The 72,089-nt window shown below is 47.3% G+C and overlaps 1 protein-coding gene across 1 annotated transcript; it reads left to right on the top strand.

Annotated features, from left to right (window-relative positions):
- The first annotated feature begins 45,707 nt into the window (after window positions 1-45,707).
- LOC100279580 (1-aminocyclopropane-1-carboxylate synthase3) lies at window positions 45,708-49,715 on the top strand. Its single transcript, NM_001152577.2, has 4 exons — window positions 45,708-46,590; window positions 46,688-46,840; window positions 48,048-48,208; window positions 48,300-49,715. The coding sequence occupies exons 1-4, from the start codon at window positions 46,105-46,107 to the stop codon at window positions 49,156-49,158; spliced, it is 1,659 nt and encodes a 552-aa protein (NP_001146049.2). The 5' UTR covers window positions 45,708-46,104; the 3' UTR covers window positions 49,159-49,715.
- Window positions 49,716-72,089: the final 22,374 nt, after the last annotated feature.

Genomic DNA, 72,089 nt, shown 5'->3' with positions numbered 1-72,089 from the left:
GTTTCTTTGCCCGGGGACGAAGTCCCGCTCTATGTTGCGCGCAGTCTGCTGATTGCCGTAGGCCGCAATGGCGCCTAACGGTCCTGGTATCTTCATGCATAGGTACAGTCCGTGAATGGCTGCCTCAAACTTATTGATGGAGCCCCGGCCCATGATGGCGTTGTACGGATATACCATATCCACAATATCAAAGGTCACTTGCTCACTTCGGGCATTGGGTGCTACACCGAAGGAGAGAGGCAGCTCTATTTTGCCGACAGTAAAAGTGCCCTTGCCGCCGAAGCCATATAACGGGTTATCCGAACGCTTGAGCAGGCTGTGGCTTATGCCCATGCGGTCGAAGGTGTGGAGGAAAATGATGTCCGCCTGACTGCCATTGTCGACTAGGACTTTGTGCAGGTCCCAGCCTGCCACGCTGCAGTTGATAACCATGGCGTCGATGTGGGGGGCGCTGCGCAGGTCGACGTCTCGTGCGTCGAAGGTTAGCGGTACGTGGGACCACTTTGTCTGCACGACTGGGCCAGTGATGGCGACGTGGTTGATGCTGTGGTAGTGGTCCCGCTTCTGCCGCTTTGTGTCGAAGTCGGTGCTGGACCCCCCAATGATCATATGAATGACTCCGCGATACGGCTGATCGGCGAAGTCTTCCTGCTTTGGGGCGTGGGGGATGTTTTGATGTTGCTGGTGTGGTGGTGGGGGTGGGGGAGGTACGATTTGTACTTCTTGATGGTGTTGGTAAGCGTGGTGCGGTGGTGCGGGGCGGGGGCGTGGATATATGGTGGAGGGGGTTGCTGGTAAGTGTGCGCGACAACTCTAGGGTTGTCGGCTGGCTGCGCCCGTGCCATCCTGTCTTTGGTGGCTTTCATCTCTGGGCAGTCTCTGGTTTGGTGGGCGCAGTCTTCGCCATGGAAGAGACAGTAGAATCAGCGCGGCGGCTGCGCACGCCCCCGACCCCTACCGCGAGTTCCATTTCCGCGGCCCTGGGGGGGATATTCCTGGCGGTGAGGGGCGTCAGTAGTGGGGTGCTGGTTGGCGATGTTGTGCACTTGCTGTTGATTGCGGCCGTCTCGACCGGAGTCTTGCTGTGGAGTCCTCGTCCACGTGCGACTGGACTGTAGGGCATCTTTGGGCTTCCTTTGAGACTCAACCTTGCGCTGGTGGAGCTCTTCGGATTTGACGTATTTTTCAAATAGCTGATATAATTCCTGGAGGTTCTTGGGCGGATCTCTGATGCAGTGGCTATAGAGGACGCCGGCACGAAGGCCACTGATGGCGTAGTGGATGGCGATCTGGTCATCGACTGAGGGCAGCTGTGACTTGAGTGTTAGAAATTTGCGGTAATACTCCCGCAGAGTCTCCTTTTCCAGCTGCTTGCAGAGCGAGAGTTCGGCCAAGGCGTCGGTGTCTGGGCGGTACCCTTGGAAGTTGAGCAGGAACTTGTCCCAGAGGCTTCTCCAGGAATCAATGGACAGCGGAGGCAACCTGGTGAACCAGGTGAGAGCTGGGCCTTCAAGGGCGATGATGAAAGACTTGGCCATCGTGGCGTCGTCCCCTCCGGAAGATGCAACGACGACCTGATAACTCATTATGTATTGTGCTGGGTCAGTGCTGCCGTTGTACTTGGGATAGGTCCCTGCCCGGAAGTTGGCGGGCCAAGGCATCACTTGCAGATGTGGCGCTGAAAGGGAAATGTGCCTTTGGGCCATTTCTAAGTATTTTGGTGATTAAGTGCCAACACAAGTGCTTAAATGTGAATCTATGCCCATGGATGAACAAAGTGAAAATCACAAGTAAAGGTATGTTTCTAAGCCTTAGTACATTGGTTTTGTGTACTAATATATTTGTCTAAGTGCTAGAAACAGAGAGAAGAAGAAAAGGAGAATGTTGGCTGTGTACAGCCAACAGGCTGTTTCGGTCTGGGGCACCGGACTGTCCGGTGGTGCACCGGACAGTGTCCGATGCGCCAGGCTGCCTCGGGCGAAGTGGTCGCTCTCGGGAATCAGCCGACGGCGTACGGATATAATTCACCGGACTGTCCGGTGTGCACCGGACTGTCCGGTGAGCCAACGGTCGGCCGCGGAATCTGCGCGCGACACGTGGTCTGGCCAACGGTCGGAAGGAGGCACCGGACTGTCCGGTGTGCACCGGACTGTCCGGTGCACCAGATCTGCAACGGTCGGCTGCGCCGTTTAAGGAAAGAAATCGAGCACCGGACACTGTCCGGTGTGCACCGGACTGTCCGGTGCGCCCGACGACAGAAGGCAAGGATGGCCTTCCAGATTTGTTCTCAACGGCTCCTAGCTGCCTTGGGGCTATAAAAGGGACCCCTAGGCGCATGGAGGATAATATCTAGCAACTCTTGAGCATTCTTGATCATCCACACTCAGTCTTTGCGCATCCGTTTGTGATTCTAAGTGATTCGAGCTCTGTTCTTGTGAGAAACTGTGAGATAGTCTTTGAGCTCGATTCTTGGCCGTGTGTGTGCGCATTTCGCTGTGGATTTGTGTGTGTTGCTTCCCTCCCTTACTCCGTGCTTTTTGTGAATCTTAAGTGTAAGGGCGAGAGACTCCAATCTGTGGAGATTCCTCGCAAGTGGGATAAAGATAAGCAAGGCAAAATACCGTGGTATTCAAGTGGGTCTTTGGACCGCTTGAGAGGGGTTGATTGCAACCCTCGTCCGTTGGGACGCCACAACGTGGAGTAGGCAAGTTTTGTACTTGACCGAACCACGGGATAAATCACCGTGTCTACTCTGTGTTGAATTCTTTGTGATTGTCGTATTGTGCAAGATCTCCACCTTAGCCACTTGGCAATTATTGTACTAACCCTTAACAAGTTTTTGTGGCTATAAGTTAAGTTTTTACAGGATCACCTATTCACCCCCCCCTCTAGGTGCTCTCAATTGGTATCGGAGCCGTTCTCTTCAAGAAAGGGACTAGCCGCCCGAAGAGATGGATCCTAAGGGGAAGGGAATCGTGATCAACGATAAGGAGAAGGAGTCCTTCGTCAATGAGCTCAAAGATGACAAGCTTACCGACTCCGGCTCGGGTCATAGACGAAAGGAAGGGAAGAAGAAGAAGACGAGGCGCATCAAGGAGATCGTCTACTACGACGACAGTGATGAGTCTACTTCTTCCCAAAAGGACGACGACCACAACGACTACGAGCAAAGGAAACCGGTTAATTCTAACTTTTCCTTTGACTACTCTCGTATTCCGCAAAGCTCAAATTCACATTTGCTTTCCATTCCACTCGGCAAGCCCCCACACTTTGATGGGGAGGACTACGGATTTTGGAGCCACAAAATGCGTAGTCACCTATTTTCTCTCCATCCTAGTATATGGGAGATTGTAGATAGTGGAATGCACTTTAATAGTTCGGATAGTCCTATATTCATTAATGAGCAAATCCATAAGAATGCACAAGCTACTACTGTTCTTCTAGCTTCATTGTGCAGGGATGAATATAACAAAGTGAGTGGCTTGGATAACGCCAAGCAAATCTGGGATACCCTCAAGATCTCTCATGAGGGAAATGACGCTACCTTGCTCACCAAAATGGAGTTGGTGGAGGGCGAGCTTGGACGGTTCGCGATGATAAGGGGCGAGGAGCCAACTCAAACATACAACCGGCTCAAGACCCTTATCAACAAAATAAGGAGCTACGGAAGCACGCGATGGACGGACCACGACGTCGTCCGACTAATGCTAAGGTCCTTTACCGTTCTTGATCCTCATTTGGTGAATAATATTCGTGAGAATCCCAGGTACACCAAAATGTCGCCCGAAGAAGTCTTAGGAAAATTCGTCAGCGGGCGAATGATGATCAAGGAGGCAAGATACGTGGACGACGCCTTGAATGGACCGATCAACGAACCACAACATTTTGCTCTCAAAGCATCAAGAAGTAAGGAGGCGCTACCTAGCAAGGTGGCACAAATTGAGGCGGTCGGACTTAATGATGAAGAGATGGCTCTCATCATCAAACGCTTCAAGACGGTGCTAAAGGGTCACAAGGGGCAGCCAAGCAAGACCAAGACGAAGGGAAAGCGCTCATGCTTCAAGTGCGGTAAGATTGGTCATTTTATCGCTAACTGCCCCGATAATGATAGTGACCAGGAAAAGGGAAACAAGAGGGAAAAGAAGAAGCAGTACAAGAAGGCAAAGGGCGAGGCGCATCTAGGCAAGGAGTGGGACTCGGATTGCTCCTCTTCCGACTCCGACAATGAAGGACTCGCCGCCACCGCCTTCAACAAATCAACCCTCTTCCCCAACGAGCGTCACACATGCCTTATGGCAAGGGAGAAGAAGGTATGTACTCGCAACTCTACCTATGCTTCTTCAAGTGAGGACGAATCTAGTGATGAGGATGAAGTAGATTATTCATGTTTGTTCAAGGGCTTAGATAGATCTAAGATAGACAAAATTAATGAATTAATTGATGCCTTGAATGAAAAGAATATACTTTTAGAAAAGCAAGAGGATTTGTTGTATGAAGAACATGATAAGTTTGTAGAGGCTCAAAAATCCCTTGCATTAGAAATTAAGAGGAATGAAATGCTTGCTTGTGAAGTGTCAACATGCCATGATTCTATTTCTAACTTAAAGAACATAAACGATGATTTAAATGCTAAACTGGTAGAAACAAATAAATCCAACTCTTGTGTTGAATATGTTGAAATTTGCACTAGATGTAAGGATATTGATATTAATGCTTGTAGCGAACACTTAGTTTCTATTTCAAAATTGAATGATGAATTAGCTAGTCTTAATGCTCAACTTAAGACTAGCAAGAGTAATTTTGATAAACTAAAATTTGCTAGGGATGCCTACACGGTTGGTAGACACCCCTCAATTAAGGATGGGCTTGGCTTCAAGAGGGAAGCCAAGAACTTAACAAGCCATAAGGCTCCCATTCCCACTAAGGAGAAAGGGAAGGCCCCTATGGCTGCTAGTGCTAAAAAGAACCATGCCTTTTTGTATCATGATAGGAGACAAACTAGAAATGCTTATAGGAGTTATAATGAGTACAATGATTTTTCTCATGCTATGTTTGCTTCTAGTTCTTCATATGTGCATGATAGAAATGTTGGTAGAAGGGATGTTGTTCATAATATGCCTAGGAGAAATGTTGTTAATATTCCTAGGAAAGTTAATGAGCCTTCTACAATATATCATGCTTTGAATGCTTCCTTTGCAATTTGTAGAAAGGATAGAAAGGTAATTACTAGGAAGTTAGGGGCAAGATGCAAGGGAGACAAAACTTGCATTTGGGTCCCTAAGAATATTTGTGCTAACCTTGTAGGACCCAACATGAGTTGGGTACCTAAAACCCAAGCCTAAATTTGCCTTGCAGGTTTATGCATCCGGGGGTTCAAGCTGGATTATTGACAGCGGATGCACAAACCATATGACGGGGGAGAAGAAGATGTTCACCTCCTACGTCAAGAATAAGGATTCCCAAGATTCAATCATATTCGGTGATGGGAATCAAGGCAAGGTAAAAGGGTTAGGTAAAATTGCAATTTCTAATGAGCATTCTATCTCTAATGTGTTTTTAGTAGAGTCTCTAGGATATAATTTACTATCTGTTAGTCAATTATGCAATATGGGATATAACTGTCTATTTACAAATGTAGATGTGTCTGTCTTTAGAAGAAGTGATGGTTCACTAGCTTTTAAGGGTGTATTGGACGACAAACTTTATTTAGTTGATTTTGCAAAAGAAGAAGCCGGTCTAGATGCATGCTTAATAGCTAAGACTAGCATGGGCTGGCTGTGGCATCGCCGCTTAGCACATGTGGGGATGAAGAACCTTCACAAGCTTCTAAAGGGAGAACACGTGATAGGTTTAACTAACGTACAATTCGAAAAAGATAGACCTTGTGCAGCTTGTCAGGCAGGTAAACAGGTGGGAGGAACGCATCACAGCAAGAATGTGATGACTACATCAAGACCCCTGGAGCTGCTACATATGGATCTCTTTGGACCCGTCGCCTATCTAAGCATAGGGGGAAGTAAGTATGGTTTAGTTATTGTTGATGACTTTTCCCGCTTCACTTGGGTGTTCTTCTTGCAGGATAAGTCTGAAACCCAAGGGACCCTCAAGCGCTTCCTCAGGAGAGCTCAAAATGAGTTTGAGCTCAAGGTGAAGAAGATAAGGAGCGACAACGGGTCCGAGTTCAAGAACCTTCAAGTGGAGGAGTTCCTCGAAGAGGAAGGGATCAAGCACGAGTTCTCCGCTCCCTACACACCACAGCAAAATGGTGTGGTAGAGAGGAAGAACAGGACGCTCATCGACATGGCGAGGACGATGCTAGGAGAGTTCAAGACCCCCGAGTACTTTTGGACGGAAGCCGTGAATACGGCTTGCCACGCCATCAACAGGGTCTACCTTCATCGCCTCCTCAAGAAGACGTCGTATGAGCTACTAACCGGTAACAAACCCAATGTATCTTACTTTCGTGTATTTGGGAGCAAGTGCTACATTCTAGTGAAGAAAGGTAGAAATTCTAAGTTTGCTCCCAAAGCTGTAGAAGGGTTTTTATTAGGTTATGACTCAAATACAAAGGCGTATAGAGTCTTCAACAAATCATCGGGTTTGGTTGAAGTCTCTAGCGACGTTGTATTTGATGAGACTAATGGCTCTCCAAGAGAGCAAGTTGTTGATCTTGATGATGTAGATGAAGAAGATGTTCCAACGGCCGCTATGCGCACCATGGCGATTGGTGATGTGCGACCACAGGAATACTTGGAGCAAGATCAACCTTCTTCCTCAACCATGATGCATCCCCCAACCCAAGATGACGAACAGGTACCTCAAGTGGAGGCGTGTGATCAAGGGGGAGCACAAGATAATCATGTGATGGAGGAGGAAGCGCAACCGGCACCTCCAACCCAAGTTCGAGCGATGATTCAAAGGGATCATCCCGTCGACCAAATTCTGGGTGACATTAGCAAGGGAGTAACTACTCGATCTAGATTAGTAAATTTTTGTGAGCATTACTCCTTTGTCTCTTCTATTGAGCCTTTCAGGGTAGAGGAGGCCTTGCTAGATCCGGACTGGGTGTTGGCCATGCAGGAGGAACTCAACAACTTCAAGCGCAATGAAGTTTGGACACTGGTGCCTCGTCCGAAGCAAAATGTTGTGGGAACCAAGTGGGTGTTCCGCAACAAACAGGACGAGCACGGGGTGGTGACAAGGAACAAGGCTCGACTTGTGGCAAAAGGTTATGCCCAAGTCGCAGGTTTGGACTTTGAGGAGACTTTTGCTCCTGTGGCTAGGCTAGAATCAATTCGTATCTTGCTAGCATATGCCGCTCACCATTCTTTCAGGTTGTACCAAATGGATGTGAAGAGCGCTTTCCTCAACGGGCCAATCAAGGAGGAGGTGTACGTGGAGCAACCCCCTGGCTTCGAGGATGAACGGTACCCCGACCACGTGTGTAAGCTCTCTAAGGCGCTCTATGGACTTAAGCAAGCCCCAAGAGCATGGTATGAATGCCTTAGAGACTTTCTAATTGTTAATGCTTTCAAGGTTGGGAAAGCCGATCCAACTCTTTTTACAAAGACATGTGATGGTGATTTGTTTGTGTGCCAAATTTATGTCGATGACATAATATTTGGTTCTACTAACCAAAAGTCTTGTGAAGAGTTTAGCAGGGTGATGACGCAGAAATTCGAGATGTCAATGATGGGCGAGTTGAACTACTTCCTTGGGTTTCAAGTGAAGCAACTCAAGGACGGCACCTTCATCTCCCAAACGAAGTACACGCAAGATCTGCTAAAGCGGTTTGGGATGAAGGACGCCAAGCCCGCAAAGACTCCGATGGGAACCGACGGACACACCGACCTCAACAAAGGAGGTAAGTCCGTTGATCAAAAAGCATACCGGTCAATGATAGGGTCATTACTTTACTTATGTGCTAGTAGACCGGATATTATGCTCAGCGTATGCATGTGTGCTAGATTTCAATCCGATCCTAAGGAATGTCACTTAGTGGCGGTGAAGCGAATCCTTATATATTTAGTTGCTACGCCTTGCTTCGGGCTCTGGTATCCAAAGGGGTCTACCTTTGACTTGGTTGGATACTCAGATTCCGACTATGCTGGATGTAAGGTCGATAGGAAGAGTACATCGGGGACGTGCCAATTCTTAGGAAGGTCCCTGGTGTCATGGAATTCTAAGAAACAAACTTCCGTTGCCCTATCCACCGCTGAGGCCGAGTATGTTGCCGCAGGACAGTGTTGCGCGCAACTACTTTGGATGAGGCAAACCCTCCGGGACTTTGGCTACAATCTGAGCAAAGTCCCACTCCTATGTGATAATGAGAGTGCTATCCGCATGGCGGAAAATCCTATTGAACACAGCCGCACAAAGCACATAGACATCCGGCATCACTTTTTGAGAGACCACCAGCAAAAGGGAGATATCGAAGTGTTTCATGTTAGCACCGAGAACCAGCTAGCCGATATCTTTACCAAGCCTCTAGATGAGAAGACCTTTTGCAGGCTGCGTAGTGAGCTAAATGTCTTAGATTCGCGGAACTTGGATTGACTTATAGCATACATGTGTTTATGCCTTTGATCATGTTCCTTATGCATTTTGTTGCTTATTGATGGTGCTCAAGTTGTACAAGCACTCCCCGGACCTCACAAATCCTTTGTGCAAGTGATGCACACATTTAGGGGGAGATGTGTTACAACTTGACTCCTTAAGACTAACCATATGCTTGAGTTTGCATGATTTAGTCTCGAAGGAGAATTGAAAGGGAAAAGGTGGACTTGGACCATGAAAGACTTCCACTGCACTCCGATGAGAGGGTAACTAATTCCAAGTTCATCTCATGAACTCCTATTGCCATTTGCTCTTAATTGAAGATTTTGGTGAGGCAATGGGGTTAAAGGGCCAAAGTTGATCCCATTTTGGTGCTTGATGCCAAAGGGGGAGAAAATAAAGGCCAAAGCGATAAATGGATCAGCTACCACTTGAGAGATTTTGAAAATAGTAGAATAGAGTTTAGTAGAATAGAGTTTTTGTTTTGTCAAATGCTTTTATTGTCTCTCTTGTCAAAAGTTGGCTTCTTGTGGGGAGAAGTGTTAATTATGGGAAAAAGGGGGAGTTTTTGAAATCCTTGATCAAATATCTTTTGGAATGACTCTCTTTATGCTTCAACACGTGTGTTTGACTTAGAGATAGAAATTTGAGTTCGATTTACAAAAACAAACCAAGTGGTGGCAAAGGATGATCCATATATGCCAAAAATGAATCAAAACAGATTTGAGTTCTATTTGAAGTGATTTTGCACTTGTTCTAGTTGCTTTATGTTGTGTTGGCATAAATCACCAAAAAGGGGGAGATTGAAAGGGAAATGTGCCTTTGGGCCATTTCTAAGTATTTTGGTGATTAAGTGCCAACACAAGTGCTTAAATGTGAATCTATGCCCATGGATGAACAAAGTGAAAATCACAAGTAAAGGTATGTTTCTAAGCCTTAGTACATTGGTTTTGTGTACTAATATATTTGTCTAAGTGCTAGAAACAGAGAGAAGAAGAAAAGGAGAATGTTGGCTGTGTACAGCCAACAAGCTGTTTCGGTCTGGGGCACCGGACTGTCCGGTGGTGCACCGGACAGTGTCCGGTACGCCAGGCTGCCTCGGGCGAAGTGGTCGCTCTCGGGAATCAGCCGACAGCGTACGGCTAAAATTCACCGGACTGTCCGGTGTGCACCGGACTGTCCGGTGAGCCAACGGTCGGCCGAGCCAACGGTCGGCCGCGGAATCTGCGCGCGACACGTGGTCTGGCCAACGGTCGGAAGGAGGCACCGGACTGTCCGGTGTGCACCGGACTGTCCGGTGCACCAGATCTGCAACGGTCGGCTGCGCCGTTTAAGGAAAGAAATCGAGCACCGGACACTGTCCGGTGCGCCCGACGACAGAAGGCAAGGATGGCCTTCCAGATTTGTTCTCAACGGCTCCTAGCTGCCTTGGGGCTATAAAAGGGACCCCTAGGCGCATGGAGGATAATATCTAGCAACTCTTGAGCATTCTTGATCATCCACACTCAGTCTTTGCGCATCCGTTTGTGATTCTAAGTGATTCGAGCTCTGTTCTTGTGAGAAACTGTGAGATAGTCTTTGAGCTCGATTCTTGGCCGTGTGTGTGCGCATTTCGCTGTGGATTTGTGTGTGTTGCTTCCCTCCCTTACTCCGTGCTTTTTGTGAATCTTAAGTGTAAGGGCGAGAGACTCCAATCTGTGGAGATTCCTCGCAAGTGGGATAAAGATAAGCAAGGCAAAATACCGTGGTATTCAAGTGGGTCTTTGGACCGCTTGAGAGGGGTTGATTGCAACCCTCGTCCGTTGGGACGCCACAACGTGGAGTAGGCAAGTTTTGTACTTGGCCGAACCACGGGATAAATCACCGTGTCTACTCTGTGTTGAATTCTTTGTGATTGTCGTATTGTGCAAGATCTCCTCCTTAGCCACTTGGCAATTATTGTACTAACCCTTAACAAGTTTTTGTGGCTATAAGTTAAGTTTTTACAGGATCACCTATTCACCCCCCCTCTAGGTGCTCTCAGGCGCCAGGGGACTTCGCTCGTCGAGGTAGTTGACCCCTTGGAATGGCGCGGCGTGTGGGAAGCGCGGGTCTTCCAGTTGTGCACGCTGTTGCAGGGGTGGCCCGTGCTGCAGGCCAAGGTGGCCTTCGCGCATGTCTTCCAGTTGTGCGCGCTGTTGCAGGGGTGGCCCGTTGAAAGTCGCCTAGAGGGGGGTGAATAGGGCGAAACTGAAATTCTCAAAAATAATCACAACTACAAGTCGGGTTAGCTTTAGAAATATAATAGAGTCCGCGAGAGAGGGTGGAAAACAAATTGCAAGCGAATAAAGAGTGAGACACGTGGATTTGTTTTACCGAGGTTCGGTTCTCTCAAACCTACTCCCCGTTGAGGAGGCCACAAAGGCCGGGTCTCTTTCAACCCTTACCCTCTCTCAAACGGTCCCTCGGACCGAGTGAGCTTTTCTTCACAATCACTTGGAACACAAGGTTCCCACAAGGATCACCACAAGATTGGTGTCTCTTGCCTCAATTACAAGTGAGTTTGATCGCAATGAAGAATCAAAGAAAGAAGAAAGCAATCCAAGCGCAAGAGCTCGAAAGAACACAAGCAATTCTCTCTCACTAATCACTAAGGCGTTGTGTGGAGTTTGGAGAGGATTTGATCACTTGGGTGTGTCTAGAATTGAATGCTAGAGCTCTTGTAAGTGGTTGAAGTAGGAAAACTTGGATGCTATGAATGGTGGGTGGTTGGGGGTATTTATAGCCCCAACCACCAAACTAGCCGTTTGGTGGGGCTGTCTGTCGAATGGCGCACCGGACAGTCCGGTGCACACCGGACATGTCCGGTGCGACAGCCACGTCACCAGACCGTTAGGGTTTTGACCGTTGGAGCTCTGACTTCTGGGCCCGCCTGAATGTCAGATGGCGCACCGGACATGTACTATAGAGTGTCCGGTGCGCCTGTTCGCGCGTGCCTGACTTCTGCGCGCTCTGGCGCGCATTAATTGTTGTTGCAGGTGACCATTGGCGCGAAGTAGCCGTTGCCCCGCAGATACACCGGACAGTCCGGTGAGTTATAGCGGAGCAGCTGAAGTGAATTCCCGAAGCTGGCGAGTTCCTGAGGCCGCTCTTCCTTGGAGCACCGGACACTGTCCGGTGAATTATAGCGGAGTTGCCTCTGGAATTTCCCGAAGGTGACGAGTTTGAGTTGGTGTCCTCTGGTGCACCGGACATGTCCGGTGGTGCACCGGACACTGTCCGGTGGCACACCGGACAGTCCGGTGCGCCAGACCAGAGGTGCCTTCGGTTGCCCCTTTGCTCTTTTGTTGAACCCAATACTTGGTCTTTTTATTGGCTAAGTGTGAACCTTTGGCACCTGTATAACTTGTACACTAGAGCAAACTAGTTAGTCCAATTATTTGTGTTGGGCAATTCAACCACCAAAATTATTTTAGGAACTAGGTGTAAGCCTGATTCCCTTTCAATCTCCCCCTTTTTGGTGATTGATGCCAACACAAACCAAAGCAAATATAGAAGTGCATAATTGAACTAGTTTGCATAATGTAAGTGCAAAGGTTGCTTGGAGTTGAGCCAATATAAATACTTACAAGATAGGCATGGATTGTTTCTTCATTTTTAACATTTTGGACCACGCTTGCACCACATGTTTTGTTTTTGCAAATTCTTTTGTAAATCCTTTTCAAAGTTCTTTTGCAAATAGTCAAAGGTAAATGAATATGATTTTGTGAAGCATTTTCAAGATTTGAAATGTTCTCCCCATGTTTCAAACGCTTTTCCTTTGACTAAAACAAAACTCACCCTAAATGAGATCCTCCTCTTAGTGATCAAGAGGGTTTTGATATATCCATTTTGAAATACTACTTTCTCCCCCTTTTGAACACAATAAGATACTAATTTGAAATTTACCAATTTGAAAATCTCTATTTTAAAATTAGGTAGTGGTGCGGTCGGTCCTTTTGCTTTGGGCTCATATTTTCTCCCCCTTTGGCATGAATCGCCAAAAACGGAGTCATTAGAGCCCTTTGAAGTACTTTCTCCTCCTTTGATCATAAAATAAATGAGTGAAGATCATACCAAAGTTGGAGAGATGCTCGGAGTGACGGCGAAGGATGAGTTGTGGAGTGGAGTGGAAGCCTTTGTCTTCGCCGAAGACTCCAATTCCCTTTCAATATACCTATGACTTGGTTTGAAATATACTTGAAAACACATTAGTCATAGCATATATAAAAGAGACATGATCAAAGGTATACTTATAAGCTATGTGTGCAAATTAGCAAAAGAAATTCCTAGAATCAAGAATATTGAGCTCATGCCTAAGTTTGGTAAAAGTTTGTTCATCAAGAGGCTTGGTAAAAATATCGGCTAATTGATCTTTAGTATTAATGTATGCAATCTCGATATCCCCCTTTTGTTGGTGATCCCTAAGAAAATGATACTGAATGGCTATGTGTTTAGTGCGGCTATGCTCAACGGGATTATCCGCCATGCAGATTGCACTCTCATTATCACATAGAAGAGGAACTTTGGTTAATTTGTAACCATAGTCCCGCAGGGTTTGCCTCATCCAAAGTAATTGCGCGCAACAATGGCCTGCGGCAATATACTCGGCTTCGGCGGTAGAAAGAGCGACCGAATTTTGCTTCTTTGAAGCCCAAGACACCAAGGATCTTCCCAAGAACTGGCAAGTCCCCGATGTGCTCTTTCTATTAATCTTACACCCCGCCCAATCGGCATTCGAATAACCAATCAAATCAAATGTGGATCCCCGAGGGTACCAAAGCCCAAACTTAGGAGTATAAACCAAATATCTCAAGATTCGTTTTACGGCCGTAAGGTGTGATTCCTTAGGGTCGGCTTGGAATCTTGCACACATGCAAACGGAAAGCATAATGTCCGGTCGAGATGCCCATTGGTTCCCATGGGTGTCTTGATGGGCTTGGCATCCTTCATTCCAAACTTGGTTAGAATGTCTTGAGTATACTTCGTTTGGCTAATGAAGGTGCCTTCTTGTAGTTGCTTGACTTGGAATTCTAGAAAATACTTCAACTCCCCCATCATAGACATCTCGAATTTCTGTGTCATGATCCTACTAAATTCTTCACAAGTAGATTCGTTAGTAGACCCAAATATAATATCATCAACATAAATTTGGCATACAAACAAATCATTGTCAAGAGTTTTAGTGAATAAAGTAGGATCGGCCTTGCCAACTTTGAAGCCATTAGCAATAAGGAAATCTCTAAGGCATTCATACCATGCTCTTGTGGCTTGCTTGAGCCCATAAAGCGCCTTAGAGAGCTTATAGACATGGTTACGATACTCACTGTCTTCAAAGCCGGGAGGTTGCTCAACATAGACCTCTTCCTTGATTGGTCCATTGAGGAAGGCACTCTTCACGTCCATTTGGTAAAGCTTGAAGCCATGGTAAGTAGCATAGGCTAATAATATGCGAATTGATTCAATCCTAGCTACGGGTGCATAGGTTTCACCAAAATCCAAACCTTCGACTTGTGAATACCCCTTGGCCACGAGTCGAGCTTTGTTCCTTGTCACCACACCATGCTCGTCTTGTTTGTTGCGGAAGACCCACTTGGTTCCTACAACATTTTGGTTAGGACGTGGAACTAAATGCCATACCTCGTTCCTCATGAAGTTGTTGAGCTCCTCTTGCATCGCCATCACCCAATCCGAATCTTGGAGTGCTTCCTCTACCCTGTGTGGCTCAATAGAGGAAACAAAAGAGTAATGCTCACAAAAATGTGCAACACGAGATCGAGTAGTTACCCCCTTATGAATATCGCCGAGGATGGTGTCGACGGGGTGATCTCGTTGGATTGCTTGGTGGACTCTTGGGTGTGGCGGCCTTGGTTCTTCATCCTCCTTGTCTTCATCATTTGCATCTCCCCCTTGATCATTGCCGTCATCTTGAGGTGGCTCATCATTTTGTTCTTCCTCTTTATCAACTTGAGCCTCGTTCTCATTTTGGGTAGGTGGAGATGCTTGCGTGGAGGAGGATGGTTGATCTTGGGCATGTGGAGGCTCTTCGGATTCCTTAGGACACACATCCCCAATGGACATGTTTCTTAGCGCGATGCACGGAGCCTGTTCTTCACCTATCTCATCAAGATCAACTTGCTCTACTTGAGAGCCGTTAGTCTCATCAAACACAACATCACAAGAAACTTCAACTAGTACTGAGGACTTGTTAAAGACTCTATATGCCCTTGTGTTTGAATCATATCCTAGTAAAAAGCCTTCTACAGTCTTAGGAGCAAATTTTGATTTTCTACCTCTTTTAACAAGAATAAAACATTTGCTACCAAAGACTCTAAAATATGAAATATTTGGCTTTTTACCGGTGAGGAGCTCGTATGATGTCTTCTTGAGGATTCGGTGCAGATATAACCGGTTGATGGCGTAGCAAGCGGTGTTAACCGCCTCGGCCCAAAACCGTTCCGAAGTCTTATACTCATCAAGCATGGTTCTTGCCATGTCCAATAGAGTTCGATTCTTCCTCTCCACTACACCATTTTGTTGTGGGGTGTAGGGAGAAGAGAACTCATGCTTGATGCCCTCCTCCTCAAGGAAGCCTTCTATTTGTGAGTTCTTGAACTCCGTCCCGTTGTCACTTCTAATTTTCTTGATCCTTAAGCCGAACTCGTTTTGAGCCCGTCTCAAGAATCCCTTTAAGGTTTCTTGGGTATGAGATTTTTCCTGCAAAAAGAACACCCAAGTGAAGCGAGAATAATCATCCACAATAACTAGACAGTACTTACTCCCGCCGATGCTTATGTAAGCGATCGGGCCGAATAGGTCCATGTGTAGGAGCTACAGTGGCCTGTCACTTGTCATGATGTTTTTGTGTGGATGATGAGTGCCAACTTGCTTTCCTGCTTGGCATGCGCTACAAACCCTGTCTTTCTCAAAATGAACATTGGTTAATCCTAAAATGTGCTCTCCCTTTAGAAGCTTATGAAGATTCTTCATCCCAACGTGGGCTAGTCGGCGATGCCAGAGCCAACCCATGTTAGTGTTAGCAATTAAGCATGTGTCGAGTTCAGCTCTATCAAAATCAACCAAGTATAGCTGACCCTCTAACACACTCTTAAATGCTATTGAATCATCACTTCTTCTAAAGACAGTGACACCTACATCAGTAAAGAGACAGTTGTAGCCCATTTGACATAATTGAGATACAGAAAGCAAATTGTAGTCTAAAGAATCTACAAGAAAAACATTGGAAATAGTATGGTCAGGTGATATAGCAATTTTACCCAATCCTTTGATCAAACCTTGATTTCCATCCCTGAATGTGATAGCTCGTTGGGGATCTTTGTTTTTCTCATATGAGGAGAACATCTTCTTCTCCCCTGTCATGTGGTTTGTGCACCCGCTGTCGAGTATCCAACTTGAGCCCCCGGATGCATAAACCTACAAAACAAGTTTAGTTCTTGACTTTAGGTACCCAAACGGGTTTGGGTCCTTTGGCATTAGAAACAAGAACTTTGGGTACCCAAACACAAGTCTTTGACCCCTTGTGTTTGCCCCCAACAAACTTGGCAACTACCTTGCCGGATTTGTTAGTAAGCACATATGATGCATCAAAAGTTTTGAATGAAATGTCATGATCATTTGATGCATTAGGAGTTTTATTTTTAGGCAACTTAGCACGGGTTGGTTGCCTAGAACTAGATGTCTCACCCTTATACATAAAAGCATGGTTAGGGCCAGAGTGAGACTTCCTAGAATGAATTCTCCTAATTTTGCTCTCGGGATAACCGGCAGGGTACAAAATGTAACCCTCGTTATCCTGAGGCATGGGAGCCTTGCCCTTAACAAAGTTAGACAAATTTCTAGGAGGGGCATTAAGTTTGACATTGTCTCCCCTTTGGAAGCCAATGCCATCCTTGATGCCAGGGCGTCTCCCATTATAGAGGATACTTCTAGCAAATTTAAACTTTTCATTTTCTAAGTTATGCTCGGCAATTTTAGCATCTAATCTTGCTATATGATCATTTTGTTGTTTAATTAAAGCCATGTGATCATGAATAGCATCAACATCAATATCTCTACGTCTAGTACAAATAGTGACATGCTCAATGGTAGATGTAGATGGTTTGCAAGAATTAAGTTCAACAATCTTAGCACACAAAATATCATTGTTATCTCATAGATTGGAAATTGTAACATTGCAATCATCAAAATCTTTAGCCTTAGCAATCAAATTTTCATTTTCTACTCTAAAGCTAGCAAGAGATACGTTCAATTCCTCAATCTTAGCAAGCAAATCATCATTATCATTTCTAAGATTTGGAATTGAAACATTACAAACATTTGAATCAACCTTAGCAATTAATTTACCCTTTTAGCTCACTAGATAGTTTTTGACATTTTTCTATTTCTAGAGCATAAGCATTTTTAACCTTAACATGTTTCTTGTTTTCTTTAATTAGAAAATCCTCTTGGGAATCCAAAAGGTCATCCTTTTCATGAATAGCACTAATCAATTCATTTAATTTTTCCTTTTGTTCCATGTTAAGTTTGGCAAAAAGGGTACGTAAGTTATCCTCCTCATCACTAGCATTTTCATCACTAGAAGACTCATATCTAGTGTAGGATTTAGATTTAACCTTCTTCTTTTTGTCGTCCTTTGCCATGAGGCACTTGTGGCCGACGTTGGGGAAGACGAGTCCCTTGGTGACGGCGATGTTGGCGGCGTCCTCGTCGGAGGAGGACTCGGTGGAGCTCTCGTCGGAGTCCCACTCGCGGCACACGTGGGCATCGCCTCCCCTCTTCTTGTGGTACCTCTTCTTTTCTCTCCTCTTGCCCTTCTTGTCGTTATCCCTGTCACTGTCACTTGATAATGGACATTTAGCAATAAAGTGACCGGGCTTACCACACTTGTAGCAAACCTTCTTGGAACGGGATTTGTAATCCTTCCCCTTCCGTTGCTTGAGGATTTGGTGAAAGCTTTTTATGATTAAAGCCATCTCCTCATTGTCGAGCTTGGAGGCGTCAATTGGTTGTCTACTCGGTGTAGACTCCTCCTTCTTCTCCTCCGTCGCCTTGAATGCCACCGGTTGTGCTTCGGACGTGGAGGGTTCATCAAGCTCGTTGATCTTCTTTGAGCCTTTAATCATACATTCAAAGCTCACAAAATTCCCGATTACTTCCTCGGGAGTCATTAGTGTGTATCTAGGATTACCACGAATTAGTTGAACTTGAGTGGGGTTAAGGAAAATGAGAGATCTTAGAATAACCTTAACCACCTCGTGGTCGTCCCACTTCTTACTCCCGAGGTTGCGCACTTGGTTCACCAAGGTTTTGAGCCGGTTGTACATATCTTGTGGCTCCTCCCCTTGGCGAAGACGAAAGCGACCGAGCTCCCCCTCGATCGTTTCCCGCTTGGTGATCTTGGTGAGTTCATCACCCTCGTGCGCGGTCTTGAGTAGGTCCCAAATCTCCTTCGCACTCTTCAACCCTTGTACCTTGTTATATTCCTCCTTACTTAGAGAGGCGAGGAGTATGGTTGTAGCTTGAGAGTTGAAGTGCTCGATTTGGGCCACCTCGTCCTCATCATAATTTTCATCCCCTACGGATGGTACCTGTGCACCAAACTCAACAACATCCCATATACTTTTGTGGAGCGAGGTTAGATGAAATCGCATTAAATCACTCCACCTAGCGTAATCTTCACCATCAAAAGTTGGTGGTTTGCCTAATGGCACGGAAAGTAAAGGTGTATGTTTGGAAATGTGAGGGTAGCGTAGGGGAATCTTACTATATTTCTTGCGCTCTTGGCGCTTAGAAGTGACGAATGTCGCGTCGGAGCCGGAGGTGGATGTTGATGAAGAATCGGTCTCGTAGTAGACCACCTTCCTCATTCTCTTTTTCTTGTCCCCACTCCGATGCGGCTTGTGGGAAGAAGATTTCTCCTTCTTCTCTTTGTGGTGAGAAGAGGATTTCTTCTCCTTCCCTTTGGAGTGTGAAGAAGACTTCTTCTCTTTGGAGGAGTCCTTCTTCTTCTCCTTCCTCTTGGTGCGGGACTCTTCCGATGAAGTGCTCCCGTGACTCGTAGTGGGCTTGTCGCCGGTCTCCATCTCCCTCTTGGTGTGATCTCCCGACATCACTTCGAGCGGTTAGGCTCTAATGAAGCACCGGGCTCTGATACCAATTGAAAGTCGCCTAGAGGGGGTGAATAGGGCGAAACTAAAATTCTCAAAAATAATCACAACTACAAGCCGGGTTAGCTTTAGAAATATAATAGAGTCCGCGAGAGAGGGTGGAAAACAAATTGCAAGCGAATAAAGAGTGAGACACGTGGATTTGTTTTACCGAGGTTCGGTTCTCTCAAACCTACTCCCCGTTGAGGAGGCCACAAAGGCCGAGTCTCTTTCAACCCTTACCCTCTCTCAAACGGTCCCTCGGACCGAGTGAGCTTTTCTTCACAATCACTTGGAACACAAGGTTCCCACAAGGATCACCACAAGATTGGTGTCTCTTGCCTCAATTACAAGTGAGTTTGATCGCAATGAAGAATCAAAGAAAGAAGAAAGCAATCCAAGCGCAAGAGCTCGAAAGAACACAAGCAATTCTCTCTCACTAATCACTAAGGCGTTGTGTGGAGTTTGGAGAGGATTTGATCACTTGGGTGTGTCTAGAATTGAATGCTAGAGCTCTTGTAAGTGGTTGAAGTAGGAAAACTTGGATGCTATGAATGGTGGGTGGTTGGGGGTATTTATAGCCCCAACCACCAAACTAGTCGTTTGGTGGGGCTGTCTGTCGAATGGCGCACCGAACAGTCCGGTGCACACCGAACATGTCTGGTGCGACAGCCACGTCACCAGACCGTTAGGGTTCCGACCGTTGGAGCTCTGACTTCTGGGCCCGCCTGAATGTCCGGTGGCGCACCGGACATGTAATGTAGAGTGTCCGGTGCGCCTGTTCGCGCGTGCCTGACTTCTGCGCGCTCTGGCGCGCATTAATTGTTGTTGCAGGTGACCGTTGGCGCGAAGTAGCCGTTGCCCCGCAGATACACCGGACAGTCTGGTGTACACTGAATAGTCCGGTGAGTTATAGCGGAGCAGCTGAAGTGAATTCCCGAAGCTGGCGAGTTCCTGAGGCTGCTCTTCCTTGGAGCACCGGACACTGTCCGGTGTACACCGGACAGTCCGGTGAATTATAGCGGAGTTGCCTCTGGAATTTCCCGAAGGTGACGAGTTTGAGTTGGTGTCCTCTGGTGCACCGGACACTGTCCGGTGGCACACCGGACAGTCCGGTGCGCCAGACCAGAGGTGCCTTCGGTTGTCCCTTTGCTCTTTTGTTGAACCCAATACTTGGTCTTTTTATTGGCTAAGTGTGAACCTTTGGCACCTGTATAACTTGTACACTAGAGCAAACTAGTTAGTCCAATTATTTGTGTTGGGCAATTCAACCACCAAAATTATTTTAGGAACTAGGTGTAAGCCTGATTCCCTTTCACCCGTGCTGCAGGCCAAGGTGGCCTTCGCGCTGCATCAGCGCGATCTCCCGCTCGAGGTCCTGGGCCTTCTGCTCTTCGTCGCGTATCATTTGCCGCACCTTGGCTAGTGGGGACACGCGCTGGCGCTTGGCGTCCAGTATCTCCTTTTGCCTCTGGAGATTGCGGTTCTTGAGGCGCAGGGCGCGCAGCTGTAGCTGTTCTTCCGCTGAGACGCCGAGGACTTCACCGTCCTCGGTGAGGTCCGCGCCCTCCAGTGGGGCGAAGCCTGGGGGAGGCTGCGATTGTCCTTCAGGGCCGCAGGTGCAGAGAGTGTTGTCTTCGCAGGTGCGGAGAACGTCGTCTTCAGTAGCCTCTTGGTGGGTGGAGTGGGTGAGGGTGAGGGCCTTGCCCTTTTTTGCGGCAAGCAGTGCTGCCTTCGCAGCCTCGTCAGCCTTCGAGTTAGCTTTCTTGGGTGCCATCGCGGGTGGTTTTTTCGTAGCACGAACGGTGGACGCCAAATGTTAGAACTTGCTCTCTATTGCAAGGGGATCCAACGGGGGTGAGTAGTGACGTTAACAGGGTTCTCGTGCAAGATGGCAATAGCTCTGTTAATCTAGCCTCTCAAGGGCACTGTGCGGGGGTATTTATAGGTATCTGAGTGCCCAGCATCTTGTGTTAAGGACGCATGTGCCCTCAGACACCTAGGTTATCCCCAGAATATTCCCATAAAGCGGGGTTACAGACTGTAATTACAGGGATGCCTTTACAAATTAGGCCCGTAACACGCAGCGGCCACGCAGGGCCCGTTACAATGGGCCGGATCACACATGGGCCTCCATGCTGGACGAGGCCGCATGGTGGGATGACCTCGTCACAGGTCTTCGTCCAATGTCGTATGGGGCGAAGGGTGTCCCTGCCCGTTGTCTTGTCTCCGTTGGACCAACGACTGCGGCGAAGGCCTCGAGCGAAGGGTGGCGTCTTCGCCTTCGCCCCAACAGTATTCCATCCCGAATGGCTTGTCAACCCTGTGCTTGTGAGAAAGAAAGGAGGGAAATGGCGGATGTGTGTAGACTACACTGGTCTAAACAAAGCATGTCCAAAAGTTCCCTACCCTCTGCCTCGCATCGATCAAATCGTAAATTCCACCGCTGGGTGCGAAACCCTGTCTTTCCTCGATGCCTACTCAGGGTATCACCAAATCAGGATGAAAGAGTCCGACCAACTCGCGACTTCTTTCATCACACCTTTCAGCATGTACTGCTATGTTACCATGCCGTTTGGTTTGAGGAATGCGGGCGCGACATACCAAAGGTGCATGAACCACGTGTTCGACGAACACATCGGTCGAACGGTCGAGGCTTACGTCGATGACATCGTAGTCAAGACGAGGAAAGCCTCCGACCTTGAAGCGACATTCCGGTGTCTCAAGGCGAAAGGCGTAAAACTCAATCCTGAGAAGTGCGTCTTCGGAGTTCCCCGAGGCATGCTTTTGGGGTTCATCGTCTCCGAGCGGGGCATCGAGGCTAACCCGGAGAAAATCGCGGCCATCACCAACATGGGGCCCATCAAGGACTTGAAAGGCGTACAGAGGGTCACGGGATGCCTTGCGGCCCTGAGCCGTTTCATCTCGCGCCTCGGTGAAAGAGGCCTGCCTCTGTACCGCCTCTTAAGGAAGACCGAGTGCTTCACTTGGACCCCAGAGGCCGAGGAAGCCCTCGGGAACCTGAAGGCGCTCCTCACGAACGCGCCTATTTTGGTGCCCCCCGCTGCCGGAGAAGCACTCTTGATCTACGTCGCCGCTACCACTCAGGTGGTCAGCACCACGACCGTGGTTGAGAGACGAGAAGAGGGGCATGCATTGCCCATCCAGAGGCCAGTCTACTTCATTAGTGGGGTACTGTCCGAGACCAAGATCCGCTACCCACAAATTCAGAAGCTGCTGTACGCGGTGATCCTGACGCGGCGGAAGTTGCGACACTACTTCGAGTCTCATCTGGTGACTGTGGTGTCATCCTTCCCCCTGGGGGAGATCATCCAGTGCCGAGAGGCCTCAGGTAGGATTGCAAAGTGGGCAGTGGAAATCATGGGCGAGACAATCTCGTTCGCCCCACGGAAGGCCATCAAGTCCCAAGTCTTGGCGGACTTTGTGGCTGAATGGGTCGATACCCAGCTCCCGACAGCTCCGATCCAACCAGAGCTCTGGACCATGTTCTTCGACGGGTCGCTAATGAAGACAGGGGCAGGCGCGGGCCTGCTCTTCATCTCGCCCCTCGGGAAGCATCTATGCTACGTGCTACGCCTGCACTTCCCGACGTCCAACAATGTGGCCGAGTACGAGGCTCTGGTCAATGGGTTGCGCATCGCCATCGAGCTAGGGGTCCGACTCCTCGACGCTCGTAGTGACTCGCAGCTCGTCATTGACCAAGTCATGAAGAACTCCCACTGCCGCGACCCGAAGATGGAAGCCTACTGCGATGAGGTTCGACGCCTGGAGGACAAGTTCTACAGGCTCGAGCTCAACCACATCGCCCGACGATACAACGAGACTGCGGACGAGCTGGCTAAGATAGCCTCGGGGCGGACAACGGTTCCCCCGGGCGTCTTCTCCTGAGACCTGCATCAACCCTCCGTCAAGACCGACGACGCGCCTGAGCCCGAGAAGGCCTCGGCCCAGCCCGAGGCACCCTCAGCCCAGCCCAAGGCACCCTCGGCTCGGTCCGAGGCACCCTCGGCCCAGCCCGAGGCACCCTCGGCTCAGCCCGAGGCACCCTCAGCCCCCGAGGGTGAGGCACTGCGCGTCGAGGGGGAGCGGAGCAGGGTCACGCCTAATCGAAACTGGCAGACCCCGTACCTGCAATATCTCCACCGAGGAGAGCTACCCCTCGACCGAGTCGAAGCTCGGCGGTTGGCGCGGCGTGCCAAGTCATTCGTCTTGCTGCGGGACGGGAAGGAGCTCTACCACCGCAGCCCCTCAGGCATCCTCCAGCGATGCATATCCATCGCCGAAGGCCAGGAGCTCTTACAAGAGATACACTCGGGGGCTTGCGGTCATCACGCGATGCCCCGAGCCCTTGTTGGAAACGCTTTTCGACAAGGTTTCTACTGGCCGACCGCGGTGGCCGACGCCACTAGAATTGTCCACACCTGTCAGGGGTGTCAATTCTACGCAAGGCAGACCCACCTGCCCGCCCAGGCTCTACAGACAATACCCATCACCTGGTCGTTCGCTGTATGGGGTCTGGACCTCGTCGGTCCCTTGCAGAAGGCACCCGGGGGCTACACGCACCTGCTGGTCGCCATCGACAAATTCTCCAAGTGGATCGAAGTCCGACCCCTAAACAGCATCAGGTCCGAACAGGTGGTGGCGTTCTTCACCAACATCATCCATTGCTTTGGGGTTCCAAACTCCATCATCACCGACAATGGCACCCAGTTCACCGGCAGAAAGTTCCTGGACTTCTGCGAGGATCACCACATCCGGGTGGACTAGGCCGCCGTGGCTCACCCCATGACGAATGGGCAAGTAGAGCGTGCCAACGACATGATTCTGCAAGGACTCAAGCCGCGGATCTACAACGACCTCAACAAGTTCGGCAAGCGATGGATGAAGGAGCTCCCCTCGGTGGTCTGGAGTCTGAGGACAACGCCAAGCCGAGCCACGGGCTTCACACCGTTCTTTCTAGTCTATGGGGTCGAGGCCATCTTGCCCACAGACTTAGAATACGGTTCCCCGAGGACGAGGGCCTACGACGACCAAAGCAATCGAGCTAACCGAGAAGACTCACTGGACCAGCTGGAAGAGGCTCGAGACATGGCCTTACTACACTCGGCGCGGTACCAGCAGTCCCTGCGACGCTACCACGCCCGAGGGGTTCGGTCCCGAGACCTCCAGGTGGGCGACCTGGTGCTTCGGCTGCGACAAGACGCCCGAGGGCGGCACAAGCTCACGCCTCCCTGGGAAGGGTCGTTCGTCATCGCCAAGGTTCTGAAGCCCGGGACATTCAAGCTGGCCAACAGTCAAGGCGAGGTATACAGCAACGCTTGGAACATCCGACAACTACGTCACTTCTACCCTTAAGATGCTTTCAAGTCATTCATACACCTCGTTCACACACAAAGTCTAACCATTAAGGAAGGGTCAGCCTTGCCTCGGCAAAGCCCGACCCTCCCTCGGGGGCTAGAAGGGGGGAACCCCCTCTCGTCAAAATTTTCCTCGAAAAAAGTCTTCCATCAAAAAGGCTTCCGCATCTCCCGGCTATATCAGTAGCAGGACCCTGAGAAACGAATAAGGGCGCATGTAAGTGGCAAGGTCAACCGAGCCGAGGGACTCCTACGCCTCTGGGATACGGATACCTCACTCGTCACCTACCACGAAAAATGACTCTTACTTGGGCAAGCTACCCTGCTACTGACGAACGGGTCCGGATACGCAAAACGGAAGGAAAAGGAGCACAACCTTATATTACGATGATAAAGTGTTCGGGCCTCGGCGGCCGCAAAAAACACATATGCATTCAAAGAAAACTGCTCCGACAGAGTCAGGCATCGCCCGGAGAAGGCGCCGCGCCCTCGGCTTCATCCCCACCTTCGGCAAGGTCCGCCCCAGCCTCGGACGACGGCGCAAGCGGGAGGATCTCTGCCTCGAAGGTGGTTGCCAGCACCGTGCTTGGGCCCGCGGCGGCCGCGTCGAGCCTCTGGTCTTCGGCCAGGGCGGCTTCATCTTTGTCGGGGAGGCAATACCCCTCGCTGACCCGCTCCAGATCCACGACATAGTGGGAAGCGAACACGGCGAAGGCCCACCTGACGCCGTGATGCAGCGCCTCGTGGAGTCTGCCACGCGCATGGTCACCCAAGGCCTGCAGGCGACTTTGAAGGGAGCTTCCCGAGGGGACGTCGTCGAAGCCAACAACTCGGTAGAAGGCCGAGATGACCTCGGACATGGCCGCGTGGTCGGCCTCCCTCTGCTCGGCTGCCTGAGCAAGCGCCTTGGTGGACTTATCAAGAGCAGACTCGAGCTCTGCAAACAGCCAAAGCAGAAGACCTCAAACACAAGTTGAGGAACCGAGCTAAAACAAAAACTTGAAACAGCCAAGACATACCTCCAGCTCAGGCACGCTGCTCCGAGGATGCGGCTTGGGCCACGGCTAGGTCTGCTGCAAAGGCTCCGGCCCGAGCAGACGCCTCGGCTAACTGGACTCCAAGAGCCTCAGCCCGGCTTTCGGCCTCGGCGGCCCGGCCCCGAGATTGGTCCCGCTCGCCGGTGACTTGGTCAAGCTCCGACTGTCGCCGTTGCGCCTCCGCGCGTGCCGCTGCTGCCTCTGCTCCCAGATCAGCACAGAGCAACCGAAGGTCCGCCACCTCGGCGCTCTGTTGGGAGAGGCGCGCGGTAGCCCTGGCAAGCGTGGTCCTTAGGGACCGCAGCGAACCCCAGACATCGACCTCGCGGCGGATGAACGACGACTTGGCGGCGCTCAGATCCGTCAGATCCTGAGGGAAGAAAGCGGGGCGTCACAAAGAATGCCTTGATCACGAGAAAGGTATGCCTGAAATCATTACCTAGAGGATCTTAGGAACGTCCCTGCAAAGGACCTCCAGGGTCGACCAGAGCGACCCCACCGTTGCCTCGGCACACTCACGAAGCTCGTCCCAAGACTGCTCCTCCCGCTCATCGTCAAGAACGAAGAAGGGATCCAGGGCCCCATGGGTCCTGAACCGAAGCAACTGGCGCCGCCCCTCGGAACCGCGTCGCGCGGGGACAAGGTTGCCGCTCGACGGGACGGGTCGCGGTCCCGCGCCCCCTCCTTCGAGGCACCAAGTAGCGACGCCTCAGCCATCTCAGCGTCGGCGGCAACGGGTGGCTCCACGGCCAGAACGACAACGACCTCGGCAGTAGTCGGCGCCAGCGCCAACATCTTGTCTGGTGGGCCCAAGGCCACGACCGCGCCAACAGCCTCCCCCAGCGCGACGACCGCTTCAACAGAAGAGCCAGCCTCGGGAGCTCGCTCCACGGCAGCTGGTGCCGCCTGAGCCCCCCGCTGTGGGGCGTCTTCTGAGGAGGTCGGCTGGCCGGTGAGGCCCAGCGCGGCACTAGCTGTGGAAGCCGACACCGTCTTGAGGACCTTCCGGGGAGCCAGATCGGTCGGACCGTGACTCCGCTTGCTAAGGAGAAAAGGAAAATCAGGGTCGGGACATACGAAGGAGGATCCAGGACGAAGATATCCTAAGACACTTACCCACTCCGGGCCATAATCAACCGTGCCTGTGGGGAGGTCTCTCGAACCTCGACCCCCGAAGGTACCATCGAGGTCCGCCTCGCTGTCACCTTCGGTACCATCCTCGCCTTGGGCGCCCTAGGCGCCCGAGAGATGGACTGCCCAGGTGCAGCCACGTCAACCTGAGGATCGCCCTCCTGCGCAACCGGCACGGGCGACGGTTCTCGGGGAACAGGTAGCTCGGCCTGACTCTCCGGGGTCACCTCGACTTCCCCGGCCGAGGGGTCAACTACCCCCTCGGCCGCCCCCGCTCTTCGGACCGGGACCCCGACGTCCCGGCCCCGGATACCGACGGCACCAGCCCGCTTGGGGGTTGGCTTGACGACCCCTGGCCCAACCTCAGATCCGGGTTGAGACCAAGGCGGGCAGCCATATCGTCGTCTTCGTCATCGTCTTCATCGTCGTCAGGCGTCTCCGGCGACGGCTCCCTAGGGAGCCCATCCCTCTCCTGCCGACGACGGAGCTTTTCCAAGGCGTCCCGAGCCCACGTCCGCTCGTGGGGCCGAGCCTTCTTCGCGTCCTTTTTCTCCTTCCTCTTCTCCGCAGCAACCCTCCGCGCAGCTCGGTCCACCGCGTCCTCCGGGACCGGTGGCCGGGAAGGCTTGTGATGCCCTACCTCCTGGAGACAGACGAAAAGTCTCGGCTGTGAGAACCAAGGGCAATCCGACGCAAGGAGAAAGAAGGAGCGGACACTCACCAGGGACACACGCGGTCGGGACGCATCGAGGGCTGGGAAAGAGCGCCGGCGTCCGGCTTCCCCAACGTGACAGATGTTGTCTTCGGATTCCTGATCGAACCGTTGAAGTGACAGATGTTGTCCTTAAACCGGACTTGACATACTCTGAGCACCCTATTCGAGTCTTAGATCAAAAGGATAGGGTTACCCGAAGAAAAACCCTCAAGTTTTATAAGATACTGTGGAACCAGCATTCCGAAGATGAGGCTACATGGGAAACTCAAGACTTTTTAGATAAGAATTTCCCAGGCTTTTTAGCCTCTTGTAAATTGTAAAGCCTGTGTAACTGTGTAATAAAGAAGTGACCCCCACATCACCCTTGCCTTCTACCAGAAATAAGGAAATAAAAGTATGTCGTGTTTCCTTTTCCATTACTTACCCTAGGACTTTTAATCTCGGGACGAGATTCTTTTATGGGGGGAAGGATGTAACACCCCTGGTGTTACTATAACTAAAACCTGAGCATGGCATCATAAGCATTAGCATTGCATATGTTTGACACACCTAGAGTGCATTCACTAGGCAAAAATTTCAAACAAGTTGTATTGTTTAAGTGTTTTTGCAAATAGAACCCTGGATAGGAAACTTAACCCTAAATAGGGATTAAAGGGGTAAGACCTAACCCAAATTGAGAAAACCTAAAGGCTTTAGGGGAATAGTCATAAAATGTTCCCAAACATAAACTTAAATCACATTTATACCCCTGGGATACCAGAAATCCTAATTGGAACCCTCGAAAACCCTAAAACCAAACCTTAGGGACCTATGTGCAAAATTAGTCCACTTTTGGACTAAAGTGCAAAAACCAAGTCAAATAGGTATCATAAGTCCTTTGGTTCACAAATGTGTGGACTTGAAAGCCAAATGTTGAGTTTTGGACTTAAATGCAAAATGGACCTCAATTAGGTTCTATTCTAAGTCTGAAATTTCAGAGTTTTGGCTCAACTTTGGAGCCTTGTAACTTTCAAACTATAGAGTTTTTGCCCTAGGTCACCACATCAAAATTATAGCCTAATCATAGGAGAACAACTTTGCTTAAAGGTGTGAGCATAGTTGTTAAGGAAAAACTGGAGATAATTGAGCCTGAAGTTGGACTGTCAGACTGCCTGAAGTCTGAAATTCAGATTAACAGGGTGATGGGATGAACTTTGAGCTCGATTTTGAATGGGATCCAGTGACTTTTTGTGGGAGCACATTGTAGCAAAGTTATAGATGGATTATAGCTCTACAACTTTGCTGCAGAAAATTGGCATAGGTTTCACACAAAATCAGGAGTAAATTGAGCTCCAAGAAGCTCTGTCAGGTCGACTGACTGAAGGAACACCATGGTACAATGCTCAGATATGGATAAGACTGCCAGCACCGGATGTTCACCGCCGGCGACCGATTGCTGCCGTGATTCGTGCGACAGCCGGTCCACGTTGTTCTCGGGGTAAGTGGGTAACACCGGTGTACGCCGCCGTGGATAAGCTCCAACCATTAAAGAACTCCGGCCACCGTACGGTGTCACCACGGTAGAAGCCGATAAGAACGCCGGTGATAGCCGTCGTCCGGCCTTGCGCCGCGTGTCCCAACCTCGCCACCGCATCGCCGTGACTCCCTCTAGCTTCCCGTTGATCACCGGAGTTACTGCCACGTCGTGGAACACGTATTCACTGCACCTGTGTTCTTCTTCACTTCCGACCGCCGCGCGTCAGCGCCCAAAATTCACGGTCACCGCCGTTGTGCGCTATAAATTGACCCCGCAGCAAGCTTCGCAACATCATTGCACACCCCCACACCAAGAATTGCTCCCAGCCGAACACTAGTGAGCCCGAATTGCACATTCTCCCCAATTCGGTTCAAGAACACCGCGAACTAACCTCGCCGAGGCCAGCCCCCTTTCCGGTCAGTCCAACCCTTCCTCTCCCTCGTTTAAGAATTCTCACATGTCTACGATGCTTGCTGACCCGCCCAATTGGACTAAGGGTCCACTGACCGTCGGGAACGCATGGATCTTTGGTTCATCCGCGCGCTCACCGTGGCCAGACCACAGTAGTTCGCGATTTGTGCAATTAACTTGGGGAAATTGCTCGGGGTAGCTTGGATTTGGTGTCCGCCGCTCGGGTGCGCCGGTCAAGGCCCCGTCCGGCCGGTCTGCGTGCTCGCCGGAGTTCATCCTAGCGCGGACGCCGTCGAGGACGTATCGGGTAAAGAAATAGAAAACCGAGGACTATACTGCAAACTGTTAGCGACACGGTGAAACAGTAACAGGACTTATCTCCAGTTAGCCAAGAACCCGGGGTCCCTTCTGCAAAGATGCCAGAGCGCGCGGGCGCACGCACGCGTTTTCCCTGTGTTACTGGGCCGTCTGGGCCAGATGTTGCCCAGTACTATTCATAAGTGTTTTATTTTTCTTTTTACTCCAGAGCTAAAACAATTGTAGAAAATTACAGAAAAATCCTAAAATTATGAAACCAATTTTCCTAGGTTTTTTATTTTTCCTAGAATTTAATAAAAATAGTTTTGTGATTTTTAGGTCAAATAAGGAATTTTAAGGCATTTAAAGTAGTTAAAAGTGTTAGTTATGGATTTTTAGAAAATAAATGATAAGTCCAAAAATGCCCAAACTTTTTATATGAACTTAAAACAATATTTAGAAACCTTGGGTAGAGTTTGAATTGATTTGGACCATGTTTGATAACTAGAACCCAAAACCCCCTGCCCTTTGAACTCCTTTACCGACTCCGGAAACCCTAAGTTCTCGGAGTTCCGTGAAGGAAAGTTATATTCAAGATTTAGATAATAAACATTTATTATCTTCGCACTCTCATGCGCATTACATGGCATTCATACTTATATATGTATATATATATGTTAGAACGCGAAGAAGAAGTGAAAGCCACCGAAGAAAGGACACCACCACCCTCGGATTCTCAAGCAGGCAACTACATCTACTTCGATATTTGTGGATCCGAGCCAGACTCACCTATTAACGAAGGCAAGCCCCGGTGCATGCAACCCCTTTCCTTGTGTTTTTAAATAATTTTCGCACACTTTAAGTCTAGTGAAATGTGCATTAGGTTTATAGGAGTTGCTTGAAACCCTTTGATGCATTGCTTTCCTTGATATCCATACCTTTATAGATACTTCTGTGAAGTATCAAAATATGATTTACAAAAATGCTTAGCCTTGCTTAGATCTTGTGGATAGAGGTTATCCTTAGCCTAGCTCGAGAAAGGATGGCTTCTACCTGCAAGAATATTTTCATTTGGAGCAATGATGGGATCTTACTGCAAAGTTCCCTGTGATGCTCTTTCATCCTAAGGAACAGAAACAATCCTAAGGATGGGAATACGTAAATTGAAACTTGGGTTAGGAACAGGTGATGTTCTACCCAGGTTGATTAAGGATTGATGCGTATGTAGGCGTGCTGACCGAGGACCCTTTAACTGGTCACATGCCTCGTCATGGGTAAGCCTTGCCTCGGGCAGACTAAGGCCAGAATAAGATAACACGAAATGGGCGTGGAGCGGTGGCGAGAGTAGCGTGTACCCTCCGTGGCAAGAGGCTGGACGGTGGTGTATCTGTGCTCTCGGTTTGCGTGAACCTGATCTGGTCTTAAGAACCCCGGTGGCGGGTTGACATATGCAAGGGTTAAGTGCTACATATGTCGTGTGATTGGAGATCCTCAGCTGAGTACAATCGATTCGGATCGCCGTACCTTCGCGGTTATGAAGACTTGGTCACTTCCCTGCAACCTAAGTCAGGATGTGAACATTATGAATAAAAAGGATGTTGTATTGATGAGATTATGAAATTAGACTAGATGCAAACAGTGTCTATTAATATTCAATCTGGCGTTAAAATATTGAAAGTAAGGACTCACTTTAGTAAGCTATTTCTGCAAAAGTATCTAAGTTGATTCTTGCTAAAGCCTCTCCTTGATTCCTATTTATCCAGCATACCCTTGAGAGTCTTTTCCTTAGTCGGGTAAGACTTGCTGAGTAATTCCATACTCAGGGTTTATCCCTTCGTTGTTTTTAGGTGAGGAAGTAGCAGATTTTTGTTGCTTCTGTGCTAAGGTGGTTCCCCATGATGAGAAACAAGAGTGAAGATGCGGGAGGACGTGGTCCTCCATAAGGAAAACTTTTGCTTAAAACTATCGGGAGGAGTTTATGCCTCCCTTGGTATGTGTAATAATACTACTCAGCACTCGCTTATATTTTCTGGTATGTAATAACCAACTTGATCTTACTTTTTAATAAATGTAAGTTTATGTAATCGCTTCCGCAATTCTTTATCTCCGATGTTCTGTAATGTCTGCAAGACGGGTGAGACGTTCCTGGTGAGGTAAGGAAAGATACCGAACTTGTCAAGTAGTTCAGGGGCACCTACAGGGTTGTCTGAAGTCCGTTGGACAAGGACAACTGTAGGTGGGCCTAATTACTTGGGAGGTTCTGTCACAAAGGGGATCCGAGGACATCCACAAACCCTCCAAGTCGGCCCCCGACGTCATCTCCCAAAGCGGCAGCCGCCGCTCCGTCAAGGGAAGCACCCTCCGGCGATGAATGGCGGCAACCACTCCCGCAGCGGTGAGCCCTCCTTTCCGCAACTCCTCCAGGGCCTTCAGAAGGGGCTGGAGATTCTTCTGTCTGTCGCGCGGGGTCCCGTAGCGCCAGACATCGGCGGCGGCGGTCACCACTCGCTGAGAAAACGACGGGAGCCTCCCGTCGTCATTTCGGAGATAGAACCACCGGCGCTGCCACCCTTTGTTCGAGGACGCAAGGATGGCGGGGATATACTGCGGCGCCCGCGCCTGCCTCAGCTGGAGGATGCAGCCACCAGCCCGCACTACCGTGCGGACCCTTCTCTCCCCCATCGGCGAGGCAAAAAGCTCGCGGAGAAGAAATGAGTCCACATGTCCCAGTGAGGGTCAATCCCCAAGTATCCTTCACAAACTGCCTCAAAGATGGCGACTTGCGAGATGGAGTTAGGACTGAGGTTGTGCAGCTCCACCCCATAGACATGCAGAATCGCCCACATAAAGCGGCTTGCTGGCACTCCAAACCCCCGCTCGTGAAAGGAGACGAAGCTCACGACATACCCCGGCGGCGGGGACGGGGCGGCTCCGCTTGGAGGGGCCATCCACTCCGGCTGCGGGTCACCGGAGAGAGGGCGAAGCAAACCCTCAGCAACAAGGGCCTCTAGGTCATCCACCGTGACGGTGGAGAAAGGCCACGGGTCGCACGGCGGAACAATGGTCACCCGATCGGCCATCACCAAGCAGAAGAAGTGGCGGCGGGAAGGGCTGGGTGAGCGGTTTCCTTTCTCTGGCTATTCCCTCGGGTTGCGAAAACCTAAGAAGGAGGCAAGTAGCAGAGTAAAAAACCGTCACTGGTCCCTCTCCCGAATATATAAAGGCCCAGGCGAGACTCATTCAATGCTTCGCCCGAACCCGCCGCGGGATTCAAAACTCAAAGCGAAACGCCCTTTCCTCGAACGGCTCGCGCACGCGCAACGGCCGCCCCGTGAACCACTCTCCCGTCGCATTAACTCTGCGGCAGGACAGGCGGCACCTTTGGCGGGCGAAGCAGGCGACGCTTCACCTCCGCCATAATGACCGCGTCAAAAAAGGTGCGCCACGTCATTCGATTTCATATCCTTTCCCTCTTCCTCTTTCTCTCTCTTGCAACAGGGACCGGGAAAGGGGATACCCCGAAAGGGATCCTTCTCCGCGAAGGAAACGGGCCCCGAGCCCCCTACTGATCAGAGGTTCGAAGGCTGGCCCCTCGGAGGGGTTCAACAGCCTCCTCAGAGCGCTCGGGCTCCGCGCCCACTACTGGTCAGAGGTTCAAAGGCCGGCCCCTCGGAAGGGTTCAACGGCCGCCTCAGGCCACTCGGGCTCTGCGCCCACTACTGATCAGGGGTTCATGGGCTGGCCCTCGAAGGGTTCACAGCCGCCTCAGACGCAGAGCGAGGGATGACCCTGGGTACGTTCGATACATAACCAAGGCTCGGGCTACGCTCCCGAGGTACCCTAGGACATATCCGAGACCAACGGGAACGATTTTGTAACGGAATCCCATCAGAGGGAGGCATCGAGCCCTCGGACCCCGTCAAAAGGGGACCGGGTCCGGCAAATCACCCGCAGGTACTTTTTGAGCGCGCCTTCGGGCCACTAGCCGACCCATAACAAATGGGGCACGGGCGTCCACTCGGATTACCCGTCAGCAGCTCACTGGAGACACCATGTTTGGTGCCCTCCAAGGGCAACATGGCGCTTTTCCCCCCTCCTCCTTGAGGAAAGGCGATGCAGGGGCGTAAGTGAAAAAGTCGAGTCTGTCTTGACCGTCCTCTCGCTCTGTGCGGAGGCTCGGGGGCTGCTCTCGCAAACCCGGCTCCGGCCAAACCGTTGACAGCGTCAACATACCAATCCGAGAACTTGGGACCCGACCGTGCACCCAGGCTACGGCTAGCTCGCATGAGAGAACAACCAGACCGGCCGAAGCATCACGAAACGCATTAAGACCTCGAAGGAGTCAAACTACTCCTCCGAGGCCTCGGGGGCTACACCCGGCGGGTGCGCTCGCGCGCACCCACCGGAATAAAACGCAACCGAGAAAGGCCGGTCCCCTTGCAAAAAGTGCGACAAAAGCCTCCAAGCGAGTATTAACACTCCCTTCGAGGCTTGGGGGCTACTGTCGGGGACCATAATTAGGGGTAGCCCCAAGACTCCTAATCTCATCTGGTAACCCCCATCAGCACAAAGCTGCAAAGGCCTGATGGGTGCGATTAAGCCAAGGCTCGGTCCACTCAAGGGACACGATCCCGCCTCGCCCGAGCCCAGCCTCGGGCAAGGGCAGCCGACCCCGGAGGATTTACGTCTCGCCCGAGGGCCCCCTCAAGCAACGGACGCACCTTCGGCTCGCTCGAGGCCCAGTCTTCGCCAAGAAGCAACCTTGGCCAAATCGCCACGACGACCGACCGTATCGCAGGAGCATTTAATGCAAGGAAGGCCTGACACCTTATCCTGACGCGCGCCCTTCAGTCGATAGAGCCAAAGTGACCGCAGTCACTTCGCCGCTCCACTTACCGGCCTGACAAGAGGACAGTGCCGCCTGCGCCGCTCCGACTGCTGTACCACTTGACAGAGTGAGGCTGACAGCAGCCAAGTCTGGCTTCGGGCGCTATAGGAAGCTCCGCCTCGCCTGACCCCAGGGCTCGGACTCGGGCTCGGCCCCGGAAGACGACGAACTCTGCCTCACTCGACCCTAGGGCTCGGACTCGGGCTCGGCCCCGGAAGACGACGAACTCCGCCTCGCCCGACCCCAGGGCTCGGACTCGGGCTCGGCCCCGGAAGACGACGAACTCCGCCTCGCCCGACCCCAGGGCTCGGCCCCGGAAGACGACGAACTCTGCCTCGCCTGACCCTAGGGCTCAGACTCGGGCACGGCCCCGGAAGACGACGAACTCCGCCTCGCCCGACCCCAGGGCTCGGACTCAGCCCTGGCCTCAACCGACGGTCTCCGCCTCGCCCGACCCAAGGGCTCGGACTCGACCTCGGAAGACAGACTCTACCTCGACCTCGGAGGAGCCTACGCCTCGCCCTACCCAGGGCTCGGACTGACCACGTCACAGGAGAGGCCATCATTACCCTACCCCTAGCTAGCTCTGGCTACGGGGAACAAGACTGGCGTCCCATCTGGCTCGCCCCGGTAAAACAAATAATGATGGCGCCCCGCGTGCTCCATGACGACGACGGCTCTTAGCCCCCTTACGGAAGCAAGGAGACGTCAGCAAGGACTCGACAGCCCCGACAGCTGTCCTTCCGCAAGGCTCCAGCGCTCCTCCGACGGCCACGACATCACACGAATAGGGTGCCAAAACCTCTCCGGCTGCCACAACGGCATGTACTTAGGGCACTAGCTCCTCTCTGCTAGACACGTTAGCACACTGCTACATCTCCCATTGTACACCTGGGCCCTCTCCTTACGCCTATAAAAGGAAGGTCCAGGGCCCTCTTACAGAGGGTTGGCCGCGTGGGGAAGGACGGGACGACGCGCGCATAAGCCTCTCGCTCCCTCCCACGCGGACGCTTGTAACCCCCTACTGCAAGCGCACCCGACCTAGGCGCGGGACAAACACGAAGGCCGTGGGTTTCCCCTTTTACGCCTGTCTCCCTCCGGCTTTTCCCCCCCTTCGCGCTCCGTCTCGCGCCGACCCATCTGGGCTGTGGCACGCGACGACAATTTACTCGTCGGTCCAGGGACCCTCGGGGTCGAAACGCCGACAGCGGTGTTGACCGCCTCTTCCCAAAACCGATCCGAAGTCTTGTAATCATCAAGCATGGTCCTTACCATGTCCAATAAAGTTCTATTCTTCCTCTCCACTACACCATTTTGTTGTGGCGTGTAGGGAGAAGAGAACTCATGCTTGATGCCTTCCTCCTCAAGGAAACCTTCAATTTGAGAGTTCTTGAACTCCGTCCCGTTGTCGCTTCTTATCTTCTTGATCCTCAAGCCGAACTCATATTGAGCCCATCTCAAGAATCCTTTCAAAGTTTCTTGGGTGTGAGATTTTTCCTGCAAAAAGAATACCCAAGTGAAGCGAGAATAATCATCCACGATAACTAGACAATACTTACTCCCGCCGATGCTTATATAAGCTATCGGGTCGAATAGGTCCATGTGTAGGAGCTCAAGCGGCCTGTCAGTCGTCATGATGTTCTTGTGTGGATGATGAACACCAACTTGCTTCCCTGCCTGACATGCGCTACAAATCCCGTCTTTCTCAAAATGAACATTTGTTAGTCCCAAAATGTGTTCTCCCTTTAAAAGCTTGTGAAGATTCTTCATTCCAACATGTGCTAGTCGGCGATGCTAGAGCCAACCCATGTTAGTCTTAGCAATTAAGCAAGTGTTGAGTTCAGCTCTATCAAAATCTACTAAGTATAGCTGACCCTCTAACACTCCCTTAAATGCTACTGAATCATCACTTCTTCTAAAGACAGTAACACCTATATCCGTAAAAAGACAGTTGTAACTCATTTTACATAATTGAGAAACAGAAAGCAAATTGTAATCTAAAGAATCTACAAGAAAAACATTGGAAATAGTGTGGTCAGGTGATATAGCAATTTTACCCAATCCTTTGACCAAACCTTGATTTCCATCCCCGAATGTGATAGCTCGTTGGGGATCTTGGTTTTTCTCATATGAGGAGAACATCTTCTTCTCCCCTGTCATGTGATTTGTGCATCCGCTGTCGAGTATCCAACTTGAGCCCCCGGATGCATAAACCTACAAAACAAATTTAGTTCTTGATTTTTCTCATAGGAGGAGAACATCTTCTCTCCCCAATCCTTTCTCTCTAAAGAATCTACAAGAAAAACATTTGAAATAGAGTGGTCAGGTTATATAGCAATTTTACCCAATCCTTTGACCAAACCTTTATTTCCATCCCCGAATGTGATCTCTCTTTGGGGATCTTGGTTTTTCTCATAGGAGGAGAACATCTTCTCTCCCCTGTCATATGGTTTGTGCACCCGCTATCGATGATCCAACTTGAGCCCCTGGATGCATAAACCTACAAAACAAATTTAGTTCTTGATTTTAGGTACACAAACGGTTTTGGGTCCTTTGACATTAGATACAAGAACTTTGGGTACCCAAACACAAGTCTTTGACCCCTTGTGTTTGCCCCCAACATACTTGGCAATTACTTTGCCGGATTTGTTAGTCAAAACATAAGATGCATCAAAAGTTTTAAATGAAATGCTATGATCATTTGATGCAATAGGAGTTTTCTTCTTAGGCAATTTAGCACGGGTTGATTGCCTAGAACTAGATGCCTCACTCTTATACATAAAAGCATGGTTAGAGCCAGAGTGAGACTTCCTAGAGTGAATTCTCCTAATCTTGTGCTCGGGATAACCGGCAGGGTATAAAATGTAACCCTCGTTATCCTGAGCCATGGGAGCCTTGCCCTTAACAAAGTTAGACAATCTTTTAGGAGGGGCATTAAGTTTGACATTGTCTCCCTTTTGGAAGCCAATGACATCCTTGATGCTAGGGCGTCTCCCACTATAAAGCATACTACGAGCAAATTTAAATTTTTCATTATCTAGCTCATGCTCGGCAATTTTAGCATCTAATTTTGCTATATGATCATTTTGTTGTTTAATCAAGGCCATGTGATCATGAATAGAATCAATGTTAACATCTCTACATCTAGTACAAATTGTAACATGCTCAATGGTACATGTAGAGGGTTTGCAAGATTTTAGTTCAACAATCTTATCATGTAAAATGTCATTTTTACTTCTAAGATTGGAAATAGAAGCATTGCAAATATCTAAGTCTTTAGCCTTAGCAATCAATTTTTCATTTTCAATCTTGAGGCTAGCAAGAGAAGCATTCAATTCTTCAATCTTAGCAAGTAAACTAGCATTATCATCTCTAAGATTGGAAATTGAATCATCACATACATTTGAATCAACCTTAGCAATTAATCTAGCATTCTCATTTCTAAGGTTGGCAATGACATCATGGCAAGTGCTTAGCTCACTAGATAATTTTTCACATTTTTCTACTTCTAGAGCATAAGCATTTTTAACCTTAACATGCCTCTTGTTTTCCTTAAATAGGAAGTCCTCTTGGGTGTCCAAGAGTTCATCCTTCTCGTGAATAGCACTAATTAATTCATTCAACTTTTCTTTTTGTTGCATGTTTAGGTTGGCAAAAAGGGTGACCAAATTATCCTCCTCATCACTAGAATTATCCTCATCACTAGAGGTTGCATATTTAGTGGAGGATTTTGATTTTACCTTCTTCTTTTTGTCGTCCTTTGCCATTAGGCACTTGTGGCCGATGTTGGGGAAGAGGAGCCCTTTGGTGACGGCAATGTTGGCGTCATCCTCGTCGGAGGAGAAGTCGGTGGAGCTCTCGTCGGAGTTCCACTCACGGCACACATGGGCATCGCCGCCCTTCTTCTTGTAGTATCTCTTCTTTTCTCTCCTCTTGCCCTTCTTGTCGTCGCCCCTGTCACTGTCACTTGATAATGGATATTTTGCAATAAAGTGACCGGGCTTACCACACTTGTAGCAAACTTTCTTGGAGCGGGACTTGTAGTCCTTCCCCCTCCTTTGCTTGAGGATTTGGCGAAAGCTCTTGATGATGAGCGTCATTTCCTCGTTGTCGAGCTTGGAGGCATCGATGGGGACTCTACTTGGTGTAGAGTCTTCTTTCTTCTCCTCCGTTGCCTTGAATGCGACCGGTTGTGCTTCGGGCGTGGAGGAGGTGCCTTGCTCGATGATTTTCTTGGAGCCTTTGATCATCAACTCAAAGCTCACAAATTTTCCTATTACTTCCTCGGGAGACATTAGTGTATATCTAGGATCACCATGAATTAATTGCACTTGCGTAGGATTAAGAAATACTATTGATCTTAGAATAACCTTGACCATTTCATGGTCATCCCATTTTGTGCTCCCGAGGTTGCGCACTTGGTTCACCAAGGTCTTGAGTCGGTTGTACATTGCTTGTGGCTCCTCCCCTTGGTGAAGCATGAAGCGACCGAGCTCCCCCTCGATCGTCTCCCGCTTGGTGATCTTGGTCACCTCGTCTCCTTCGTGCGTGGTCTTGAGCACGTCCCAAATTTCCTTTGCGCTCTTCAACCCTTGCACCTTATTATACTCCTCTCGACTTAGAGAGGCGAGGAGTATAGTTGTGACTTGGGAGTTGAAGTGTTGGATTTGTTCGACCTCCTCCGAGTCGTAATCTTTGTCTCCCTTCTTTGGTACCTGCGCTCCATACTCAACAATATCCCATATGCTTTTGTGGAGTGAGGTTAGGTGATGTCTCATTTTATCACTCCACATAGAATAATCTTCACCTTGTAGCATAGGTGGTTTGCCTAATGGAACGGAAAGTAATGGAGTGCGTTTTGAAATACGAGGGTAGCGAAGGGGCATCTTACTATACTTCTTGCGCTCATGGCGCTTAGAAGTGACAGATGCTGTTTCCGAGCCGGAGGTGGAGGGTGACGAAGAGTCGGTCTCGTAGTAGACCACTTTCTTCATCTTTTTCTTCTTGTCACCCTTTCGTTGGGACTTGATGGAGGAAGAGGATTCCTCCTTGTGCTTGTGGGCGGACTCCCTTGAGTGCGTTCTCCCCGAGCTTGCGGACTTGTCGCCGGTCCCGAGCTCCCTCTTGGCGGATGCTCCCGACATCACTTCGAGCGGTTAGGCTCTAATGAAGTACCGGGCTCTGATACCAATTGAAAGTCGCCTATAGGGGGGGTGAATAGGGCGAATCTGAAATTTACAAACTTAAGCACAACTACAAGCCGGAGTTAGCGTTAGAAATATAAACGAGTCCGAGAGAGAGAGTGAAAAACAAATCGTGAGCAAATAAAGAGTGAGACACAGTGATTTGTTTTACCGAGGTTCGATTCTTGCAAACCTACTCCCCGTTGAGGTGGCCACAAAGACCGGGTCTCTTTCAACCCTTTCCCTCTCTCAAACGATCACTTAGACCGAGTGAGCTTCTCTTCTCAATCAAACGGGACACTAAGTCCCCGCAAGGACCACCACACAATTGATGTCTCTTGCCTTGGTTACAATTGAGTTGATCTCAAGAAAGAATGAGAAAGAAAAGCAATCCAAGCACAAGAGCTCAAATGAACACAAGTCACTCTCTCACTAGTCACTAATTGATTGGAATGATCTTTGGACTTGGGAGAGGATTTGATCTCTTTGGTGTGTCTTGTATTGAATGCTATAGCTCTTGTAAGGTGTAGGAAGTCTGAAAACTTGGATGCAATGAATGGTGGGTGGTTGTGGGCATTTATAGCCCCAACCACCAAACTAGCCGTTTGGTGAAGGCTGCTATCGCATGGCGCACCAGACAGTCCGGTGCGCCTGCCACGTCACCCAACCGTTGGATTCTGACCATTGGAGCTTCTGTTTTCTGGGCCACCGGACAAGCAATGTTCACTGTCCGGTGTGCCATCTGGCTCTGCTCTGACTCTGGCGCGCACTGTAGCGCATTTAATGCCTTCTGCAGATGACTGTTGGCGCGAAGTAGCCGTTGCTCCACTGGCACACCGGACAGTCCGGTGCGCCACCGGACACTATCCGGTGCTATACCGGACAGTCCGATGAATTATAGCGGAGGGGCTCCCAGAATTCCCGAAGGTGAGCAGTTCGGAGTTGGAGTCCCTGGTGCACCGAACACTGTCCGGTGGCACACCGGACAGTCCGGTGCGCCAGACCAGGGCACACTTCGGCTGACTTTAGCTCCCTATTTTTGAATCCTTTCTCGGTCTTTTTATTGGTTTGTTGTGAACCTTTAGCACCTGTAGAACTCATAATCTAGAGCAAACTAGTTAGTCCAATTATTTGTGTTGGGCAATTCAACCACCAAAATCAATTAGGAAAAGGTGTAAGCCTATTTCCCTTTCACTAAATCAAACCATTCGATAGAAAAAAGATAGAGAAGCTATACCTAGCATTGAATAAGACTTGGATTGCACGAATTGCGGAGCCGATCCATGTACAAATCCATGGCACCGGTAGTTTGATTTCTCCATGTCGACCATTCCCGGCTACCGGTGGTGCCAATCGAGGTTTATTGTTTAGGGTTTAGGTTCCTGTCGTGGATCAACAGCCCACCTCGATCAGATTACCATTAATGTATCGGTAGACTGTCTAAGGCTATCTCTAGCAGCCATCTCTATACTCATATTCATACTATACTTTACGAACAATGCAATCTACACCGCAAAACAATGTTTTGTGTGACATATATACGCGTAGGCCCACGACGATGATAACGTCTCATGCAGTACGAACTGCCCCTGCCGCTATGCCTAAGTAGGGATGGATCCAGATACTTATTCAGATATTAATTATTTTTATATTTTTTTTTACAATTGCAAACAAATAGGATATATTTTTTAATGTAAATTTATAATGTTGTTCTTTACATTTAGCATATTAAGATTCATAAAAAGTAAATCTAAAATTTGCTCTATATATTTTTAAACAATTAATATAAAATTCAGATACAAATACTATTCGGATTTGTACGTTTTTTCACCTATTTGTTGTAGAGAGGAAATAATGAAAAAAAAATACAAAAAATTTATTCTTATTTCAATAACATGTTTAACAACATTGCTAAAGGTTAGTACCAAATTCTATAGACGTCTATATTAAGATATTAAAATTTGTCATTTAGTTTGGATGTTTTCTGAGAGCTCAACTTGACACGCCTAACACGGCAGCAGGCGCACGGCCATCATACCGCTGCCGTGGGCAGCCCCGCTGCCGCTGCGCCTGAGAGCTGATTGGACTGGACCAAATCCGTGCAGCCTCCCTCGTGCGCCTGCGTAGCTGTGGCCTATGGCCGCTGGACCAGCGCCCGGCGGTCGGCGGCAACCAGAGCCGGAGGCGACTGCCTGCTTGGGGCCTTCGGTCAGGCTCCATCCCGGCAGCTGCTCTTTCTTCCGTGACGGATGTGCCGGCACAAGACAAGAGGCCCAGAACCCCGAGTTCGACGGCCTGGATCGTGGGCTGGGCAAAATCTGGTGATGGACCATGAGTTAGATGGAGGCCCATGCGGTGTACATACGTCTAGTGATGGGCCATCACCTGTGCCGTGTGTTTTTTTCTCTCCTCCTTTTGTAGTAGCTCGGCAAAATCGTCTGTTTGAAGCCATTGTTTGGCGAAGCCAACTAGCCAAGTACGGCACGCGACTAGATTCTTTTTGTTTGTTTGTTTGCTCTCGCCAGTTAGCTTTTGCAAAGAGATAGATACAGAGAGAGAGAGGGAAAAAGTAAAGGTGCCTAGTTGGCGTGCCAGTGCCAGTGCCAGTGCCAGTGCCAGTGGACGACGGCAGGCGGGTATTCCTGCCCACGTTCGTTCACCACTATTATTCACATGGAGAGAAAGCAGTAAACCTTCTTCCATTCCAATCCATATTCCATTCCATCGGCGACAGCGCTACGCCTACGTGTAGAGAGACGGGCGGACAGGTCCAGGGCTTGCTTTCCGACGACACGGACAGCAGCACAGCCGACGCAGACGCCCGGATGCAGCACACCGCTGATGACGCGTGAGTGCGTGACTGACGGAGGCCAGGCCGCCCGCCCGGCAGCGGGTCCAGCAGGCGGGCAGGGGCCAGGGCCAGGGCCACGGCCGTTGGCGTCGCGTGTGTGGCGAAACAGGGCGCGGACAAAGAGCACGGCACAATCCGATCGTGTGACCCAGATTCCTCGTGGAATCAGAATCAACAGAACCGGGCAGAGATCTGTCTCGTTCTTTCCATCATTTCCGGTGACCCAGTGCTAGAGACGGCCAAGCGCCCACCCAGACCCAGGCGAGACAATTGCCATTATGGAAGAGAAGATGATTCGATGAGGCGTTGACTTCTCTGTTTTGGAGACGCAGCCGACAGACAAACTCCAAAATGAATACGAGACAACACTTGAGGCTGCGCAAACAGGTATCAGTGCCCTTTCACCGTTTACCGTCCCCGTGCGCAGACGCCGTCTGGCGTAGTCTTCTTGTCTCCGTCGCTTCTCCTCCGTCGCGAAATTGGAGTGCTCTCGGGGTGGACATCTCTCCTCTTGCGTCTCCTCTTGCGGCGGTGAGTTCTCCTCGTCCGCCATACCAGGCCCATACATCTCTCTCTTCTATGGTTATCGTCTCTCCTCTTATCGAACCCGGTTGTGAGCTTATGGTTTATCTGATTTCGGGTCCATGGATTTCGATCCGTTTGGCATTTCGCCAGACTGCAACGCTCCTCTCAACTCCCCTGATCTACACCCTGTGTCATCACCGTTTACAAATCTTGCTTCACCAAGTTCATCTGCGCCACTAGTACCATTGGGGGAAATTGGTGGCAGTGAGGTGAGGTCAATTTACAAAACTATGTCTTTAATTGTGAAAATAGTCTCGCTGATGCTTGGATGCTCCTGCATTGTCTGTAATATAGGAAGTTCAGAGGATTGATGGGACAACACAACTGGACTGGGATTCAATTATAGTTTCTGATGTATTGGATGAAGAAGGAAGAGTACAAGTACCATACGAAAACGAGATATATTGTAATCTTGGACTCAATAAAGAGGATGAGGCTGCGAATAATAGAATGCGTGATAGATTTTGTAGCAGTGGTACAAATTGTCATACGCAAGAAAGTATAGATATTGACAACGAAGACCACCATGCTGATCAGCCATGTGAAGACTACATTCCAGATGAGAAGAGGGTGGTGTACAATAGGATGAATCCTTCTATGCAGCCAGGTTGTTTGTTTCCTAACAAGAAAGAATTTAGGATTGTTATGCGTCAGTATGCAATAAAACATGAGTTCGAGGTTCGAATTGATGTTACTTCGACAACCAGATACGTTGGATATTGTAAGGGTGGTGATTGCCCTTGGAGGATCTATGCACGCGAGGAGAAGAAAGGATTGCCTACTATTGTGGTAGTTGTACTAGACGATGTGCACACTTGCACATCAAGTGGAAGGAGGAAGACTACTACGCCAACTAGTGGTTGGGTTGCATTCCACGCTAGACCCTTGCTCATGAAGAAACCACAAATGGGTGCTAAAGAGTTACAACAAACACTACAGGGAAGTCATAATGTCACTATTGGGTATGATACAGTTTGGAAGGGGAAAGAGAAGGCGTTGAAAGAGTTGTATGGATCTTGGGAGGAAAGCTTCCAGCTCTTGTACTCTTGGAAGGAGGCTGTACTTGCTGCCATGCCCGACAGTGTGGTCGAGACTGATGTTATTTTGGAAGATGGGAAGTACTATTTTAGTCGATTCTTTTGTGCCTTTGGTCCATGCATATCAGGGTTTTCCGAGATGGGTGCATACCTTACCTTAGTGTAGACTCGACGGCATTGAACGGTAGATGGAACAGACATCTAGCATCAGCTACTGGTGTAGATGGCCACAATTGGATGTACCCAATATCTTTTGGCTTTTTCCAGTCTCAGACGGTTGACAACTGGATTTGGTTCATGACACAATTGAAAAAGGTTGTGGGTGATATGACACTTCTTGCTATATGTTCAGATGCACAAAAAGGCCTGATGCATGTTGTAAATGATGTATTATATTTTCCGTATGCCGATAGAAGAAAATGCTTCAGACACTTAATGGGAAACTATGTGAAACACCATGCTGGTTCAGAGCACATGTATCCAGCAGCTATGGCATATAGGAGGGATGTACTTGAACACCATGTTAGCCAGGTCAGAAATGTTCATAAGATTGCTGAGTACTTAGACCAACACCACAAATTCCTTTGGTACAGGAGTGGTTTCAACAAAGATATCAAATGTGATTACATCACAAATAACATGGTTGAGGTTTTTAATAACTGGGTTAAAGACCACAAAGACCTTCATGTGTGTGATTTGGCTGAGAAAATTAGAGAGATGACGATGGAGCTGTTTCACTCGGTGCACAAATCACTTCACAAGTGCCCGATGCAACAACCCAGCAGACTCCACCACCGACAAGGAAATGGCTAGTTAAGAAGATCACCCCCAAGAAGAGACTGAGGATTAGTGCTCAGAAGAAGCGTATCTCAACGAATTCTTTATGTTCACATGATACTTGAAGTCGACATTTTCCTGTGCAACAACCAGATGATAATCATGGCATACGAATATATTATTTTCCTATCAGTTTACTTGTACCCTTTCTAGCAACAAAAAATAGGAGTGTATGAGTTTGATAATACATACCACATTTGATGAGGCCTTAACTGCTTCAACCTTGTCGACGACAATGACGACGAACTGAACCGCAGCCTTGGCCTCCTTCTCAGCAACAACGGCCACGCATCTCGCCTCCGAAGCCGCGACGGCAGCAGCACGAGCCGCTTCTACAACATCGTCAACCACTTGGCTCGGAGGAAGATCCATCCGCAGAGGAGCAGAGAAAAGGCGACTAGGTTCCTGGATTGGGGAAGCAGACAGCGTGAACACGAAATGGCGGCTAGGGTTTTTGGATTGGGGATGCAGCCCGCGTCAACAAGAAACGGCGGCGCCAGACTTTTTGACGGCGTGAGCACAGAGTGAATTTAATGTTGACACCAAACCCAAATCTCCGTCTGTTGTCCATATCCGGAAGAGTCTGTCAGCTGCGTCTTCAAAACAGAAAAGCCAACACCAACGCCTCTATTTCATCGAATTCTCTTCTCTCTTCTTCCATAATGGCAATTGTCTCGACCTAGGCAAGTTCTGCCGTTCTGGAGCGGAGCTCAGCTCAGCTCAGCTCCTCCAGCTGTTTTCCTTGCGGAGGCCGCCACGGCTCTCGGCTGGGCCGCCGGGCTACCTCGCTAAGTTGTCCCTTGTTCGTCCGTTCGCAGCTCTCGCTGTCGCGTGGCGTGTCAGTGTGACAGTGCAAGACCGGGCGGACGGCACGTTGACACGGCCGGCCTCGCCTCGCCTGGCCCTGGCGTGGCGTTGGCGGCTGCGGCAAGGCAGGCAGCACGGGCCACTCGGATTTGCTGGTTAAAGCAACTTTAGAAAACCACTGCCGTAACTTGGAGTGCTTGGCTTCCTGGGTCGAGCGCGCCGTAACTAGTGCAAAAAAAAAACGAGAGAGATCGCCATTGCAGAGATCTAGTATTTGAAAACAGTTATTGGCCAGATCAATGGAGAGGATGCCCCACCTGACCTGAGCCGCTGCTTCCGTCCGTTTCGTGGTTCGCTCAAATCAAGGGACGGACGGGACGGGATCACGGGAGGCGGGACTCGCTCCTTTCCCATTTCACCCCACTCCACCACTCGGCCGCGGGCCGCCAGAAGCGGCAAGCAAGACGCCAAACCCGGCGTGTTCCCCCCTCCGTCCGGCCTCGGCCAGAGCCAGACGGCCACCAGTCACCACCCAGCCCCGCGCGAATTGGCCCCCACCCAAACCCGCAAATCCCCCCGCCCGCGCCAACCCAATCCCGCCTCCCTCCCACCACCCGCCTATGCTGCCGCCGCCCCGGCGCCGGCGCGCGCTCCACACCACGACGCCGCGGCACGGGCTGCCGCCGCGCCCATGAGGGACGGCGGCGACGGCGACGACGACGGCCACGCGACATCCCGCGCGACGAGGACGAAGAGGAAGCCGTCACGCGACCCGCGGCCGCGGCCGCGCGCCGACGGCGGGATGCGCATCGTGGTGCCGCTGCAGGGGGTGGTGCAGGGCCGGGGCGGCCTGGTGCTCGGCTCCCTCATCCCCTGCGCGCTCTTCTACTTCTTCCAGCTCTACATCAAGCGCAACCGCCCCGCGCCGGCGCCGGCGCCGGCGCCGGCGCCGGGCTCCCCGCCGCCCGCGGCCGCCTCCCCGATCCTCCGCTCCCACTCGCGGGGCCTCCTCACGCCGCGCGCCGCGCTGCCGTCGCTCTCCGCGCGCGGGGCCGTCGTGCGGGCCGGGGACGAGGACTCGCTCTACTACGCCGGTCTCCGTCGGTGCGCCGCCGACCCTTACCACCCCGCGTCCAACCCCGACGGTGTCGTCAACCTCGGCCTCGCCGAGAACCACGTACGGATCGTCTCATGGATACTCTATTTTGTTATCCGCTTCCCTGATTTTTCTGTACTGATGGATGGCCCGCCTGACTCCGCGCGCGCGCGCGCAGCTGTCGCTGGATTTGGTGGGGCGGTGGATGGAGGAGCACGCGGGGGCGGCGATGCTGGACGGCCTCGCGGCAGCCGGGGACGAGGTCAGGGACCTCACCATCAGGGGGCTCGCAACCTACCAGCCCTACGATGGGATACTTGCCTTGAAGATGGTAGGCTAACGGATCCCGCTCTGAATCGCCCTTTTTCTTTCTTTTTGTTTGATCCCCCGTCCCTAAAAAAACACACACATCCCCTATTCTTGCTGTGCTGCCGACGCCTCGGTTACATCGACCATGAAAAAGTTTGCCAATCTTCACTACTTTAGGATGCGATACTGCTTCATTCATCCTGTGGAGTAATATGATGGATTGTTCCTTTCCTCTCCGACAAGCAGTGTCTGTTGTATTGGCACTTTTTAGGGTGCTGTTTTCGTTTAGGGGATCATCCTAGGCAGAGGTACCTCAACCAGACAACAGTATCAGTTAATAATTGAATTGGAGAAAATATCAAAGTGAAGTCAGCATCTAAACCCGAGGTTGGGTATTATTGTACTCAACTCCCATGCTACCGTGTAATTTTGTTTGTTTCTTCGTCCTTCAGATTTTTCCTAGCCATACATGTGTTATCCCAACCAGACACGACAAATAGTCACCATTTTAGGCAGGCATATGGATCCACGGTGGCTGGAATTGCGTCAGTTGTCATATCTTGAATCTCCTTAGTAGACCTTTTCGATTAAAGCCAGCTGTTTGGACTGCTGCAATCCATAGAGACAAAAACATTATAGAAACAGTAGAAGCCGGTATCAGGAAAATGAAATTGTGTGTGGCTTCCACTCCTTTTATTTTTTTGAATTTGACAATAGATTTTACGTTGTATTATTCTGCTTCGTATGAAATTGTCTAATGTTGAGTGCTATGCTGCTAAAGCACCTACTTCCCAACTGAAGCTGGTCAATATGATTCTGTTTACTGTATCGGAACCATTTATATTTCTCTTTTAGCTTAAAGGGTAGACCCGATGCCCAAGGCTCCCAAATATGTTGGGTTTAAAAAAGGGATAAACCTAGGCAGCCTTCTCTATGCAAACGAGGAGAGACTGTTTTGAGTCCGATTCAGTGAGACAGCTCTCATAACTGCATCAGGCCTGCCGTTTTATATTTCCCTCTTAGCTTATTTTCCATTTTTTTTATCATTGTTATCTAGTGAACTTAATTCAAGTTGGATCCTTCAGTGAACTAATTGACCTGTTCTGTGAAAGTTTCATGGAAAACTGGAGCAAGTACATGTGCGGATTAGTGATCAACTTCCATGGATTCCGACGAGTATTATCTTATGGTGTGGTAATTTCCAAATATGAACTCAATTTCTCTTTCAGGCTCTTGCTGGATTCATGCGGCAGACCATGCATGGATCAGTATCCTTTGATCCATCTCAAATGGTGATTACATGTGGGGCAACTCCTGCAATGGAAATACTGAGTTTCTGTATTGCTGATCCAGGAAATGCATTTCTTGTGCCATCACCTTACTACCCGGGGTAATTTTGTCTCTCTTGCTCTGTTGATACATTTCTGTTCATGATTTTGATTTTAAAGTGATGAACTGACTTCGTCACTTTGTTTTTGCAGTTGGGATAGGGACATAAAATGGCGAACTGGTGTTGAGTTGATACCTGTTCCTTGTCGTAGTACTGATAACTTTAATGTCAGTGTCACTGCTCTTGAAATAGCTTACAAACAGGCAAAAAAGCGAGGAATAAGAGTTCGTGGGGTTCTCATATCTAACCCTTCCAACCCAACAGGAGGCATTGTGCCAAAAGAAATACTGCATGACCTTCTACAGTTTGCTGCAGAGAAGAACATACACTTAATTTCTGATGAAATATTTGCTGGTTCAACATATGGAAGTGACAAGTTTGTTAGCGTGGCAGATGTTGTGGATGAACTAGAGGACTTTGATAAAGGCAGAGTTCATATCATATATGGGCTCTCAAAAGACCTATCTCTTGCCGGGTTTCGAGTTGGAGTGATATATTCCTACAATGAACACATTGTATCGGCTGCTGCTAAGATTGCTCGATTTTCATCTGTCTCAAGTCCAACACAACGTTTGCTTGTTTCCATGCTTTCAGATCAAAAGTTTATTTCAGAATACATAAAGGTTAACAGAGAGAGGCTCCGGAAAATGTACCTTCTGTTTTCTGATGCTTTGAAACAACTTGGGATAGAATGCTTCAAGAGCAGCGGCGGGTTCTATTGCTGGGCAGACATGAGCAGGTACATCCGATCTTACAGCGAGAAAGGAGAGCGCAAGCTCTGGGATAGGCTGTTGGAGGAAGCAAAGGTCAACGTTACCCCAGGTTCTTCTTGCCATTGCATTGAGCCTGGATGGTTCAGGTGTTGCTTCACAACATTGAGTGAGGAGGACATTCCTGTCTTGGTGGAAAGACTGAGGAGGGTCACAGATAGCTTCAAATCCAAACGTTGAAACGCTAGAATAGTTTATTTTTTGGAACCCCTGCGGTATCGAAATAACCATATCTCACCAGGTGCTCTATAGTGGATTGCAGGGGGCACTCAGGAAAAGGTTGGACAATCTATTTATTTTAGACCATAGATATTCAGGGGCTTCTTGCTATACAGCTGCATAACAATTGCTGGAAGCCCCTAGGCTGGTGGAAGGATAAGTGGGGGATTTGGGGGACTTGTCCATGACTCCATGCTGGTCAGCTGTCTTCGGTTTCTTACGAGCCATGATGCCGTAGCATTCTGGATGTTTATGTCCTGTTGGTCTGGCGATGAGGCTGATGTGCTGAGCATTCTTTTCATCCAGATCCGACCATGTTCTACTTTTCCTTTTTACTCTTCCTTTTTTTTCTTTGGTCACATAAGCTAGTGTTCAGGTTCAGGGATTGTAAAGCAGTGGATCCTGCATGTGCTGCCAGGGTTTTGGACGCTGTCCATACGTGGAGTGAATGAACATGCAGTCATCATGTTTTCCATCATTTTTTTTCTTTAGTTTGTTTGCGGGTATGACATTTTGTCAAAATGATTTTGTGCTTAGTTACTGGGAAGGGAATAAAAGAAAGGACTTTTTGAGGTAAGGTGATGAGACAAGAACAAAACTAAATGAAGAATAATATCCTATGTAAAGTGCTGGATTCTCATAATGTCATCATTAGCATGTGTTTTCTAAAACATGTTTGTGTTAAATTAAAGTGAACCATGCTAATCCAAAAGATCGACATAAGATCTACGTGGTTGTACGCTTCAGATGAAAGCCAGCTATATAAACTGTTGGAGCTGTAATTTATAGAGACAACATTGTCGAAGTCGTAGAAGCAGGTATGAATTAAAGCCAAACGAACAAGCTTACATGTCGATGATGATTGTGTTAAGTCCTAATCTAACTAACGGTGCACTTGTATACCTTCTTGGGTGGCATTGATGTTGGCAGCGTTCTCGAGGGCGACAACACTTGTTGACATACACTCCTCCAATAGCTCATCACCTCCTTCAGTAGCTCAGGTGTGGTTCTCTTGCTCGTTGTCGGGCTCCTCGGTCCTTCCTCCCGCTGGGGATAACAACACCGTGGAAGCCATTAGCAGTGGAGATTCCAGTCACTGATAGGCTAAGGGTATCAAAACCTTTAGGATATGGTGGCTAGGGTTTCGAGTGCAGGCACGTTGGCGTTCGGGCCGGCCTATGCCTCCTTTATATAGCACCATCGTGATCGAAGGCCACAATCATGGGTGCAGTCACGCTCCCGATCAGGATGTGTACGTGACAACAGGTATAAGGAAAATGTTCCTTGTTACCAGAGGACATATCCATATCGTACATTTTGGCCTTGAAACTTGATGTGTATCATATCGTACAATTTGGCCTTGAAACTTGATGTGTATTGACGATCTCTATTGACAAACATTTCTTTTAAGAGTTCAAGGAAGCTCGGGATGCATTAGTGTTACCGCCACGATTTTATTAGCACAGTCCCAGAATCTCTATCGACACACATTTTTAGGGCATGTTTAAGAGCAAGAGGAATAGGGGGAGTAAAATCTCTTTCTCATTCAATTTTAAATAGAAAGGGATTTGAGCCCCTCAAAACTCCTTGCTCCTAAACAAACCCTCAATCCTTGTTTGGATACTCTAGTTGCTAGAGAAATGATCCCTGGTCTCTAGGACCCGTCGATCAGAGAGCGCGTTGAGAGAAAATCCCCTGCTCGTTGAGTCCATGGTCAGCTGGAGGAGGCGGATACGTCAACCCTTAAAGAATCCACCCAGTCGAACCCCGCGGCACCAAGCCCAGGGTTGGGCGTGGTGGAACTTGACAGGAGGGACCATACGTGTCGGAGGTGAACCACTCGAGTGGATCCAGCGCCCGATCCTAGACTGACCGTCATAAATAACCGGACACATTAACCACGCCTGTCACCGAGCCACGACGTGGGTGCTGGTCCGGTTCCCACTTACGACCTACAAACCCCTCGAGCTGCATAGCACTCATGACCTACGAGCCCCCTCGGACCGAGACACATTTATGGTATGAGCGCCCCTTATCCTGCGACACACTCATGACCTATCGGACTAGGCCTGAGTGCGCAGACCACTAGCAGAGCGCAACACGATGAGCCGCGCTGAGCCCCAGGCTATGAAGGCCAGCGGTAGGCACAACCTAAATAATGGTGCCTGGGACCCATGCAGCCCCACGTCGTCCACCATAGTAAATATGAGACAGCCAGGTGAACAAATAGTTATCACAAGTCCAACAACACATTTAATTAGTGGTTGAAAGTGCATTCATCCCTTTTGTGAGTTTTGGTGATTTGGATAACAACACATTTAAAGGTCTAACAAGTTTGCTAAGTGTTGAACAAGAAATTCAGTATGATGAACATACTTGAATAATGTATAATGATGAGTGAACAAATGTTCAACACAAGGTTAAATAACCAGTGAGGCAATGCAAATGGATATAATATGGTCTCTATATTGGTTTGAATATATGGACAAGACCTGAGAAATCACTATGCATAAATATGATCAGAATAGAGGTTGAAGTGATTAAGAGGATTGGTCAAGCCAAAGTGAATGAGATATGAGGAATCATGAATTGGCTTGACCATATTACTATTAGTCCATATATGAATCTATGAGAATCAAACCAGAGCTTGATTGATCTTAGCATTTATATCTAGATGACATTCAAGCAAGGTTCATAATATCAAAGAAATGATTCTCTCAATGGATGCTCAATATGATGTGACTTAAGAATGGCTTGATAGGGTGAAGATAGCAAGGAAAGGGCTTCGAGGAACTAAGCGAAGGTGAAGGCCAAGCGACGGTTTGTGGACTGAGGTACCATGGCTAAGGTGAAGAAAAGAGTACTTGCACTAAGTCGATGAACTAATCAGCTATAAAGAGTTATAATATGTTAATGCATCAGTAAGGTGACTTGAAGCCATGATTTGAACTCATATATGGTGAAATGGTACAAGTCACAGTGTTTGATTTGTGTTTGCTTCAAAAGGTGAGACAAAGATGTTTGTGATCCTTATGAAGCAATGCCATGGAGAAATCACACATGAGACACTAATGACTCAAGGAGTTTACTTAATTACATTTTATTTAACTTGAGTATAGGAATCGTCGTACTATCAAGGGGATCTAAAAAGAAGGTTGATGTTGGTACTAAAGCTCAAAATCCTTGATCCAAAACTTCTATTTTACCCTTGTTAATCCTTAGTGAAAGTATGTAGTACAACCTTTTTAAGTCTATCTTGGCCAAAATTGCTCTCTAGAAAATACTGGTTCAGCTGGTTTTCAGGCTGGTATTCAAATACTGGTTCAACCGGACACTCAACCGGTTTTCAGTCTGGTGGAAACCGGTTCAGCCGGTTTTTGTACTGTTCACTTTTTTTTCTGCCAGTTTGTTGTGTCAGCCAAAAAGATGTGCGCAGCTTTTTGAAAACCGGTTCAGCCGATTTTGGGATCGGTTCAACCGGTTTTTGTACAGAAAAGTAAAAAACGGCTAGTTTTGGAGCCCCACCTATATATACTCACTCCTACCTCTCTCCCCCACAGTTGAGCACACACAAAACTTCATTCCTAACCTGAGCAACACCTCCCACTCTCTCTCACACACCTCTTGCCTCTCTCATTTCAAATATTTGGAGAGAAATCTTTGAGTGAGATTGAAGAGTTGTGGTTTTTGTGCTTCATCTCCAAATCCTTCTTGTTCTTCTTGATTCGAGCTTTGGTACTACATCGAGTTCTTTGTGGATTCATTACTCTTGGAGCTTCTAGCTCCTAGACGACTAGGTGTCTCTTGTGAGTCTCCAAATCTTGTGGAAGACCACAAGAAAGTTTGTATTACCCGCTCGTTTGATCAAAGATTAGTGTGTGGGCTTGACCTTTGTGGTCGGCAAAGGGAGGATTAGGGTTGAAAGAGACCCGGCTCTTTGTGGGCGCCTCAACGAGGAAGTAGGGCACCTTGGTGGTGTGACCGAACCTCAGGATAAATCTTGTGTCTCTTGTGTTCTTACTCATTGTGTTTGTTCGTGTTCTTCGTTCTCTCATCATTCCATGGAAAATTTGTTTATATCTTTTTGGTGTGTGGATTTTGAGAAGTGCCCTTCTCAGATCTACTACTTTGAACCCTGTGGATCAACTAGAACATCTCATTTCCAAAGTTAACTGGGTGGATTTCGAGATCAATACAGTTTTATATCTCATTCTTTAGTTGAGCTCGTGCAAACCGGTTGAACCGGTTTTACCCAGTTCGTTTCTAGTTTTTGTTGAAAAAGTTCCCACTTGCCCTCCCTCTAGGCAACTTTCAATTGGTATCAGAGCCTAATCCTCGTTCTAACGCTTAACCGCGTGAGGAAAAGATCATGTCAGGGGGACTAAGAAACGAAAGTGCTTCTAAGCTTGAAAAAGTTGAGGTTGCCTCGACTTCATCTTTTGTTGCAGATGTTGATCCTAGGGCAATAGATCTTGCCATGAGAATCGCCGAAAGGATGTTCCTCAAAATGAAGGAAGATGAGGCGAAGAACAAAATTGAAGAAGAAAATGATCGATGGAGGCTGAAAGTCGCCTAGAGGGGGATAGGCAAATCTGAAATTTATAAACTTTAAGCACAACTACAAGCCGGGTTAGCGTTAGAAATAAAGTAGAGTCCGAAAGAGAGGGTGAAAACAAATCACAAGCAAATGAAAGCGGATGACACGGTAATTTGTTTTACCGAGGTTCGGTTCTTGCAAACCTACTCCCCGTTGAGGTGGTCACAAAGACCGGGTCTCTTTCAACCCTTTCCCTCTCTCAAACGATCACCTAGACCGAGCGAGCTTTTCTCCTTAATCAGCGGGTCACTTAGACCCCTTACAAGGACCACCACAACTTGGTGTCTCTTGCTTGATTACAAGTTGCTTGAGAACAAGAATGGAGGAAGAAGAAAAGTGATCCAAGCGACAAGAACTCAAATGAACACAAATATCTCTCTCTCACTAGTCACTAAGAGTTTGGAGTGATTCCGGACTTGGGAGAGGATTTGATCTCTTGTTTGTGTCTTGGAGTGACGTCTAGAGCTCTTGTATTGAATGCAATGGCTAAAAACTTGAATGCCTTGAAGTGGTGGTGGTTGGGGGTATTTATAGCCCCAACCACCAAAATGGTCGTTGGGGAGGCTGTCTGTCGATGGGCGCACCGGACAGTCCGGTGCGCCACCGGACACTGTCCGGTGCGCCAGCCACATCACCCAACCGTTAGGGTTCGACCGTTGGAGCTCTGACAGCCTGGGCCACCGGATAGTCCGGTGGTGCACTGGACAGTCACTGTTCACTGTCCGGTGCGCCTTCTGGCGCTGCTCTGACTCAGCGCGCGCTGTCCGTGCACTGTTCACGTTCACTGTTCACTTTTGCAGACGACCGTTGGCGCAGTAGCCGTTGCTCCGCATGGCACACCGGACAGTCCGATGCTATACCAGACAGTCCGGTTAATTATAGCGGAGTGGCTCTCCAAAAACCCGAAGCTGAGCAGTTTAGAGTTGATCTCCATGGTGCACCGGACACTGTCCGGTGGCACACCGGACAGTCCGGTGCGCCTGACCAGGCAGCCTTCGATTTCTTTTGTTACTTTCTTTTGAACCCTATCTTGGACTTTTTATTGGTTTGTGTTGAACCTTTGGCACCTGTAGAACTTATAATCTAGAGCAAATTAGTTAGTCCAATTATTTGTGTTGGGCAATTCAACCACCAAAATCATTTAGGAAAAGGTTTGACCCTATTTCCCTTTCAATCTCCCCCTTTTTGGTGATTGATGCCAACACAAACCAAAGCAAATATATAAGTGCAGAATTGAACTAGTTTGCATAAGGTAAGTGCAAAAAGTTGCTTGGAATTGAACCAATTTAAACTTTTATAAGATATGCATGGATTGCTTTCTTCCTTTTAACATTTTGGACCACGCTTGCACCACTTGTAAAGATATCAGCTAATTGTTCTTTGGTGCTAACATAAGCAATCTCGATATCCCCCCTTTGTTGGTGATCCCTCAAAAAGTGATACCGAATGGCTATGTGCTTAGTGCGGCTGTGTTCAACGGGATTATCCGCCATGCGGATTGCACTCGCATTATCACATAGGAGAGGGACTTTGGTTAATTTGTAGCCATAGTCCCTAAGGGTTTGCCTCATCCAAAGCAATTGTGCACAACAATGGCCTGCGTCAATGTACTCGGCTTCGGCGGTAGAAAGAGCTACTGAATTTTGTTTCTTCGAAGCCCAAGACACCAGGGATCTTCCCAAGAACTGACAAGTCCCTGATATGCTCTTTCTATCAATTTTACACCCTGCCCAATCAGCATCTGAGTAACCTATTGAATCAAAAGTGGATCCCTTGGGGTACCAAAGACCAAACTTAGGTGTATGAACTAAATATCTCAAGATTCTTTTCACGACCCTAAGGTGAACTTCCTTAGGATCGGCTTGAAATCTTGCACACATGCATACAGAAAGCATAATATCCGGTCGAGATGCACATAAATAAAGTAAAGATCCTATCATCGACCGATATACCTTTTGATATACGGATTTACCTCCCGTGTCGAGGTCGAGATGCCCATTGGTTCCCATGGGTGTCTTGATGGGCTTGGCATACTTCATTCCAAACTTGGTGAGTATGTCTTGAATGTACTTCGTTTGGCTGATGAAGGTGCCCTCTTGGAGTTGCTTCACTTGAAATCCTAAGAAATACTTCAACTCCCCCATCATTGACATCTCGAATTTTTGTACCATTATCCTACTAAACTCTTCACAAGTAGATTTGTTAGTAGACCCAAATGATATCAATATGATATCATCAACATAAATTTGGCATACAAACAAATCGTTTGCAATAGTTTTAGTAAAGAGAGTAGGATCGGCTTTGCCGACTTTGAAGCCATTAGCGATAAGGAAATCTCTTAGGCATTCATACCATGCTCTTGGGGCTTGCTTGAGCCTATAAAGCGCCTTTGAGAGTTTATAGACATGATTAGGGTACTCACTATCTTCAAAGCCGGGAGGTTGCTCAACATAGACCTCTTCCTTGATTGGTCCATTGAGGAAGGCACTTTTCACGTCTATTTGATAAAGCTTAAAGCCATGGTAAGTAGCATAGGCAAGTAATATGTGAATTGACTCAAGCCTAGCTACCGAAATCCAAACCTTTGACTTGTGAATATCCCTTGGCCACAAGTCGGGCTTTGTTCCTTGTCACCACACCATGCTCATCTTGCTTGTTGCGGAAGACCCACTTGGTTCCTATAACATTTTGGTTAGGACGTGGAACAAGATGCCATACCTCATTCCTCGTGAAGTTGTTGAGTTCCTCTTGCATTGCCAACACCCAATCCGAATCTCTTAATGCATCTTCCATCCTGTATGGCTCAATAGAAGACACAAAAGAGTAATGTTCACAAAAATGAGCAACACGAGATCGAGTGGTTACCCCCTTATGAATATCACTGAGGATGGAGTTCACGGGGTGATCTCGTTGTATCGCTTGGTGGACTCTTGGGTGTGGCGGTCTTGGACCATCTTCCTTGTCTTGATCATTGGCATCTCCCACTTGATCATTGTCCTCCTCTTCAGGTGGCTCTTCTTGATCTTCATTTTCATCATCTTGAGCTTGATCCTCATCTTGAGTTGGTGGAGATGCTTGCATGGAAGATGAAGGTTGATCTTGTGCTTGTGTGGGCTCTTCGGATTCCTTAGGACACACATCCCCAATGGACATGTTCCTTAGCGCGATGCATGGAGCCTCTTCATCATCTAGCTCATCAAGATCAACTTGCTCTACTTGAGAGCCATTAGTCTCATCAAACACAATGTCACAAGAAACTTCAACTAGTCCAGTGGACTTGTTAAAGACTCTATATGCCCTTGTGTTTGAGTCATAACCAAGTAAAAAGCCTTCTACAGCCTTAGGAGCAAATTTAGATTTTCTACCTCTTTTAACAAGAATAAAACATTTGCTACCAAAGACTCTAAAATATGAAACATTGGGCTTTTTACCGGTGAGGAGTTCATAGGATGTCTTCTTGAGGATTCGGTGAAGGTAGAGGCGGTTGATGGCGTAACAAGCGGTGTTGATTGCTTTCGCCCAAAACTGGTCTGAAGTCTTGTACTCATCAAGCATGGTCCTCACCATGTCAAGTATAGTTATATTCTTCCTCTCCACTACACCATTTTGTTGTGGTGTGTTGGGAGAAGAGAACTCATGCTTGATGCCCTCATCCTCAAGAAAGCCTTCAATTTGAGAGTTCTTGAACTCCATCCCATTGCCGCTTCTAATCTTTTTGATCCTTAAGCCAAACTCATTTTGAGCCCATCTCAAGAATCCTTTTAAGGTTTCTTGGGTTTGAGATTTATCCTGCAAAAAGAACACCCAAGTGAAGTGAGAATAGTCATCCACAATTACAAGATAATACTTACTCCCGCCGATGCTTATGTAAGCTATCGGGCCAAATAAATCCATGTGGAGTAGCTCAAGCGGCCTGTCGGTCGTCATGATGTTCTTGTGTGGATGATGAACACCAACTTGCTTCCCTGAACACCAACATGGGCTAGTCGACGATGCCAGAGCCAACCCATATTAGTCTTAGCAATTAAGCAAGTATCGAGTTCAGCTCTATTAAAATCAACTAAGTATAGCTGACCCTCTAATACTCCCTTAAATGCTACTGAATAATCACTTCTTCTAAAGACAGTAACACCTATATCCGTAAAGAGACAATTGTAGCCCATTTTGCATAATTGAGAAACTGAAAGCAAGTTGTAATCTAAAGAATCTACAAGAAAAAACATTGGAAATAGAATGGTTAGGTGATATAGCAATTTTACCAAGTCCTTTGACCAAACCTTGATTTCCATCCCCGAATGTGATAGCTCTTTGGACATCTTAGTTTTTCTCATAGGAGGAGAACATCCTTTTCTTCCCTGTCATGTGGTTTGTGCACCCGCTATAAATGATCCAACTTGAGCCCCCGGATGCATAAACCTACAAAACAAGTTTAGGCCTTCTTCTTAGGTACCCAAACGGTCTTGGGTCCTTTCACATTAGAAACAAGCACCTTGGGTACCCAAACACAAGTCTTTGAACCCTTGTGTTTGCCCCCAACATATTTGGCAACTACTTTGCCTGATTTGTTAGTGAGCACATATGAAGCATCAAAAGTCTTAAATGAAACAATAGGCTCATTTGATGCAGTAGGAGTTTTCTTTTTAGGCAATTTAACATGAGTGGATTGCCTAGACCTAGATGCCTCACTCTTATACATAAAAGCATGATGAGAGCCAGAGTGAGACTTCCTAGAATAAATTCTCCTAATTTTGTGTTCGGGATAACCAGCAGGATATAAAATATAGCTCTCGTTATCCTGAACCATGGGAGCTTTGCCCTTAACAAAGTTAGACAATTTTTTAGGGGCATTAAGCTTGACATTGTCTCCCTGTTGGAAGCCAATGCCATCCTTAATGCCAGAGCGTCTCCCATTATAGAGCATGCTTCTAGCAAATTTAAGTTTTTCATTTTCTATCTCATGTTCATTAATTTTAGCACTAAGTTGAGCTATGTGATCATTTTGTTGCTTAATTAAAGCTAGGTGATCATGGATAGCATCAACATTAATGTCTCTACATCTAGTACAAATAGTAACATGATCAACACTAGATGAAGAGGGTTTGCAAGCATTTAATTCATCAATCTTAGCATGTAACATGGCATTCTCATTTCTAAGATTGGAAATAGAAACATTGCAAACATTTAAACACTTAGCCTTAGCAATTAATTTATCATTCTCAATCTTAAGGCTAGAAAGTGATTCATTCAACTTGTCAATCTTAGCAATCAAACTAGCATTATCATTTTTAAGTTTGACAAGAGAATTATCACAAGCATTTGATTTTTCAACCTTAGCAATTAAATTAGCATTTTCATTTCTAAGGTTGGAAATAGTGTCATGGCAAATGCTAAGCTCACTAGTTAATTTTTCACATTTTTCTATCTCCTGAGCATAAGCATTTTTAACCTTAACATGCTTTTTGTTTTCCTTAATAAGGAAGTCCTCTTGGCTATCCAAGAGTTCATCCTTCTCATGAATAGCACTAATTAATTAATTCAATTTTTCCTTTTGTTGCATGTTTAGGTTGGCAAAAAGAGTGAGCAAATCATCCTCATCATCACTAGAGCTAGCCTCATCACTAGATGTTGCATATTTAGTGGAAGCTCTAGATTTTACCTTCTTCTTTTTGCCGTCCTTTGCCATGAGGCACTTGTGGTCGACGTTGGGGAAGAGGAGGCCCTTGTTGACGATGATGTTGGCGGCATCCTTGTCAGAGGAGGAGTCGGTGGAGCTCTCATCGGAGTCCCACTCCCAACACACGTGGGCATCGCCGCCCTTCTTCTTGTAGTATCTCTTCTTTTCCTTCCTCTTTCCCTTCTTGTCGTCGCCCCTGTCACTATCACTAGACAATGGACATTTAGCAATAAAATGACCGGGCTTACCACATTTGTAGCAAACTTTCTTGGAGCGGGGCTTGTAATCTTTCCCCCTCCTTTGCTTGAGGATTTGACAGAAGCTCTTGATGATGAGCGTCATCTCCTCATTGTCGAGCTTGGAGGCGTCGATGGGGAGCCTACTTGATGTAGACTATTCTTTCTTCTCCTCCGTCGCTTTGAATGCGACGGGTTGCACCTCGGGTGTGGAGGTGGCGCCTCGCTCGATGATTTGTTTAGAGCCTTTGATCATCAACTCAAAGCTCACAAACTTTCCTATAACCTCCTCAGGAGACATTAGCTTATATCTAGGATCACCACGAATTAATTGAACTTGTGTAGCATTAAGAAAAACGAGTGATCTTAGAATAACCTTGACCATTTCATGGTCATCCCATTTTGTGCTCCCGAGTTTGCGCACTTGATTTACCAAGGTCTTGAGCCGGTTGTACATGGCTTGTGGCTCCTTGTGAGACCCTGTTTGGTTTTGGTAATTGATTGACAACTTATATGGACTAATAAGTGTTTATGTTGAGATACACAAGTGATTAGTCCACAGGTACACTAGTGTGAGTTATTTTAGCCATGGTGGTGATGTGGCTTGGTGATATGGAGATGCTCAACTAGTGTGATAAAGGAGCTCATTGCATATGAAGACATGACATGGTGTCATGTGGCTATATGGAGAAGATCAAAAGATATGGCTTGGTTTTGATGGACCGAGTGGCTAGTGTGAAGGGCAAGTCAAAGGCTCATGTGTGAGGGACCGCGTGGCGGTGAAGCAAGAGCAAGGACTTAGCACCGATGGACATAAAGCAATGGTGAAGATCAAGCTATGTTGAGATTGATGAACCAAGAAGGCTATGTGATAACATGGATTGGATCATATCATAATAGAATTATCAAGCCATGTGTTGATCTGGGCTATTGATCAAGTGGCTTGATGATGATGGTGGAGGAACTTCATGCTATGGACAAATGGTAAAAGGTATCATGGTTGGCTACACTTATGGATGTCCATTGTTCATCATTTAAGGAGATGGAATTGAATGCTCAAGGCAAAGGTATAACAATAGGTTTTTTGTTTTACCGGTCAAAAGGTGCTTAGAGGTTGATAATTGACCGGGTTAGTAGGCTAGATAGCCGTACTATCAAGAGGGGTCAATTATCTTACTTAACATGTCTTTAGTGCCTCATTGCTCATATAGTTGGTGAATTTGCATGAGGGCTAACAACGCTTTGGTTCGTGAAAGAAAAACCTATTCAAAAGCGATTTCTTGAATGTGGGCTGAATTGAGGTACCGCGGACCGTCCGGGCCAGCATGGCGGACTGTCCGTAGGTCTAACTTGAGATGATGGGCAGAAACGTGGAGTTTCTGTGTTTCGTGAAGTTTTTGTACTGCGGACCGTCTGGTCCCAGGTGGCGGACCGTCCGTAGTTGAAGGACTGGTGTTTGGACAGAATTCAAGTAGTTCTGTTTTGGTTTTATTTTTTGAACTGCGGACCGTCCGGGGCCTGAGTGCGGACCGTCCACAATACAAATATTTTGTATTGCGGACCGTCCAGGGTCCAGGTGCGGACCGTCCACAGTACAAATATTTTGTATTGCGGACCGTCCGGGGTCCAGGTGCGGACCGTCCACAGTACAAATTTCAGCAAATGAGCAGAGTCAGCAAAACATCGTTATGGCTCAGTTTTATGTATCGCGGACCGTCCGACCTTGAGGGGCAGACCGTCCGCAAGTCATTTTTGAATGCTCTGACATTTTTATAACCGTTTATAGCCGTTGGGATTCTTGTGCGGACGGTCCGGGCTTGTTTTGCAGACCGTCCGCATGTGCGCAGAAAAGAGGCAATTGGCCCATAACGGCTAGTTTTGCAGAGGGGGCTTTATATACTTGTGTTGCCTGAGTTGAAAGTGTGTAGGAGGCTAGTTGGAACACTTGTGAGCATATTGGAGCCTTTCCTCTCCCTCTCTCACTCATATTGGTTGGGATTGCATTCTAGTGAGATTGAGAGCCATCTAGTGCATTGCATCAAGTTGTTGATCTTTGAGGCACTAGGGAGATCATCAAGTGAGGTCGTTGGCTTGTTACTCTTGGAGGTTGCCGCCTCCTAGATGGCTTGGTGGTGGTTCCCCGTGAGCTCTTCAAAGGAGATTGTGAAGAGGCCGCGGTGGTGATTGTGAGAGGCGTTGTGCTTGCCTCGCCAGAGCGGTGAAAAGCAACTCTAGTGGAATCGAGGTTTGAGGGTTCATTGACCAATCCGGCTCAAGAGATCAAGTGGAGACTTGATAGAGGAGCGGTTGGGTGCTTTGAATCTACCTCAACGTGGACTAGGGGTGACCGGCAAGTCATCGACACCACGAGAAAAAATCATTGTGCCACGTGTCATCATCTTCCCGTTGGTTTGCAACCTTCCTCACTAGCTTGTATTTACTTGTTCATATACTTATGCTAGTGAGTATTTGTTGCTCGTATATGCTCTTGTATATCTAGTCATATCTATAATAAAATAGTTGCTCACTTGTTGTTAGCTTGTGTAGCTAATCTGTTTTACTTAGCTTGTGTAGCTAAGTAGTTGTTTCTCTCTAGTAGTGCTTGTGCTTTGTGCTCTTTGCTTACTAGTATGTTTAGGAGCTATCGGTGTGCTTAGAATTACATTTGCATAATTTGTATGTCGTTGCTAACTAGATTTGTATGGGAGAGCTCTTTCACTATCTTGGCACCTTAGTTGCTTCAATTAGAATCTTTTGTCAGGTGTTTGTTATAGTTAGAGGAGTGTAGTCTTGGCTAAACCAAAATAGTTTTAATTCCGTATTTATTTGTGTTAGCCATTGTAATTAGTTTTAGAAAGGACTATTCACCCCCCTCTAGTCCGCCATCTCGACCCTACAAGTGGTATCAGAGCCTGGTTCTCTCATTTGGTGGTCTTAACCGACCCGAGAGTAAGCTGGATGGCGACTAAAGGGCTAGAGATTACTTGTGAACCACATATTTTTGATGGCACACATTTTGCACAGTGGAAAACTTGCATGAGTCATTATTTTCATACAATTGATGCAAAATTGTGGTGGATCATAAGTGTAGGCTTTTATAAACCCTTTGATGAGAACACAAAAGATCTCACCCAAGAAAAAGAGAAATGCTTACATCTTGAACACCAAGCTACTAACATTTTATATCAATGGATAAGTGATAAGGTGTTTAAGGAAATTATGTATATGGAGACCGCCCATGATAGTTGGACATATCTTGATGGCGTATATGGGAGGATCTCTATCGAGGGTGTGGAGCACATCCTCAACACGGTGGTTGTGGAAGATTGCTCAACCTCATGGTCAAGTGATAATGATGGAAGGCATACCATAAGTTCACTTGATAATCATGATGGTGCTGGCTCAAACTCAAGTGATGCAAATGATTGTTCTATCTCAACCATACTTGATGATTATGGTGATTGTTCATGCTCGGACGATGATATCGCTACTACAAGCCCATCTATTACACCACATTGCTTGATGTCACAAGGTAATACAAAGGTATATAATGCTAATGTGACTAATCATTCATATTCATATGATGAGCTTGTTGATAGACTTGCTAGCATGAACATTGATTTAGAAATTGAGAAAGATAAAACAAGAAATTTGGAAAGTGAAAACTTATTTCTAAAGAATTCATGTGAGCAACAAAAACATCTACTTTATGTTATCACTTGTTCACATGAGGAACTAAAGTTGAGTCATGAGGAACTTAGTGTTGCTCATGAAAATTTGGTACAAGATCATGTTTTTCTCACTAACAAGATTTATAGTGAAGAAATTAAAACTAGTGAGAACTCATCACATGATTTATGTGATCAATTGCAAAATGCTACTAATCCATGTGATGAAGATAAGAAGAATGTATCCACCTCTTGTGATGATTTATTAGCTATGTCATGTTCTTCAACTATAGATTATTGTTATTCTTCCTTGTCTTGTGGGACTAACCTTTTGAAGGAAAATAATAAGCTCAAAAACAAAGTGAAGAATTTAAGCAACATGTTTGAGAGGTGGCATAAATCAAAAGTCACTCATGATCTTATAATGAAAAATCAAATAAGATATGATGACAAGAGTGGCCTTGGTTTCAACAAGAGCAATATCAAAGGCAGGCAATTGAAATTAAAAGGAAATAAGATATCTCACTTCATGTGCTATAAGTGCCATGAGATGGGTCATCTTGCAAAGGCATGCCCCAATAAAAGGAAGCTCAAGTTGAAGAAGGAAGAAAGAAGGCTAAAGCATGACAAGTGCTTCAAGTGCCACACTTGGGGTCACCTCACCTCAATGTGCCCAACCAAGAAATTAGTGAAGCCACAAGTGAAGCCTAAACCAAAGTCACGAGTTGAGCAAAAGAAGAATCCCCAAAAGCAAATCAAGATTAACCATGAATATAATGGTGATGTGGGGAAGAAAAAGAAAACAAGAAGAGTAAGAAGAAGACATTCAATATATAATCAAGATGACATGATGAGCACAAATCAAAAGAAGAAGGATGATTTGGCTCAAATCAAGTGCTACATGTGTGATGATATGGGTCACTTTGCCTCAAGGTGTCCCAACAATCTTGAGAAGAAGGCTCAAGCAAATGAGAAGAGGCAAGACAATGTGAAGCAAAATTTGAGAAAGAAAGAGAAGGCTCAAACAAAGAGAACTTGCTACACATGTCGGGAAAGGGGACACATGGCAAATTCATGTCCCTTAGGTAACAATTCTAAGCCTATTTTAATTCATAATAATATTATGCTTAGAAAGGATGGCAATGGTACCTCATTTGTTGCAATTGCAAAACATCCCGCTATTCATACTAAGGCAATGCCTAAGTATGTTGCTCCTAACTTAAGAGGACCCAACTTAGTTTGGGTACCATCAAAACATGGATGATCATGAACAGGTACCTTGGGCGTTGGAGGCTTGATTCAATAATATTCATTTAATCATCATATGTTGAATTAAGTGTTGAAGACTAATAAAATTTTATCGCAATGCCAAGTCAATAATAAGTGAAGTCCAAATTCTACCAAATACAAGTGCTTTATTCAAGTTGGTTAAATTATGAATGGATTGCAAATAAGTTAAGTTCAAACTTGTATTGGATGGTCATGAGGTATATAAAGTATAATATTTGTTGATCAAATTCATTTGAATGCATATGAGTTGATTGAATTGGATATATATGCATATGTTGCTTGCTATAAGATGATTGAATGGACAATTTGCTAAATAATCAAGTTAGGATTGATTTATGTTGAATAAATTCAAGAGACTTCATTTAGTAAGTGGTTTGAATGGATATTTGTCTTTTGAAAGTAGTTCATTCAAATTTGATTCAACTTGAAGAAGAATAACTCAATATACTGAAATCTGGCCAATATTGAAAATCTGACAAGGCTGTGCTCATAGCCATGTTTGAGTGATCAAATCTATTTGGATTGACTTGAAATTCAGTTTACTTGCTCTATGCATATGATAGCAAAGTCTGTGCAAATTTCATAATCATTGGATAAGTGAAACTTCTTGATTAAGTCAATCTTGCCAACACAAACATAACAGTTTTTAGCATGTACCTATTGTGGGAGATGTTGTGGCTGGCAGCACATATGAAGTCAAATGAGTCTCAACTTTTTACAGCTGTTAGCAGACTTATTAAAGCACATCTCCACCAATTTTCGTGGTCATAGGATCTGTACATCAAAATTTATGGATGTTTCTTTGGAGTATATAGAATCTGTCATAAGTGACAAGTATTTGAAATATTGAAAGTCACTTTGATTGGAAGGCTCTCATATAGGATAAATCACATAAGTTGTTTGTAACACCCAAATTCTGAATTTGGAATTGGTAGAAGAAATCTGAACAAAGTATCATTGGGAAATAAGAAAATGAGGAGAAAAAGAATTTTTTTTTAAAACCATTTATACATTTCATGAAATAAATAAACAAGGAGAATAAAACTTAAACTAGTAATAATAAAATAATTTGGTTTATATTCACCTTTGGATTCCAATTGATATATTTGAAAATCTGAAAACTAAAATAGAAGTATAAATTTGAATTTGGAATAGAAAATAGAAAATAAATGGGAAGGGAAGAACTAAAGAAAATACTACATAAAATAAAATAAAAATCAGAATAAACATCCTTCACACTTATATTATTAAATTATACCATTCAAACTGAGGACAAGTTATTCACAAAGTTTGAATTTAAACTTGAACTCAAAATTGGATTTGAAAATGGAGAAAAGAAAATAGAAAATAAAAAGAAAAAAAAGAATAAAAGCCACATGGGCCGACCTCTACCCATCTCGGCCCAACTTTGAATTTCCTTCGCGCGGCCCATTAACCTTCCCCACGGCGCCGACAGGTGGGGCCCCCTGCCCAGCCTCTCACGCGCACGCCTGGTCACTGTCTCGCGGACCCCACTCGTCGGCCTCCCACGACCGCGCTCACTCCTCCCTGCTTCTTTCGCTGATCCGCGGGGCCCGCTTGTCGGGTTCGTCTTCAACAAACCTCGCCGATCGCGCGCGCGTGAATCTCGGCAGCGGCTCCGTTAGCCGGTACAGCGATTCCGTGCTCTCCCGGGTATAAAAGCATCGTGCCGCGGCCTCCTCCTTCCCTCCTCATCCGCTTGCACCGATTGCCGTGCGCCGTTGCTACGCTTGCGGAAGGTTTTCGGCCGCCACCCTTGAATCGCTTGGCCACCGTCGTCTACGAGTCATTGTGAAGTCTTGGCAGCTCATCTGGGTGCGGCGAACATAACCGGGGCCTCCACGTGCGGAATTGGTGACCGGTGCACGACGAATTCCTCACCGGAGTCTCGACTTCGGGTATTTCCGCCCTCCGCCGTGGCCTGCCTCCGCCAGTGGTCTATCTACCCGGTAACTCACCTCACCGTGTTCGCCTCGGTTCAATTGTTGTTCTATGTCAGTTAATCGAACGGAGGGGCCCTGGTCGGGCCGAATTTCACCACGCCGTCCTTAGCGCCGCCGTGGGGGGGGGGATTTGGTGGATTCTCGCCGCCGTGGGTAGCCGTCAGGGGTGCGGATGCGCCGTGGCCGTTGATCTGATGATGGGCGGCCAAGATTAGATGGTAGCTACCTCTTCAGCTAGGAAGAACTCGGACCGTTGATCTCGCGATATACGGTAGAAATCCGATCGCGGGTTCATTAAAACGTGACCGTCGGATTCAGATCCTGGGACTATGGCTGCATACCGGTTCGGTTTTAGGCGATCTAATCTAGGCCATAGACTTTAGATCGTGCGGCTCACATTAGATCTTACCTCTTCGCGGGTGCTATTTGCTAAAGAGCCCTCGGGCTTTGGTCAAATCAACCCGCCGTCCTGTGCGGGTGTAGCCTGAGTCTTAGGTTTATTTGCGCCAAGCCCCCTGCGGTTTTCTGAAAATGAGGACCAGTCCAGAGAGTTATAAAATCATAGAAAATGATTTAGAAAATGATTTTTAGTGTTAAAATAAATCCAGAAACTTAATTAATTCATAACTAATTCATTTTAGCTCCAAATTGAGTCATTCCAATTCCAAAAATTTTGTAATAATATTCTCTACCATTTAGAATCACTGTTTTGACATGAACTCTGCCAGAAAATTTATTTATCATTTAATCATATTATAATCACCTAAAATCTTAGGTAATTCATAAGTTGAATTCTACAACTCCAAAATTAATGATTCCTGTTCCTATGATCTTATTTTAATATGTAAATTAATAATATGTATTTTGTTCTTATGTTTGGTGTAATGTTAATTTTGCCTATACCATGTTTGTTTGAATTGCTACGACTAGCAGTGAGGATACGTATCACCTGAAGATCATCCTGGTACCTGGAATCTCAAGGCCCAGGCAAGTTGTGCCCTTGATCACTTCTTTTTACCTACTCATGTTCTAATTAATCATAATGATCTGCATAGGTTAATTTTGATGGGACCCAATAGGTTACCCTAGTTTGTCTATCTTTATACCTTGTTTACCACTGAACTTTCTGGGTAGTACTTGCTAGTGCTATATGTGGTTTTGGGTATGAAGATTACACTATTCATGATTATACTTTTGTTATCAGTTGTTATTTATGGTTCATGTTAAGATCATTATGTTAATTGGAACATGGAGAACCACCCGGGAAAACAGTGCTACCACAAGGGTTTAATGGGACGCCCTTGGCTGATTAATTAGGAAAGCTAGTGGAAGACTACCTTACCCGAAAGGGGCAAGGGCAGTAGGGGAGAGGTCAGTGCGGGAAGTGCCCTCGGGAGGATTTTGCTGCGATGGCGGTCCTGCAAGGGATTCCTGTACTGGATCTTCCTATAAACTGTAGCGGGTTTTCGGAAGCTAGTGGAACTTTGTAAAGGCCTCGTAGTGGATCCCTAGCCATTCACCTCGGAAGTGTCTTAGGGCCTTGCAAACCCTGGCGACATGGGATACACGACTTGTGGGTAAAGATGCGCAACCTCTGCAGAGTGTAAAACTGGTATACTAGCCGTGCTCACGGTCATGAGCGGCTCGGACACTCACATGATTAATTTATGGAACTAAACTCAATTTGTCATATGCATTGCATTGCAGGTGATGTGGTTACTTTGGTTCTACTATTTAACTGGGTTGGTATTTACTTATACTTAGTAACTGCTAATAAAATTTTGACCAACTTTAAAAGCAATGCTCAGCTCTAACCATCTTCTTTGGTAAGCCTTACACTTCACGTGAGCTCCCACCTTTGGCGAGTTCATGCACATTATTCCCCACAACTTGCTGAGCGATGAACGTATGTGAGCTCACTCTTGCTGTCTCACATACACCACAGGTCAAGACCAGGTACTGCAGGATGATGCTCATGGAGGATGCGGTGATGAGTTCGTGAGAGGTCTAGGTCGTCGTCTCCCAGTCAACTTTGGGTTGCTGGACTGTTGTCTCCTTATAATGTAACTATTTATTTGTATAGAACTCCTGTTATATATAAAGTTGTGACATTCGATCCTGTGCCACTATACATCATATGTTTGAGACTTGGTCCCAGCATACCTGGTGTTTATGTTAACCCCGGGTTTTGGACCCCTAAAATCCGGGTGTTACAGAAGTGGTATCAGAGGAATGTTGACTGTAGGACGAAACCTAGATAGAACTGGACAACCATTATCTACTTACCTTTGCTACTCTGATTCTTTTCTAAACTTTTCTTAATCCTTTCTCATCTATTTCCGCTTTACTCTGATTATTCTTACCTTTATCTTTCTAAGAACAAATGTGGATTTCACACTATGAAATCCTGTGCCTAAAGTGACTTTAGGAATAGGAGACCTAATCCTAGGAACAAAAACAAAACTATTTTTATAAGTGTCTATGTATTTGAATGTTTGTTATTATGATACTTGTTTGATTTGGATCTTTGATTGAGTGTGATGGGTTGTGGAGTAATGTCCACAATTGCATCTGCATATACACATAGGTATAAAAATATATTTACAAAATAACTAGACAACCTAGATTATCCCCATTGGAACATATCTAGCTTAAGAGATTTATCTTATCATAAAAGCTCTCATTCTAACCAATTCATCTTATCTTAAAAGATTCTTCCTTACCTTAATAGATCCATCTCATCTTAAAAGATACTCATCTTATCTTGAAAAGATTTTATCTCATCCTAATAGACCTAACTGACCTCGAAAGATTCTATCTTATCTTATGGATTCATCTTGCCCTAAATTGAATATTTATCCCACTCTAAGAATAACAACCATGATCTAATTAAAATTTATGAGATCCTATCTAGTCTAATCTAGTTATACCAATCTAACCTAAAATTGGTGCCCTAGACTAACTTTACCATATACAACCACCTAACCATATGCAACTACCTTACCCATCAGATAGTTGCATAACCCCTCTGTTTTAACCTAACAGAGATTTTTAACATATCCTGATAAAATATATCCTACCCAGGAAGATCTATCTAACTTTAACTAGTCTCATCTAGCCATATCCAATCTAATCTAGATCCCATCTAATCTCATATGATCTAATCTAGTGTGGCTACTTAAATATGATAATTAATACTGGTGAAATAGATTAGACCCTCTCCACATGTTTTAACTTAGTTCACCCTACACTAAATAAAGAATGAGAAACCAACCCAACCAATAGAGTCTTGATGGATTGCATGATCTGCCTATCCCCACCTAACATCACACAAATTTTAATCTACATCACGTAGTCTATCTCATCCATATCTATCTTAACCATATTCCCCAGCCCGATAATATACACTAACTCTTAATCAATGAGACAAGACCGAAGAAGATGATCAACTTCATCAAGGGAGAATGAGCACCAACTCAAGTCTTCAAGGATCAAGTGAGGTCACCAAGATGAACCAAGATCCACAAATTTTGGATGGAGTCTTGTCTTACCCTACTCTTTCTTACCCAAACCTATATATGCTTTAAAAAAATATCTTCTATCCTGCATAATAAAGTGGCTATACCCATATATACTCATGCTTTCCTAATCACCTGATGATTTGTGTTATAAAAAAATGAGTTTTGGTATTAAAATCAATTAAAACAAACTAACTTATACACTACAAATAATGTCTTCTACATCCTTTCTCTTACAAATCTCGAGGACGAGATTATTTTTAAGGAGGGTAGGATTTGTAACACCCAAATTCTGAATTTGGAATTGGTAGAAGAAATCTGAACAAAGTATCATTGGGAAATAAGAAAATGAGGAGAAAAAGAATTTTTTTTTAAAACCATTTATACATTTCATGAAATAAATAAACAAGGAGAATAAAACTTAAACTAGTAATAATAAAATAATTTGGTTTATATTCACCTTTGGATTCCAATTGATATATTTGAAAATCTGAAAACTAAAATAGAAGTATAAATTTGAATTTGGAATAGAAAATAGAAAATAAATGGGAAGGGAAGAACTAAAGAAAATACTACATAAAATAAAATAAAAATCAGAATAAACATCCTTCACACTTATATTATTAAATTATACCATTCAAACTGAGGACAAGTTATTCACAAAGTTTGAATTTAAACTTGAACTCAAAATTGGATTTGAAAATGGAGAAAAGAAAATAGAAAATAAAAAGAAAAAAAAGAATAAAAGCCACATGGGCCGACCTCTACCCATCTCGGCCCAACTTTGAATTTCCTTCGCGCGGCCCATTAACCTTCCCCACGGCGCCGACAGGTGGGGCCCCCTGCCCAGCCTCTCACGCGCACGCCTGGTCACTGTCTCGCGGACCCCACTCGTCGGCCTCCCACGACCGCGCTCACTCCTCCCTGCTTCTTTCGCTGATCCGCGGGGCCCGCTTGTCGGGTTCGTCTTCAACAAACCTCGCCGATCGCGCGCGCGTGAATCTCGGCAGCGGCTCCGTTAGCCGGTACAGCGATTCCGTGCTCTCCCGGGTATAAAAGCATCGTGCCGCGGCCTCCTCCTTCCCTCCTCATCCGCTTGCACCGATTGCCGTGCGCCGTTGCTACGCTTGCGGAAGGTTTTCGGCCGCCACCCTTGAATCGCTTGGCCACCGTCGTCTACGAGTCATTGTGAAGTCTTGGCAGCTCATCTGGGTGCGGCGAACATAACCGGGGCCTCCACGTGCGGAATTGGTGACCGGTGCACGACGAATTCCTCACCGGAGTCTCGACTTCGGGTATTTCCGCCCTCCGCCGTGGCCTGCCTCCGCCAGTGGTCTATCTACCCGGTAACTCACCTCACCGTGTTCGCCTCGGTTCAATTGTTGTTCTATGTCAGTTAATCGAACGGAGGGGCCCTGGTCGGGCCGAATTTCACCACGCCGTCCTTAGCGCCGCCGTGGGGGGGGGGGATTTGGTGGATTCTCGCCGCCGTGGGTAGCCGTCAGGGGTGCGGATGCGCCGTGGCCGTTGATCTGATGATGGGCGGCCAAGATTAGATGGTAGCTACCTCTTCAGCTAGGAAGAACTCGGACCGTTGATCTCGCGATATACGGTAGAAATCCGATCGCGGGTTCATTAAAACGTGACCGTCGGATTCAGATCCTGGGACTATGGCTGCATACCGGTTCGGTTTTAGGCGATCTAATCTAGGCCATAGACTTTAGATCGTGCGGCTCACATTAGATCTTACCTCTTCGCGGGTGCTATTTGCTAAAGAGCCCTCGGGCTTTGGTCAAATCAACCCGCCGTCCTGTGCGGGTGTAGCCTGAGTCTTAGGTTTATTTGCGCCAAGCCCCCTGCGGTTTTCTGAAAATGAGGACCAGTCCAGAGAGTTATAAAATCATAGAAAATGATTTAGAAAATGATTTTTAGTGTTAAAATAAAT

This window comes from Zea mays, chromosome 9 (genome assembly GCF_902167145.1).
Source record: "Zea mays cultivar B73 chromosome 9, Zm-B73-REFERENCE-NAM-5.0, whole genome shotgun sequence".
NCBI lineage: Eukaryota > Viridiplantae > Streptophyta > Magnoliopsida > Poales > Poaceae > Zea > Zea mays.
Note: the sequence above shows the minus strand (reverse complement) of the source record. Positions and strands in the feature narration are given on the sequence as shown.

Excerpts from the sequence above, each read along its gene's own strand:
- LOC100279580 (NM_001152577.2), top strand. The coding sequence starts at position 46,105 with ATGAGGGACGGCGGCGACGGCGACGACGACGGCCACGCGACATCCCGC. Across the intron at positions 46,591-46,687 it reads TCGGCCTCGCCGAGAACCAC|CTGTCGCTGGATTTGGTGGG; the intron begins GTACGGATCGTC and ends GCGCGCGCGCAG. Across the intron at positions 48,209-48,299 it reads CCATCACCTTACTACCCGGG|TTGGGATAGGGACATAAAAT; the intron begins GTAATTTTGTCT and ends TTGTTTTTGCAG.